This window comes from Peromyscus leucopus, unplaced genomic scaffold (genome assembly GCF_004664715.2).
Source record: "Peromyscus leucopus breed LL Stock unplaced genomic scaffold, UCI_PerLeu_2.1 scaffold_931, whole genome shotgun sequence".
Taxonomy (NCBI): Eukaryota; Metazoa; Chordata; class Mammalia; order Rodentia; family Cricetidae; genus Peromyscus; species Peromyscus leucopus.
In genome coordinates this window covers 87,763-159,851 of record NW_023505873.1, presented here as the reverse complement: position 1 = coordinate 159,851, position 72,089 = coordinate 87,763, and the positions used below count along the sequence as shown (strand labels likewise).

The 72,089-nt window shown below is 43.7% G+C and overlaps 1 protein-coding gene across 1 annotated transcript; it reads right to left on the bottom strand.

Annotated features, from left to right (window-relative positions):
- Positions 1 to 39,465: 39,465 nt before the first annotated feature.
- On the bottom strand, positions 39,466 to 48,934 carry LOC114682159 (metaxin-3). Its single transcript, XM_028855974.2, is given in 10 exon segments — positions 39,466 to 39,682; positions 43,006 to 43,090; positions 44,299 to 44,459; positions 45,521 to 45,601; positions 45,702 to 45,721; positions 45,724 to 45,880; positions 46,430 to 46,522; positions 48,010 to 48,086; positions 48,423 to 48,492; positions 48,828 to 48,934. Coding segments are annotated over 10 exon segments (936 nt in total). The 5' UTR covers positions 48,909 to 48,934; the 3' UTR covers positions 39,466 to 39,571.
- Positions 48,935 to 72,089: the final 23,155 nt, after the last annotated feature.

Genomic DNA, 72,089 nt, shown 5'->3' with positions numbered 1-72,089 from the left:
TGACTAAATATTTTATTGAGCAGAGGCTCATATGATTTCACCTATTCCAGAAAGAACAAAGGTAATCGTTCATGTGGGCAATTGTCCCGTCAACTGACGCAGGGGCCCCCTGTTTGAGTCAATACTAGCTTTGTCATCAAAATGAGACCAGAGTCAACGTTATACCTAGTGGTAGGTATTGCGAATTTGCGATCGACTGTGTTCAACACTCGCTGGACACTCACTTCTCTGGTGCTTCGGATGAAGTCCAAGCGCATACGAGTGGAACAAGTCTCACTCACTCCTATCTAGTTGACAAGCAAATATTACTCGCAACTAGCTCTAAGTTATTGAGTCCTATTCTTGAGTGGTATTAAAGAGTATAACAACTTATGCCTTAATATCTCAGCGAGTGTACCCACGTGTCGAGCTGCCGAGAAATAGTGTGCCCATGATAATTTTAGTCGTCAGAAGCGGCACGTGAAAAGAGTAAAGAGACACGGATGACACCAATGTCTCAGTTATCCTAGAAAAAAACTTACAAGTTTAAAGTTCACATGCAACCGCATATGACAAGACTTAACCAACTTATGCACATAAATTAATACAAATGCGAGTGTGGATATTAAATAATAAATGAAAAATGTTAATAGTGATAATTTCTCTCAGTTTAGTCGGCGAACAGAGGTATGGCCTAACCCTAAACCGTTTTAACGCTCAGTGAGACGGCAGAAAGGATTTCTGCCACAGGAAGGTCGCATTGTCACGAGCTACACTTAGAAGAGACAGGGCGTCACCGGCCAAGAAGAAAAAGTTGAGGATTCAAGCGATGCAGTAGTTCCAAATGCCAGCCAGAACCTACATTAGGTGGAGGTTTCTTTCCTTCCCACCCCATAAATAAAAACCCTATTCCCAATAAAAATTCTTTGTAAAGACAGGACCGCAAAGCAGCAGTGTCTGTTCTTTTGAGCGTGACAGCCTGGACGCGCTAACCCACCAATGCCCAGGGAGGGGCAATGGAGGCGCATAGGAAAACATAGGTCAGAAGTGCCCGTGGAGGCCTTGCCCCAAACTGTCTTCTCGACACCAGAAGGTCATCCTGTTGTCAATCATCCATTTTGCACAACTCAAATCTATGAGTCCAACTCTGGATTCCGTGGGATGGGGCATAAAAAGGAAGGGAAATCATATTCAGTGATATGCTATAAATAAGAATCCTTGCGAAGATGGCTCATTACTTCTGCATCTCCGACACCTGAGCACCACATAAGGAGAGATGAGAGTTTCTCTTGAGTTGCTCCAGCAACGTGATGTCTCCGACCTTACAACATGCTCACACAACCGGAAGCTCAGTTATTTCAGCACACATGTTCTATCCATGTCATCCATACTCAATTCTTTCACTCGATCTTCGCTTCCCTGAGATTCGGAAGATATTTACCATAGAAACCCTCGTCCTTGTTCGATCCCTCTGCTGTCATTCCTTACTGATTTCGAGTGGGTGGCTGGGGTCTAAAGTGCTTTCCTTTAGCTGTGAGTCAACGCTTGTTCGTCCAGGCCTGGTTATTTGATCTCATAGTCACCACGCCCCACACGAGAGTCACTCTCCAAAAACATTAGTGTACCGCATAGGATATATATAATTAGAACTTAATCTCTTGGAGTTTTAGGAGTCAAAGAATGAGTAATCATGGCACACACGTCTACACTCACGCCTATACAGAGGCCAGAAAAACTATTCCAAAGTTGGGCGCGACACACGCCCCTTGTATATTTCTCTAAGCCTCGTTGAATCACCTTGCCCCGACCCCAGCCAGATACCACTTCTCCCATCTCTGCTCGCAGCTTTTACATATGAGCGCAGTCAACCTCGAGGAAAACCGAGCTCAAAGATGGGTCCTTAGCCCTGGTCCATATTCCCCAGTCCCCTCTACTTTTCTGAGTTTTTCCTGAGGCACAGGAGCCCTATAGGATTGTTTAAGCCTGGTGGTAGTTGCGGTCACGCGGCTTTCGTAATTCTAAGATCGCTGGCTCGTGATCACGTGTTCGGATCGTTGGCATTTCGTGCGCACGAGCATGAAACTCAAAAAATGACATGTGCTGATTCATATGACCTACTTCACAGGTCCGCATGTATAGGTGACCACCAGCAGCAACTAGAGAGCGCTAGGCTATTAATGCTCTCTTCGAGCATCTTTCTACATGCAGATCTCTCAGCTAAGAAGTCTCTCAGTCTTCCGGGAACACTAGCGCAAAGCTCATCTCTTCCTGTAGGGATCTTAATCTCTACTGATCTCCATAGAGACTACTCATGTGAAGAGTCAGCAGTTCGCGAGAATGGTCTGTGTATAGATGGTTGAAACAGCCTTCAATTCGCCGTCGGATGCTTTCTTTTTTCCGCTTTCAGGATTTCAAGACTTTCGCGGAGAACACTCCTCCAGGTCGTGTTTGAAAATTACGAAGCCTTCCCGCGTTGTTTCCCCAACCCAAACCTTGTTCTAGGCCTTGTCCGAAGATGTGCTAGTAGTTCGCGTTGCCTCATTAGTTCTGTCTTTGAAATAACATCTTGTCACCCCCTTCTTCCAGCAGATTCACCCCGATGTCCACTTAGGCCATGTTGGTCCACGTTCACCTCTCAATTGATTGTAACCTCTTGTTGAGATAGAGCCGGATTGCCTTTAGATCTATTATATGTGTGTTTAGCAAATACAAAGTCCCTATGACCCTCTGAGAGCGGAAAAGTGATATAAACGAATTATCCCGCTAGAAAAATCTCTCACATCGTGAGCACTAAAATATAAGCACCCCATGGAGATGAGCAGCCACCGAGAAGCATGCAACCTTTATTGCTCAGTCCCATATAATCCATCAATACCTAGGGAGACATTGAAAGCGCTGCGTGCACCTCCTGCGTAATTCTTCAGCACTCACCTATGGTCGTGTTGAGTTCAGAATATGGGATCTTCGGCTATTCAGAGAGAAAGTGGATTCTCACAGCATCTAGCGCTTCCCGGGTTCCTTTCTCCCGCCCCCGCCAACATGAGAGAAACAACACTACAAGGCGCCAGACGTGCGAGCGAATGCTGTTGAAGTGCAAACACAAAGAGATACAACTATCTCGAATGAAAACGACTCTATGTGTGAAAATCTCTTATAAATCTAGGAAAATAGTATTAGATATAATCAACATATATTTAATTAGCGCAATATGCAAGGTAAGATCCCTGTACCATTAATAGATATTATCGAGGTTGTTTATCGTAAGAAAGGACGCAGAAGATGACTCACGTGTGTATTTTTCTTTGGAAACTAACTTATTTTATCTTATCTTCCTACCGACTGTAGGCAATACTCAGAAAGAGTTAACATAATTTATGTCTACACAACTCATTAGCTCTAGAGAAGGGTGCCGAATATTCACAATACAGCAGAACCCAAACCAGGCACTAGAAAGTGTCCAACACCGAGGGAGCGTAGGGCGAGCAGATGAGAGAACCGAAAGTGAAGAGTTGGAGCAATCAGCAGATCTCTAGGACTCAATTACGCCTTTCCACCCTTATTTTATCTAGAAGCTAAATTTGTCTATACTCAAAAGAGAATAGCGACCAATACTTGTGAGCATCATATGGCACTTATAAAAAAATCAAGAGCGAATTACTAAACTCACAAATAAAACATACTTTGCTCGCAGAAGCAGAACACTCGTGAATGAGAGCATTGATAACCTAACTTTTTCTTTCCAGTGTGAGTTGGTACAAAAAAATGTCAATTCATCACATAGAGAAGAATATTATTCAAGATTAATATTAATCCAATATGACCTTCCGAGTACTCTCCTACGTGGTGGGGTGAACGCCAGATAAAATTTCCTTTATATTTCCACCAAACTGAAACGACATTATGCATGAATAATTCGCGTATATGAGCTAGCTCTCGATGTTCATATGAAGAAATGACGTCTTTGGGTCGTAAGTTTTACAAAAGAAAGAGTATATACAAATAATACTAAATAATAGACAGGCCCATATGTGTGACCGAGTGCATGAGAGAGTCCACCAAATTAGATGAGAAGTAACAGTGCTATCTGGGATACTCTTGCCGAATTAATATTTAGAGAGTGTTATCTCCCAAGTAAGGTAAACTGCGTCCACACGTGCGGCATAAATATTCATCCCAATCACTATTATCAAGTTAACCAAATATGGTCCGGTAGTCCATCTACAACACCCCCTTTAAGTGATGCTGCGAGGAGAATGAATAGAGAGAGCTAGATTCGAGACACTACCCTTTTCATACAAGTCAAACTAATCTAAGTGCGTACTCCTAAAGTTTCTGTAAACAGGTTCCTGGTCCGGCCTCGTGTGAAAATGCCGCTTGTGACTTGAAGAAACAGAACTCTTTAGGAAGAAATAGAAGATTCCAGGTTTAAAACAAAATATGGGCAAGATGGTTTCTGAAGTCTTGTCAGAAAGCAAAAAGGAGTGCTAAGCGCCCGGTCATGTCAAGAAAAAGACTTATGCAACCCATTAGAGGCTGCTCGTTGGCCAAAGATGGGACAGGTGAGCATCACTGGAGAACGTTAACTGCAATTATTGAAAACGCAGCTGTGCATATTTAAATCTAAGTTACATAAGTATACTTTAAAAAAAAATTTCTGATCCAGGTGCGCAATGGCACACGGCCTTTAATCCCAGCACTCGGGAGCAGAGCTAGGTGGATCTCGTGTGAAGTTTGAGGCCAGGCCTGGTCGTACAGAGCAAGAATCCAGGATCCAGGGCACAGGCCACCAAAACTACACAGAGAAAACCCTGTCTCAAAAAACAAAAAAACAAAACAAAACAAACAAAAAAAAAAAAAAAAGGAAGGAAGAAGAAAGAAAGAGAAAGAGAGAGAGGAGAAGAATAAAAGAGGTATATAAAGAAATAAAATGAAAACTGTGAGCTCTTTCTCTCTATTGTCAAATTCTCTCTTGATGGGCTCTGCTCCCCAGACTGGTGAAGTGCGTATAGAGAAGACTACCCAGGCTACACCCTTCTTTCCATCACTTGGAAAGCTATTACGACTAAGGGCGACTATCACGACCAGGTGTGACGCTATGCATCTTGACTCTCTCTAGCAAAGATTAATAAAGAATAACTCGAATACCTTCGATATATATACATATCGTGAAGAGAAGTTAGTGAAGAGACAAACGAGAAGAACGTGTGGTGGCGTTCTTCTAGCTATCATTACCATGCGCTAACCTGTTTCATTTCCCCAGAACTAAGCGAGATGAAACTGAAACCTCAGAGGTGCACAGGGATACATTGAGATACAATCAAACTCTCGAGTCGACCTCTTGCTCGTAAGTTCTCCAAAGTGAGAAGTGGAATGTCCTGTCTTCTCCCGGATCAATAACACCAGGCCACCACTATCTATCTGCTGCCCATAGTCTGATATTTAAATGGAGTGGTGGGAGAGAAGGTAAAAACAATATGAAACATTCAGATTCCTTTTATTCTGGTAAACATAAGAAACAAAAGATTAAATCCCATCATTAGAAAACCGCTATAAGAATTGATCAATGCGCGCACCCTTGCCTTTCTCCAACTCATCCTACATCACACAAGCACTTTTATGCATGGCATGCTCTTTTATCTCAAGATTCTAGCAGAAAATGCTGGTGGACAGAGGAACTGCAAGGATAACAAGTTGAAAAAACGCTATTTTCGCAGGTATGCTGGTCCACGAAACATCTATAGACGTAGGACATTCAATCCCACCACAAATTAAACTAGATGCAAACGCTGAGCCTGCGTCACCTCATGATGTTAGTAGAATTTAGAACAGAGCTACAACGCTAAGAGAGTCATATTATCTATAGTGCTTATATTATTTCTCTAGTCACTTTTCTGCGCATTAATACCTTGTATTATCATTCTAGTCGCAGCGAGCCCTTCTTTCTGGCCTGTGGGATCACATACTCGTTCAGCCTTTGCACAAGCAACCAGCGGAGTTTTGTCCTTCGACTTGATTGTGCAGCGTAAGTATGACATTATTATAAAACGCACACAACTAATAGCCTAATTTAACAATTGGTATACACTGAAGTTACCGCGGTCCTGAGTAGTAGAACTAACTTCATGGGCAAACTCAACGTTCTCTGACTTATAGAACCCCTCTATATTGTCTTTAGAGATAAGAGCTAAGTAGCGATATTTATACGACTGCATTATAAGAGCAGTTCTACCTGCATTTTCCTATTGCAGGGCCAGGTAATACACTGTAATCCTGCGAATTCTAGCTCTTAATTAAGAGAAATATATTGGATGTGTCAGCATAGAACAAAATACATCAGGCACTAGCTATAGTACGTAAGTGCATATAGAGTAATAAATACTATAGGGCCGATGCATCAGTAGTCCAGATATTGGTAGCCAAAAACACTATCTCACGGCAGTTCAATAGGGGCTCCCAGCCTGGAATGCATAAAAGGCAAAGTAAGATAGGAATGTGCCTGCCTTGGTTCTTCTGCCCTGAGCAGAAATCGTGCAGTACAGATTTTTTATCCCGTGCCTGAACAAGAGAGTCCTAGGGTAACAACGCCTGTTTCTACTTCCAGTCTGTTAGAAATGTAAAGCCGGATGCTTGTGTACGCGTGTGCGTCAGCGTGCTTTACTGTCCCACAATGACTCCCAACCAGCACTTGACGAGCCTGTATGTCGGTAGAATATGTATCGTATCGTAGCTTTTAAGACACCTCATGTTAAATTTTCACAGAGTGGAGAATTCCTGCCATTGTCTATCATCTTACAATAGCAAAATCGTTTCAATCGTCGAGCAATAGCTTAAGTGTTTACAGGCGTAGATGGACTGCCAGTCCTGCAAAGCTTGACATTTCTCTCGTGATGGTTCCCCCCCCGCGTCAGGCGTCTCACATCTGTTCTTATGAGGTGTTCAGCAAACTATATGCTTGAGTTTCTAGGGAACAGCCAAGTTCAGCTGTTTCTACACACACAAGAAGAGATAACACCCCCAGCATCTATCACAGAAAAAAAGTTAGCATTAATACACCAATAGTCTGAAGAAACTAAGAAAAAAGAGTCTTCTCTCAGGAGAGAGATGTGATTATCTCGTCGTGAAGTCACATGCCTGGTTTATACGATACCTAGTCCTGTGATCTCTCCAAGTGTTTCTGCTCTATGCAATCTAAACAGCGATGTGGAAGTAGGTTCATTAGCATATAGTGTTGAGGTTCAGGATGCTTTATGTATGCACTCCGGTGGGTATCTACGAATGAACGTTCACAAACCAATACAGGACAAACCTGAGTCGATCAAAAGACCCACTAATTATTGTGTCGAGAAAAATAAGTCGTATTATCCATGTGTTAGTTAAATAGCAGTAGACAGAACATCACACTGCCCTTGCTTCTGGATCAGCTGCAGGAGAGAAGTGCCACTAACCAACAAGATAACGCCACAGCCAGTGGACTCATGCTCCAGGAGGTAAAACCTAATTTTAATCAATCTATAGCGTAATATGTAGGTGAGTTGCGGATAGTCACAAAAGGTAGTTTAAGCAAAGGAGTCAACTGAGCAATATGAGAGCGAACAAATCCCTGGTGAGAGACTTAATCGCACTCATGCTTGAATTGTGCACACACTGTATTCAGATATTTTGGAGAGCACAGCAATAATACACCTGTGATCCCAGTGGATGCAGAAATGCGGGTGAGCCGTTCACAGACATTGCGATCCCACAAGCCTAATAGGGAAAAAAAAAAAAAAAAAGGCCCAACACGATTCTTGAACAAAGGTTAGAGTATATCGAGAATTAGCTCAGTGATAGAGCCCTTACCTAGGAATGGGTGATAAGCGTCGTTGATGCTCTCATAATAGAACACACAAAAAAGGAAGAGAGAGAGGAGAGGGCCGAGAAATTAAACTTGAGCAACATAAAAATAACTAGTGGAAGTTTCTATACTCTCTGAGAGATCACTAAAACTGCCCTTCTGCTCAACGCTCTGCCCTGTTCTATACGTCAGCGGTGGCAATAGATATCCTTCTCAGGCTCTAGCTGAGGACTGAGAGCCTATGTCAAACAAGAACTAAAGTATCACTGGTGACTGCCTAGTGATGAGTACATCTTATATGCCTCGTTACCACAAGTGTAAGAAAAACTCACACATGATAGCAAGCTGAATAGCAGGGCAGTGTCTGTGGGTTCTTATTCGCACTTGAGAAATCCCAGGAGATCCATATATAAAGTGAGTTTTCAGTAGAGTGGTAAAAGACATCGGTCCCTCTGAGGAGAGATCTAGTAGCAAAAGTGGGGATTAAGAATTATGAATGTCGACAGCCATGATAATTTGAAGGCCGCAGCGTTTGATAACGTGCGCAGGTGAGATAGCAACACCAGCAGATCCTTCGTTCGGTGGAAGGGTAGACTTACTTGGTGAAAGCTGAGTAACGAAAAAGAAACAGGCAGCTGTGTGGAGCTCACTAAGACAGGCACTTAACTAAGCGAGATACCAAACATAGGAAGATATTTTCCAGTGAAACATGAATCTCTTGTTCATAACTAGCTAAAGCTAGATGTACAATGAGCGGTATTTGGTTTAATGTCCATACTGCGTTACACGTAGCTAATCATTAGTTTGTACTACATCACACGTTCTAAAGGAGTCTGGCCCGTAGCAAGATGACTTGTATTTAAATCTATATATTTTGAGGAAAACCAGCCCTAACTATTGAGTCCCTGGGGTTTGTCTCAGTCCCGTGGAGACTAATTCACTCTGATGTTACTCCTGAATTTATTGTCGTTTAATAAACACAACCACTTTTATCCTGGTATTATAATCCTAGATGCCCACTGAAGAAAAGCTCGTGGGCAGATATGATGTGCGTTTTATGTATTCTGAGGTGTTATCTAGCTGAGCCCTCATGTGCTAACAGATAGTAGAGTTCTGCCTGGTTGATGAGCCGAATGGAGGAAGCCTGTGCACTGTTATTTGGCAGCTTGGAAGGTTCTGATCTTTTAGCGCCGGGAAGGACCCCAGCAGCGGGAGGGGGTTTAGATGAGGGGCCAGTCTCTCCAGCTAAGACCAGGTTAGTCCTGCTCTAAACTCTCCGGGATGATTTGACACCTTCAATATTGCAAATGGCCAGGTGACAGCAGATGGCACCTGCTGTGTCTGACTTACACACAGAAGGTTTGAATTGGTGATCTTCCTTCCCTCAAGGAACTCCAAACCATATTTCAGTCCATAAATCACCACGGTGGGGTCACTTTCTCTTCCTCACCCTGCCCTTACCACAAACCTAACAAGAAATAAATTGCCCGGACCCCGTCAGTCAGAGGGCCCAGGGAGACTTGGAACCAGCCTGGGACCTCAATGCTCCGTGTTCTCAAAGCTGCTTCCTTAAATAGCTACCCTGGTCAAAATGTCCCATCTAGACCACATGCCTGATAAGACACCAGTCATGCCGGGCGGTGGTGGCGCACGCCTTTGATCGCAGCACTTGGAGCAGAGCCAGGCGGATCTCTGTGAGTTCCAGGCCAGCCTGGTCTACAGAGCGTGATCCAGAAAGGCACAAAGCTACACAGAGAAACCCTGTCTCAAAAAACCAAAAAAAACAAAACAACAACAAAAAAGACACCAGTCAAATTTTCTGAAATAGACAAACAGGAGAGAGGATGTCACTCTGGCAGTTATTTCTCAACAATTGTCTGTCTTCCTCAGAATCTGTTTTCCCTACAGCTCCGAAGATCCAAGTTGTGTCTGGGATCTCATCAGAACCCAGATGCAAAGGGTGCCCGTGTGCCCGTACTAAGACACACTCCTCTCCACCCCTGACTTGCTCTAAATGAGTGTCCCATGAGGGCACCAGCATTGCCCACAGGCCACTCACTAATGCTCCCAAACAAGTCCTGTTCTGTTACAGGTATGACTTCTATATCTGCCCAAAGCCCTGGATCCTGTGCTAGGGGGACCCAGACCCAGCACTGGTCTACTTTTTAGGGGTACATAGTAATCCACAATCTGCCAGGGCCGCTGAGCATTCGTGGCCCCAGGCTGACTGTGAGGGAAATACATACGTGTACACGTCCAGCTACACTGCCCAGGACTGAGCAGCACTTAGCCTGGTCCTGATTCTTCGTCATATTTTGCCATCTGTACTGGAGTTATGCTGCTTGGGCTCCATGCCTTACCAAGTCCTCATGAAAATAAGTCCTTCAGCCTCCGTCTGGACCCCTTTCATCAGTAAGAAATGGTGGACATCACAGGATCAAGACACGGCCTAGTTATCTCTTTCTCCTTCAGTTCTCAGACCTACTCAGGAACCATCACAGAAATTCCTCATGTGGAACACTTTATTCAGAGTGATGCTGCATAGTCAGTCACTTTCCAACCTAAAAGGCATGCCCACGTATATTGCAACAGCAGTTTGGTCCCCAAATGAAATACCCATATCACCTAGGAAAAATCAAGACAAGATCAGGCACATTTAAAGTGGTATGTCCAGCAAAAGTTTGCTAAACTCAGTGTAAGGCTGATCTTAACTACTAAAAGCCTAATTTCATCATTTTAAAGCAATATACCCATTCATTCATTTTAAAGAAATACATTCATTCAAATAGTATGCATTTACTGCCATAAAGAAACATAGCAAGCATGTCTCCACGCCCCAAACCCTGGTCTACGGCAGATATCACTAGTCAATAAGGCACCGAATGTAGATAAGATGGTATCTTTCTCAAAACGGCATGTAAGATAACTAATAACCATCAAATGGAATTGGCCTGCTGAAGTAATATAGACACATGCCTATAATCCCAGTACTCAGGAGGCTGAGGCAGAAAGATCACCATGAGTTTTAAGCTCTGTATCAAAACTATAAACAAACAAATAAACAAACAAGTGAATACCACCAGTTTGATATTCCTGATTGTGCTAATAAACCTTTTTGTCATCGTGAAACGTACTTGAAATAAACAGTCAGAAGGAGGAAACATTCTGGTTGAGCTTTTCAGAAATTTCAGTCCATGACTGGCGCTCGACCTGAGGAGAGCCTGGACCTCACAGTCAGAGCAGATGGCAGGACCAAGCTGCTCACTTGGAAGTGGACGAGACGCACGGGGTAGGGGACAGAGCAAGAGCTGTCTTTCTTTCTTTCTTTCTTTTTTTGGTTTTTTCCAAGACAGAATTTCTCTGTGTAGCTTTGCGCCTTTCCTGGAGCTCACTTGGTAGCCCAGGCTGGCCTCGAACTCACAGAGATCCACTGCCTCTGCCTCCCGAGTGCTGGGATTAAAGGCGTGCGCCGCCCCGCCGCCGCCGCCGCCGCCGCCGCCGCCGCCGCCGCCACCGCCACCACCACCCGGCAAGAGCTGTCTTTCTAAGGTATGCCCTGGGACTCGCTTCCTACAACAACACATCATATTGTGAATCTACCAAGGAATGAATCCATTGATCAGTTGAGATCTCATGATCTAGTCACTTCCTGGGAACCCACCAGCTACAACTGAATTCCCAGAGCATGAGCCTGGAACATTTCATATTCAAACCATAGACTAATCAGTGCTATATTGATGGCATTAGATACTAGAGATGATAAGATCAGGTAACATAATCTGACTCTGAGTAACAATGGCTGGGTAGACAGACCACAGGTCATACAGTTTGGGGGAGGAAGGTTGTGGTAGTCAGAGGAGGATTAGCAGAAGAGGTAACATTTACACAAAAATACTTAAAAGAGCACAGTGGAGAGAAGGGAACTGTGTGCTGTAGGCAGATAATGGCACAGTCAGAGGACAGGAATGTCCAAGGTGTGTTGGGGAATGTCTCTCTGTTACTCAGCTTGTAGCATCAAGAGGGAAAATGGGAAAATGCTGTCTGGAATAAGCTTTGAAAGGGCATGGAAGATGGAATGTCAGTGAGAAGATAAGCCAGGCCACCACTGAGTGGTCAGATGAGACCTAGAATTTCAGAAATTTAATTCTATTATCATGGTGGACGCAGATTACAAAGACATGTGATTTGAGCCAGGCAACCCAACCTGGAGATTACACTGTGATAGGATTTGGGCTGACAAATTTCAATTCATATTTATTGAATTAATGAACGAATGAATTAATTAATTAACTGATAAATTAATGATGGTGGAAGTGGAGGAACCAGCAGGGACCTGGCTCCCACCTCTGCTCTGACTAAAGCAGTTTGCTTTTATCTATGCATTAGACTTCGCCGTAGACATTGAAGGAAGCATCCTGTGCCCTTAAAGGGAAGTCTGACACCCACGGCCCAGGCAGGTGGTGATGCGGGCATCTAAGTGGGAATTCTGAGGGAAGACAGGCAGGAAGCAGTTTGCAGGCTCTGGAACACAGAAGGGATACCAACCAACAGTGTATGCGTTTGGACATCCAAGAACAGAATAACATAAATAAGAGTGTCCAACAAGGACTTTCCAAATCTGTCTCAAAGTCTTCTGCATTTAAATTTAATTTTTTTTTTCATTTTTATGATCCCGATATGATGGTGCATGCTGGCGCTCCCAGCACTGAGAAGGAAGGCAAGGGGCCAGCCTGGGCTACATGAGATCCTATCTCAAAAGAGAAAATTATATATATATATATATATATATATATATATATATATATATATATATGTTTTTTCCAGACAGGTTTCTCTGCGTAACTTTGCGCCTTTCCTGGAGCTCACTTGGTAGCCCAGGCTGGCCTCGAACTCACAGGAATCCGCCTGCCTCTGCCTCCTAAGTGCTGGGATTAAAGGCGTGCGCCACCACCGGCCCGGCTGAAAATTATATTTTTAATGCAAACTGGTAAGCATTATTTTGAAGATCATATTGGTAGGTTAATATCCCTATACACTTCATGCTAGTTTTGATTTTTCTAGTCAGCCTTTTGCCTCACACCACACACACCTCACTGACACGTCCAATAGGAAATGTAATAAATTTGAGTTTGGCCTAATTAACAAACCTTATAAGCAGCAACCTTGGCTTGCCTAGGATTTCTTTCTTAGGTATTTAGAAAAAGTTACCAATCCTGATTAGTCCCCTTTGAGACATTTAGTTCACAAGACAGTGAGCCGTGTGCTCTATGCACCAATGATAAAGACTAGCCTTAGGTACTGTCCATGTCTCTACCAAAAGCAAGGGTTAAAATCCTACCCTTCCTCATTGCGGTGGGATCAGGAGGTGAAGGATTAGGAGATGTGTTGGTTAGCTTCCTGCTACTGTCAAAAAACACATTAAATAATCAGGATATAAAGAGAAAAGGGTTGTTTTGGCAGTTTTGGAGACGTAAGAGGGCCCAATTAGTTTGAGGCCTGTGCAGGAGCAGGGCATCATAACAGGATGACGGAAAGGGCGCCTGTCACCCCCACAACCAGAGGGAGGAGGGAAAGGTCTCTATATCCCATCCAAAGGCACACCCTATAGTAGTTGCTTTTGAATATATTAGGAAATTTCCTCAAATGAATTCCTATGCGAATTTCCCAATATGAGTATTAGGAAACACGCACTATTTATTAGAATCATCACCAAGAGCAACTCAGTAAACAAAAAAAAAAAAAAACAAGAAAAGCCACTTCAAAGACACACCCTGTAACAGTTACTTCTGCAACATGTAGGAAGCATGACCAAGACCCCAGCAGGGGAGGGGTGTTCCCCGTAGGTGTCCCGGCAAGCAGGAAAACAGTCTGTGAGGAGATGAGAATAAAAACTCAAACTTAGTCAGACTGGATCAAACTTCTCGAGAGTCTGATGCCAGGCATTTTATTGCCAGCATATTTAAACATGGCACAATTTGGGAAAAAGTTTCCGGGCAACCCTCATTCATTCCCATTCCAGATTTCCAGGCAACAATCTTTCCAATTCCAGGTGCACAATAAAGCTTAAGGCATGCCGACATAGAAACTCCTTTGCAAAGTACACGTGACCATGAAGATGGGTTCCATGGCTAAATGTCTCTCTGACTGAGACTGCGTAGAGGTCAGCAGGCTATAAAATACATGTGACATCTCCCCTGAGGGAGTATTAACTGAGAGCGAGAGATAAAGGTCTGGGGAGGGAGAGTCTGGGATAGACATCCTGGGAGACTTGGTTGAGGTCTGGCTCCACAGATCGCACAGGTCCCCAGGTCATTAATATCCACTCCCGGCCTTCTAGGTGGAAAATAGTTATTTCCTCCTCCCCTCCTCCCCGGCGTGTGACTAACATGCTTGGTTTCCCTCGTGATCTGTGGGCTTGAGGAACTTTGTGTCCCAACAGGCAACTTGTACAATGAGAGTTCATTTGACTTTACGGTTCCAGAGCAGGAATCCATATTGGCGGCTGGTGCGGGGAATGGGGGTGGGGGTGGGGGTGGGGTGGGAGTGTTTGGGGGGGGGTGGGAGGTGGGGGGGGTTGCCAGTGCAGGAAACTGAGCAATTAGAGCTGTAACCATAAACACAAAGCACAGAGAGTGAACTGGAAGCAGAGAGGGGTTATAGACGCTCAAATTCCAGCACAATGATGTACTTCCTCCAGCAAACTCCACCCCTTAAAGGTTCCGCAACCTCCCCACACAGTGCCACCGCCGGGGACCAAGAGTCCGTGATCCTACAGAGGACATTTCACATTCAACCACCACACACCCCTCATGACCTGACCTCCTTTCCTTAGGCTTCCCTTTTTTTTATTTTATTTTTTATTTTTTTTTTTTTTTTTTTGGTTTTTCGAGACAGGGTTTCTCTGTGTAGCTTTGCGCCTTTCCTGGAACTCACTTGGTAGCCCAGGCTGGCCTCGAACTTACAGAGATCCGCCTGGCTCTGCCTCCCTAGTGCTGGGATTAAAGGTGTGCGCCACCACCACCCGGCAGGCTTCACTTTTTAAAGGTTCCAACTCCTCACCCTTCCCAAGTTTTCTCTCCTCTCCTCTCTTCCCTCCCCTCAGTCCCCTCCTTTCCCCTCGCTTCTCCTTCCCTCTCTTCCCCCATGGACCTCAGGGGGGCAATCCAGTTCTAAGCATGTCAAAGACAACAGGGCCATGGCCAGAGAGTTCTTAGGCATGAGATTAGTGCCTTGTAAAAGGAACCCCTAAGAGATCGCTTCGCTTTTTCATGTGATGATATAATAAGACGATGACAATAAAACCAGGAGGCAGGTGGCTTTTTTTTTTCCAGTACTGAGAATTGACCTGGGGCCTCACACATGTTAGGCAGGCTGCTGAGCCCTCTGTTTAATTTGAGACAGCCTCACTAAGTTAATGAGGCTGGCCTTCAGTACTCTCTGGAGCACAGGCCAGTCCTTATGCCTCAGCCTCAAGAAGGTTTAGAAAGACAGGCTTGGATCAGCAGGCTCAGTTCTGATCTTGGATCTAAACTTCAATCTTCAACAGCTTCCAGAACTATATGCGGTCAATTTCAGTTGTTCAAGTCACCCAGTCTCCAGAGGTTTTCTGTTTCTAACCAGTGGCTGGACTGCTTAGAACACAAAGGGACCCTAGCTCCCAGAGGCTCCCTCATGTCCCATCAGCAAGTTCTCTGAATCTGAGGAACAGTTCCTGCTAATGCCCCTGGCCATAAGGTCCTGGATTCCAGGCAACTACAAGGGAACCTGACAGCTTGAAGAGAAGGTTGCTGCCTTCTGATACAGAGCCTGGAATTCACTTTTCCATAAACAAAGTCAGTTTAAAATGGTGGGCTTGCTGGAACCCCATCGGGGCAGTCGGGTACTTTAGGCAAAGTCACATGTTAAATGCCATACTCTCAATGTGGCATCTAACCATCACACCATTGCTTCTGTCCAAAGTATAAGGGAGTATCCGAACAAATAAATGGACATGAATTTTAGAGAATCATCCAATCAGAAATGAGAGGCAAAATGTATTCCTTTTGGCTTCCCTGTCCCTTTAGAGACAATGTGCATTATTATTCTCATTGCTACCCTCCAAGTAAAAAACATGAGTGTTTCATGGGTACCATTTCCTTAAGGGGCCTAGAGCCCTTTCTGAAAGTGTATGCTCCTGCCTCTTTGGGCCAGCTGCCCAGATAATGGAAAGATTCCATCAGGTCACTGAGGCCCTGCGTTTCAGTCCAGAATCTGCCCTGTGTTTCAGTCCAGAATCTGCCCTGTGTTACCTGGAAGCCTTAAAGCATGGGTCAGGCCAGGTGCTATTCCTGTTAGCATCTTCCATTCTACGAGTTATGGTTCTTATTTATTTATTTCATTTATGGTTTGCAAGTCATACATGGTGACAGAATCTTTCCATAGCTCTTTTTTCTGGTCAAAAATCACCAAGAACAGCCCAACCGCTTTCCTAGGATGTCTTTATTTTTATGACTTTCCACCAAAGAGCATTGCTTCCCTTACTTGGCCTGGGTGCTGGGGACACAGATTTGGCTATTACATCCACAAATACTCTGGACGGCAGGCAGCAGGGGAGGCAGGAGCCAGGGTTTGAAAGTTCCAGAGTTTACAGTTCCCACTGGGGTTTTGATTTGCTGGACCTGTCTCACCTTAATAAATTACTGAAGCTTCTCTTTGCTTGAACTTTTCCTTGAGTCTTTGTCCCAGAAAAAAATCTAAAGAGTCCGTTCTAAAAAATTGGCCATCTCCCTGTTTGGCAGGTAAAAGACTGTAGGGTGTCACCGTGAAAGGAGACCTCTCTATTAGATGGTCCTGCGGTTCCAAGCCCACTGAGAGCTGTGCCTCTGCCTTGGCAGAGAAACTCATCATTTGAAAAGTTATTTCTAGCCCAGAGCAGCTGTTCACAGCTCAAGTTCAGCAAATGCCATCACTTCTGCAGACTCAGTTCTAGTGTTTCAGTATGCCCGGGGACATCATGGTGACCCCGAGTGTATGCATTTGATGAGTAAACAGAGTGACCACTTGTCCAAGAAGTCACCCATTTGATTATACTCTCTCTTCTCATCTGCTGTAGTGAAGGCTCTTAGAAGCAAGAACCCAGACAGTCTCCTAAGTCCAGATGCCTGCGCTGGAGTCTCCCTGGAGAAATCAGATGATTATAATCACAACAGCAAGAAAAGACTCTCCTTTGATGGGTGCTTATATGGAAGGAGGTACACTCAATACTTTCAAAAACTACTACACTCATTTAGAGATGAAAGAAGGGGACTTCCATGAACTTCCATGAACAGCTAAAAAATAACAGAGCTAGAGTTTAAACCCAGGTCCACCTGGACCCAAGACTCCCCTTATTCCAATATGGCGTATGGACTAAAATATGATATGTCTCTATGTGCTGCAGTGATGGGATGTGGAGACAGGAATTCCTGACTGCCTGGCTCCTTCTGCCTACTGTTCTTCAATAGCTTGTCATTAATTCTGCTAAAACAATAGTCCCCTTGCCCAGTCCATCTCCTTCCTGTATGACAGCAGACCTTCTTTCATGTCCCTGTGGACATCCTAGCAGGAGGCAAGGAATTGCAACAGGCACAGGCTACTGCCTATATATCTCTTGTTTCTCTTTGCTGTCCTTGGGCAGCCATGCAACGTAGTCCCTGGTTTTCAAAGGCCAGCCAAAGCTTCAGTGTGACGATACACCATCTGTGACTTTTGGTAGACCTTAGGTCACCCCTTCTGCCTTTTGCAGATGCTTCTCCGTGGTCATCAATGTCCCACTAATGCTGATCTCTCTCTTTAGAGGGGTAAGGACAGCGAGGATTCTACCTTCTGTGCCCTGCTCTTCTGTTCCATTTTACTGTGTGGTAGAGGTGGGTTGAGAAGATGGAGATCTCTCCATCCCTGAGTACACCATTGCTTCTGTTTCCCAGATCTCTCCACCTCTGGGAGGTACACCATTGGTCCTGTCTCCCAGATCTCTCCATCCCTGGGAGGTACACCATTGGTCCAGTCTCCCAGATCTCTCCATCTCTGATAGGTACATTGTTGGTCTAGTTTCCCAGATCTCTCTATCTCCAAGAGGTACATTTTTGGTCCTGTCTCCAAGATCTCTCTATCCCTGAGAGGTACACTGTGGGTCCAGTCTCCCAGGTCTCTCCATCTCGAAGAGATACACTGTGGGTCCAGTCTCCCAGGTCTCTCCATCTCCAGGATGTACATTGTTGGTCTGGTCTCGCCCCACCAGCAGACAGACTCTGGAGAGTGACAACAGAACTTTTTGCTCAGAGGTTCACTGTACTCAGCACCTGACTCTTGGTGCTGTGGGGGATCAGTGTGCCAAGGGCCTCTTTCTCAGCTAAGGGTTTCAGCCTTTCCCCTGTAATCTGGTATCCATATCTGCCAGGGAACCCATGGACTCCTGGGCTCACAGAAATCAGGAAATGTGGATGGAGAGAGTGGTATTTCCTTACAGGCACTGGGGAAAGCTGGGGAAGAATGGGGTGGACATGTGTTCTGATGGCCCCAAAACATATCCTTTGCCATCTTATCCATCTTACTGCTCACTGTTTTTTCTTTCCTTCATCCCTCCTCTATATCAAACAAATTGTAGTTGGCTGGTTGTTGTCTTCTCAGGAACCGTGTAGACAAGACACAAAGCTAAAACTTCCCTCCCACCTTTGGGAGCAAAAGCGTAAGTTCTAAGAAGAGGCTTCTTTGATTATTTCTAAGTGTCCAAAGAAGCAATTTCCCAAACTCCAGAGAGATCCTGTTTGTCTGGCAGGAGGTAAGGGGAGAGGTGACAGGGAGATGGATTTGGGGTTCTAGGAGCCCAGAGCCAGCCCTGCTTCCAAGGAGAGAGATTTCAGCACACAATACACCAGGGTGCTTGGCAGACTGACTTGGGGGTGGCTGGGCGGGGGGGGGGGGGTGCGGGGAGAGGGGCAGGCCAGGAGGCTGCCACAGAGATAAATGGAGTGGGCAGAGGAGCCAGGACCAGGTGGGCTTCCTGTGGAGGCCATGGCTGGGCGCTGGCATCAGCAACCTATTGGAGCCCAGGGACACTGAGGTGAAGCATTTTTCATTTTCTGTGTTTCTTCTGCTGGCAAGAAGAAATAAGAGCTTGGCAGTAGAAATTAAGTTGTTATAGGAAAATGAAGAGATTCTTAAACCTTGTGTTTGTGGCCTGGAATTTATGGCCTCCCTCACCTGCCTCTGAACCCCTTGTATGAATCCAGTGAGGAGGTTCACACTGTAAGTCTGGCCCTTCTGTCCTGGACCCGAGAATATGTAGCTGGCTGTGACCACAATCGCCTTCATTGTGCGTGGGTTTTTTGTTTTTTGTGGTTTTTTTTCCATTTTATTAACCATTCAACAAAAAGTTTTAAATTGAAAGCATTTTGGTAAACACTGCTCAGGGTTTTTTTTTTTTTTTTTTTTCTCCAGGACCTTAGGCATCAGGGGGATGCCACACATCATCTTGAGGAGAGTTCACGATGCTCGAGAGGCTGAGAGTCGGAGCCCTTAGAACAGCCCTAGTTAGCATGTGGACCATTCTGGTGCCTGCCTGGGTGTTCTGACGGATGGATGGTCTGCCTTAGCTTTTAAACAACACCTAATTTTGGAAATACCTCTGTTGAGGAGCCTCGCGCTTTTTCCAGAATATGTCCGCCGTGTATATTAAATTGACTAAACACTCAGATGGAGGAGCAGAAATCAGGCTCAGGAGAGGCCGTTACGGAGAAGGGAGGAGGGGCAGAGGTGCGACCAGTATTGAAAAATACACTAAAATTCTGATTGAAATACCAGATCCAGTTCCACAGGGCTTCTTAGGAACACTCAAACTGTTGAAGACAAAATGGAAAAAACAAAAGTGATTACACACTGGCTCCCATGCGTAGTTGCTTAATGAACATGGTGTGGCCTGCTTCCTCTTCCCGACATATGGCTACCGATGAAGGAAAATTCTATTTTGATTGCAGAGTGGCCTTCAGCAGTTGGACACTCTGAGAGATGACAAACAGGCCGCATCGTTTTCTCCTTGCTCACCACTCACTTCCTGGCACTTCTTGACAGGTCATAAACGCACACAAAATGCTAAGTTAGTGGGTTGCTAGTTGTCTCCTTCAAGTTGAAAAGACACTTTTTAAAAATAAATTTTCCTTATGTCTACTTTTGTTTTTCCACATTTTCAACTCTGACATTCAAGTGCACTTTACAGACTGCCCTATAACAACATCTGAAACCCAAACTCAGAACGCCCTGGTGAAGCCATTCCTCAGGAATCTGCTGTGACGCGCCAGGCCAAGCGCCTTAGCACTCCGGAAACAAGCACGCTGTGGTGAGATGGTTAGAAATGGTTAGTACTACTTCCCTATCAAGTCTCCACCGGCAACTAATTACTCGGAAGTTGTCCTTGCTTGGGTCTTTTGGTTAGACTGCTGACATTCTTCGGAACCTTCCCAAAAAGGTCCCACTCATTGGCTTCCATGACATCACTCATTCTTGAGTTTCCAAATGCATTCTAGACACTTCCCATCCAATTCTTTTTTTTTTTATAAATTAATTTATTTATTTTTCTATTATCAGCTCGATACAGTATAAATTCTTATCCTAATTGTGAAATGTTTCATTGAGGCTTACCCAGTGACTAAGTAAAACCAAAACTTATTATAAGCCACAGTCATCCTAGGGTCCCCCCTGCTATATAGTCCCCCTGGTTCTGTGGGTTGCAGTCTGATTATTCTTTGCTTTATATCTAGAATCCACTTATGAGTGAGTACATACCATGTTTGTCCTTCTGGGTTTGGGTTACCTCACTCAGGATGATTTTTTCTAGATCCATCCATTTGCCTGCAAATTTCATGCTGTCATTGTTTTTCTCTGCTGAGTAGTACTCCATTGTGTATATGTACCACATTTTCTTAATACGTTCTTCAGTTGACGGGCATCTAGGTTGTTTCCAGGTTCTGGCTATTACAAATAGTGCTGCTGTGAACATAGTTGAGCATGTGTCTTGGTGGTATGATTGAGCATTCCTTGGGTATATGCCCAAGAGTGATATGGCTAGGTCTTGAAGTATATCGATTCCCAATTTTCTGAGAAACTGCCATACTGAGTTCCACAGTGGTTGTACAAGTTTGCATTCCCACCAACAGTGGAGGAGTGTTCCCTTTGCTCTGCATCCTCTCCAACATTGACTGTCCTTAGTGTTTTTGATCATAGCCATTCTGACAGGTATAAGGTGGTATCTCAGAGTCGTTTTGATTTGCATTTCTCTGATGATTAAGGATGTTGAACATGTCTTTAAATGTCTTTCAGCCATTTGTGATTCTTCTTTTAAGAATTCTCTGTGTAGCTCTTTAGCCCATTTTTTAATTGGATTGTTCAGTATTTTGATGTCTAGTTTCTTGAGTTCTTTATATACTTTTGAGATCAGTCCTCTGTCAGATGTGGGGTTGGTAAAGGTCCCATTCTGTAGGCTGTCTTTTTGTCTTATTGATCATGTCTTTTACCCTACAAAAGCTTCTCAGTTTCAAGAGGTCCCATTTATTAATTGTTGTGCTCAGTGTCTGTGCTGTTGGTGTCATATTTAGGAAGTGATCTCCTGTGCCAATCCGTTCAAGCGTACTTCCTACTTTCTCTTCTATTAAGTTTAGTGTAACATCCAATTCTTTTGTAGGCTCCTCTTCCTCACTGGGAACTGTGTACCCCAAAGGCTTGAATTAATTCTATGTAAACACTGCTTGCGTTCACAGCTCCCACCCAGCCTCTTCCTTGAATTCCCTTGTGTGTTCCTATCCTATGAGTCCCTTTTCTCTTTCTTGAGGCTCTAAGCCTCAAGCCTGGCATCATCCTTAGCACCTCTTCTTCCCCCTCTCTGTCCTAAAAGTGCTTTCTGTCATCTGTCATGCCTTCCACTGCCACCACCTTATCCCTGTCATTATCATTTCTGGTCCAGACTTCTACAACCATCCCTTCATTGACACATCTTTCTTCACCAAGACCATAAGGATCTTTCTAGAGCACCCACAGGAATATATCAATCAATCTTTGGCTAAAAACCTTGCCAAGAGCCCTCACAGTCTTTAGGAGAAATTTCAAACTTGGGTCAGGCTGACAAAGACTTCATGATGGGGACCTCTCTCCTTCTAGGATCATCTCTCGCCTCTGGTATCCAGACTGGGTAGACTGCTTACGTTTTCTATTCTCCACAGACTTCCCTCTGCCTCATCTCTACCCCCTTCTGGATCTATTAAGCTCCCCCCAGCCCCCGAGTCTTGTGATGTCCCCTCTCCTGCACAGCCTTCTCTGCCCTCCCTCTTTGCATAGAGACCCTGTGCATCCGTGTGCTCCCCGTCCCAGCACTTCAAGGGCTGCATTGCATTAGCAGCTTTACTTCCTGGATTCTCTCCAGAACCATAAAACGCCTTGCAGGAGAGATGCCAGTCATGATGTCTGCGGTGCTTACTTCATGATGGATGCTCAAAAATACTTGAAGAACGGATGAATGAGGATACCTTGCAGACCTGTGTTTGCTTGTCTATTTCCTGATTCTAAATTCTGAACCGGGAGACCAATTTGCCCTGCTGGAGTCAATTCCCATCGTTGGTCTGATATGCTGAGCAGGGTGTGAAAGTCAGGGTGGAGTTTCTTAGAGAGGCAGGGGCACACTTACCAGTGTCTTTCATTGAAATGATGGGATAAATTTTACTTTTCAAAAGCATGGATTGTGTAATGCTCACTAGTTCATACAACTCATGTACGAATTAGGTAGGTAGCTCATCCTAAAGAGATAAAACTTCACTTAACATCTACTGTAAAAGCTACAGTCATTTCTTGCTTATTATTCACTGGTCCATCAGTCTATCCCCCAGTGTTATGGAGTTTCTGCTGTGTACACAGCTCTGTGCCCAGTGCCAGACAGACAGGAGGAAAGGATCAAGATCTCTGCCTACATGATGCTTACTTAAAAAGATACACAAATGCAGCATTTTCAGTTATAAAATTAAACTGGGGAAAAGACTAATATGATGAGAGAATAACAAGAGTGGAATATAATTCAGATGGGGGGAGTGTCCAGGAAGGAAGGCAGCCTGGAAAAGAATTACGATAAAGCTGAGGCCTGGCTCTCGTGGGAAGAAAGCCCCAGAGAGCTGGGGAGGCAGGACTCAGTAGCACAGGGACCTGCATGGAATTACTATGACAGTCAGTAGGGCTGGGACATTTTCGAGATGGAACTGATTATTCATCTAATAGGTTGTATGCAAGGGTGAGTCAAAAGATTTGGCAAGATGAATGAGTTCAGCTTAAGTCAATGAATGTCCAAGCCAGACAGCCTGAGTTTCTGTCTTAGGGTTTCTATGACTGTGAAGAGACACCATGAATATGGCAACTCTTATAGAGGTGGCAGCTTAGAGTTTCAGAGGTTTAGTCCATTATCATCATGGTGGGGAGCATGGTGGTATACTGGCAGATGTGGTTCAGGTGAAGGGGCTGCTATGGGTTGATACACAGGCAATAGGAAGGGGTCTGAGTGTCACACTGAGTGAAGCTTGAGCAAAGGAGACCTCAAAGCCTCCACAGTGACACACTTCCCCCAACAAGGCCACACCTACTCCAACAAGGCCACACCTCCTAGTAGTGCCACTCCCTTTGGGGGCCATTTTCTTTCAAATCACCACAGTTTTCATTCTAATCCTATTGGAAAGCTGTGTTACTTAGCCTCACTGTGCCCTGGTTTCCACTTCGACAAAATGAGTGATAATCATCGCCATTACCTCAAAGATTTGTTGTGAAGATTAAACAACTTACAATCTATGAACCATTGTGAGCATGTAGGTTTTGTTTTTTAATTGTTGGGGTACAGAGTGATCAAGATGGAGTCTTTTGTAGCCCACACTGGCCTCAAACTTACTATGTAGCTGAGGATGGCCTTGAACTCCTATCTTCCTTCCTCCACACCAACACACCCAGCTCTGCAAGTAGATTTTCTTGCAAACTGAAACAGAGAAGTAACCTTCCAGATCTCCGGCATGAGCACTACAACATGAGAAAATGAGTCTGGATCCCCAGCACCTACATAAAAAGCCACATGCAGCAGCCTGCACAGTATTCTCAGCACTAGGAGGGATTCCTGGAGCTTGCTGGTCAGCCATTCTAGCCAGCTCTGGAAGAACTACACTAACTGAGAGCTTGACATTTATTGAGAGAAGAAAAAAAAAGTATTTGGGTGGTGAAGATCAGAGTTCAGCTTAGCAACCAGCCTGGGATTGCTGCAGACCTCCGGAGTATCTATCTTTGGCTATGATTCAGATTTCAAAAGAGATGCTTGGGCAGGAAATGTCAATCTTCAAGGCCTCAACATAGATAGTGCTTAAAGCTTAGGGTACAGAAAAAGCCAGGGAAAGAGTATAAAGAAGTAAGGCAGGAGCCGGGCGGTGGTGGCACAAGTCTTTAATCCCAGCACTCCGGAGGCAGAGGTAGGCAGATTTCTGTGAGTTCGAGGTCAGCTTTGTCTACATGATGAGTTCCAGGACAGTCAGGGATACACAGAGAAACCTTGTCTCAAAAAACAAAGAAAAAGGAGGAGGAGGAGGAGGAGGGAGGGAGGGAGGGAGAGGAGGATGCAGAGGAGGAAGAGGAGGAGAAGAAGAAAGGTAGGGTTGGATTTGAGAATTCTTGTGGCCTTCTGTGTGCTGTGTTGTTATGCACGTATGTGAGACAAGAGGAGATAAGAATATCTGGTACACTATGAACATAAAGAATACTGGAGCCAAGGGGGGGGGGGCTTCTGTTTCTGGATTAATGGAGCTTTATCATCAAATGGCTTGCTTTATCTTCTTAAGCTGATTTTGTGGCTTCTCCTATCAATCACTGAAGTCTCCTCATCCAAAGACTTCAAGGAAAGCATGGAGCGTTTGTAGATCAAGGGGGTGCTGTGGCTGGTAAAGCCAGAAGGTGAGAGCATCATTAGGCTAGACCAAGAGAATCAAATGTCTCTAAAGGTGTGATAAGCAGCCACTAAGGGTACCAAACAAGGATGCGGGATGACCACTTCGTAATCATCTTTTGGAAAGATGAACAATGTGGAGAGTGGCTTGGGAAGGCGGAACCCTCTGCAGAAGCTGGGGGACTAATGGTATGTCTACTTCAGGGGCCCAGGTAGCAAAGCAAGCCAGGGTCATGCAGCAGGTGACCCACTCCTATTCAAACAAAATCCATGGTGAGGAACCTAAGAGACTAGGTGGCTTACTGGCCTGAAACAGTAAGAGAGAGGAAGACACCAGGACTCTGGTTTGTTTCTGATGATTCTTTGACGTTGAAATATTGAATTTTCCCCAACACATCCTCACGCCTTACAGAATTCTCTCAACGCTTTCTGCAGTGATGACTCTCTAATTCTCAAATGTGGCTGCTCTGCCTCCTGGCGAAAATACACACATCCTGTAGAGATCATTCCAGCCCTGTTCTGGTGCTTCTGGTGAGATGATTCTTTCTTAAACCTGTTCCCATTATCCTTGTAGCCTCGACATCAAAACTGCTCACCAAGGTCACTGATGAGCTTCATTTTGCTGAACTGTATAGCCAAGCCTCTGGCCTCATCTTCTGAGCCCCGTTGGGTGTACCCAATGTGGCCAGCCACGCCCTCCTTCCCAGCACAGTCTTCACTGGCATTAGGGTTCAGGTATCCTCAGCTGTTTCTCCATGGTTTCTGACTGGAGCACTCCAGGGAGCACTTCCTGGGCTTCTGTTTGCTGTTAATTCAAAGCCTTGAAAAATCCCCTCCAGCCTCATGGTTTTGAATGACCTCTTTGCCCCATGGCTCTCCAGTTCGCTCCTCCAGGACTGTGCTCACTCAACATCTGCTGTTGGCTGTTAAATGGACACCTCAGACACAACATGTCAAGAAGATTCCCAGTCCCTCTTCCGCAGCTGTGATACTCATCCTCCCCCACCCCACCCCCACCTCAGTTAAAGGCTACTTGATTCATCCAGTGCTCATGCCAAAAATCTTGAAGTCATCTTTCTTATCCTTGTCTTACAATGCACATCTAAGTCTCCATGGTGCTGGCAAAATGCAATCATCATGCAATCCCTCTTGCCCCTGCCTCAGCTACCACTTCTTCATCCACTGACTCTTGGTTCTACACTACTGCAATATACTCCCAACATCCATTCCTTCATAATCGATTCTCTGTCCTCAATACCACAGCGCAAGTAAACCTTTTTTTTTTTTTTTTAAAGCAATCAGATGGTAGGAGGGTCAGTCAGAAGAGCATATAACTGGAAAGGACATAAGTGATGGACCCCAGCACACATCAAAGAGCTATGCACAAAGCACGAATCTGTAATCACAGTACTAGAGTGTCAGAGACCAGATGATCCCCGTCGCTTGCCAGCCAGCCAATCCAGATGAATTGGGAACCTCTAGGTTCGATTAGAAACCCTGTCTCAAAAACTGAGGTGAGGAGTGATTGAGAAAAATACCTAATGTTGAGCACCACGTGAATGTGCACATATGTGCATGTACCACCCTTCACATGTGGCTACACCCACACACGCACGCACGCACGCACGCACGCACTCCACGGGTGTGGGAAGCCAAAGCTCTACAAAGGCTCTCACACTCCTGCCTGCTCTGCTCTCACTCCTTGGCTCAGTGACCTTATAAGCTTTACATCTTCATGCACTCTGTTCCAAAGACCCTAGACTCCTCGCTGGTTCTCAAATATGCCACATAAGATCTATTTTCATTCACCCTCTTGAATGACACTGCTCATCATCAGCTATCAAGAAGGCCAACCCCACACTTTAATCTCAAGCCTGTATAAATGCCTTCTTCAAAATGATGATGACATCTGTCATGTTTACTATCATAACTCATCCCATCCCAGCCTCCCCAACTCTTTATTTTGCCCTGTTTCATTTCCCTAGCACTGATCATGTTCCTATCCTATGCAACGTGCTTGTTTATTATGTTCATTATTAATTGTCTCCCCCTGCTGGAACGTCAGTCCCACAAGGCTGGAGAAACTTTCTGTGTTCACGGCAGTATCCTGATCTATGACCCTAGAGACATTGAGGAGACACTTGTTAGACGAATGAATGAATGAGTTCTTTAAGTTTACAACCACAATAAGCTTCTTTCTACACAAGGGCTGAGTCAGTATCTTCACTGGGGTGTAGAATGGGCAAATACACAGGTGTTAAAGGGAAAATATTACTGGGAACAAATGATACATTGTGTAGCTGGAGTTTTCTCTCCGGGTCCCGCCAAGCCCCAGCAGTTTGACAGCCCACTTATAAAATAAAACACACAGACGCTTATATTGTTTAAACTGTTTGGCCTAATGGCTCAGGCTTCTAGCTATCTAGTTCTTCTATCTTAAATTAATCCATTTCTATAAATCTATACCTTGCCACGTGGCTCGTGGCTTACCAGCATCTTCACTGCTGCTTGTCATGGTGGTGGTTGGCAGTATCTTTCTCCGCCTTCTTGTTCTCTCAATTCTCCTCTCTGTTAGTCCCGTCTATACTTCCTGCCTGGCTACTGGCCAAACAGTGTTTTATTTATTGACCAATCAAGCAACACATTTGACATACAGACCATCCCACAGCAACATTGAGCTTCTAACTTCCAGTCTGTGCTATGATGTGTTTCACAAGCTAGAACAAGTGTCTGCTTTTCAACCAGTTCCTTCCATGTATCCTTCCTTTTCATGCTCTGCTCTTCTCAGGACGGGGAAGAGATGCAGGCGATAGTGTCTGGTGAGGGTGTGTCTTCCCTAGAATTCCATCTTCTTCCTTCTTACCTCCATGCAGTCCTCACTATGACCCAATATTTCAAATCCCCATAATGGAAAAAAAAAAATTCATAGGTTAACCAATATCACCAGTGATTTTGATTTGGTTCATTGACATCTAGAGGAAACACAGACACTCACTATACCTTTGTCATAAGAGGGAGATAAGGAATGCCAGGAAAGCCAGGCAACCAACTGGGATGGGAACTGTCCCCAGGGGTTAACATGAGGGCACTTGAAGATGGGAAGAGGGACTCCACCAGAAAACACAGATCACCTGTGTAGAGCTGTCCTGAGACTTATGTCTTATTTCTGTTTTAGCCAGACTCCCAGGCCAGGATGCTGCTGGTACCTGGAATAGCTGGGAAGCTGTTTCAGTATTCCTGGAAGTGTGACTGGATGAGAAACAGCCTGGTAAGTGTGTGGTAAGTGACCTCTCCTACTTAACCTTTTTTTTTTAATTTAATTCCTGTCACTTCCATAACTCCTTATCCTGATGACCTTCTGCAGCATTAGGAACAGCTAGAGGGAGACTGGCCCTTTATTTTATTAAGTCATGAGCCCCTGTGAGTAATCCTTTAAAAAAAATCACTATTATTTGTTTTACATGCAGAATTAGTTAACCTAGGTCAAGAACTCAGCAAGCAAAGCACCGGACAGACAGTGGGGATTTAACAATGTCTAGTTCTCTCTCCCCAGTGTGTGATAGCGCCCCTCCATTTTCCTTCGAGATGACTATTTTCCATGTTTCTCTCTTCCGCCGCCGCATCTCTGTGTTTCTTCTTGGTTGGCCCCAGATGTCAGATTGGCTTGCGTTACTCCAGGCTGAATCATTTGATTTCCTGTCCATGTTCCTAACCTTTCCAGAGCCTCTTGTATCATTTCTCAGTCATCCCTGCTGTTTACAATACCTCTCAACTTAAAGCCATCTGCAACTCTCATTAGCAAAATGCTGACTCCATCTCCCCCGCGATTCCAGGCTGTGCTGAACACGATTGGTGTACTGACACCATTTCTTTCTTCTCCATTTGAAGAGCTACCTCTCTGGACTGCTCTTAGGTATTACCTTTTTCATAGGATTATATTCTTATTATACATATAGTCTTATGCTCCCTGTCTGGACAAATCTAAGTATGTGAAATCCAGATTCATGACTTTTTTTTTGAATGAGTTAGAAGGGCTGTCGATGTCCTAGGATGTGCAAGGACTTGAGTCTGAGCCCCAACAATCTCCAAGGGAAGAAACTGAGTTAGTACCCACTTTAAAAAACAATGATTAATTCCTCTAATAAGTCATCTGTCCTAGTATACCTAAAATACTTAGCTTGCAAAAAGAAAAATATTTCCTACTTTTTAAGGTTAGATTCAGCCTTGAACATAGGTGCTTTACACCCATTAGTGAGATGTTTTGGTAAATCTTCAAGAATATGATTCAAATATTTCACGTTATCAGCGAGAATCTGAAGAAGCCACTGGGTCCCTGGCTCTTGATATTATTCAACATGTTTTCAAATCTTCCTCTTTTCTCAAAAACCTCAAAGCCTAATGCAATGGTGTATTCCTGTCATTCAGCACTCAGGGAAACGAGGTAGACAGATGGTGTCGGCCAGGCTACAGAGTGAGCCCTTGTCTCAAAATAAACAAAACACCCAGAACCCCTCTAGCTTCTTCTGTGCTGAGCTCTGGATGCTGGAGAGCTGGAAGAGGCATCCTGATCAAAGAGGCATCTAGCCAGCCAAGGGGGTAAAAAGAAAAACATCTCTGAGCACTTGGCACATCTGGACCTGCAATATGCATTAGCCCATTAGCTCCTCACTGAAACCCCATTGAACAGCTGGCAGAGCAGGAGTTTGGAGGTTAGGTGATCTTCCTTTGCTGCAGGGTGTACATGGACAGACACTCAAGCTTGCTGTGACTGGAGATGATCCGTTCCTAAAGAGAAGGGCTTCGTTTTAGCTGATGGAGTCCGAGGTGTCTATCTATGAAGTCTTTATGGACTTGGCTGTGTGTGAAGCATGTCACACAAACACATCCCACTGAGAGCACACAGTGGGTGGGAATGTTAAGGGAGCAGAGAGGTAGAGTCCCACAGTCCCCTTTAAGGGTGTGGGCTTAATGGTCTAAGACCCCGGTAGTCAGCACCCCTTAAAGTTTCCACTGCTTCCCAATGGAACCAGCCCCAAGACAAGCCTTGAATATATCCAATATCCAAAACACAGCAGTAACTTACAACAGACCTTCAAAGAACAGGCACATAGAAAGATATTCTATCTTCTTAGTTATTGAGACTATATATTAAATAATTATAATGCTACCTTTTACCAAGTTAGTAAAAAGAAAAATAATATTTGAAGCTGGTAGAGTTGCGGTAACATGGTCTCTGCTATATAGGGCTGCAGGGGATGTAAAGTGGTACAATCTTTCGGGGAAACAGTTTAGTTACAGACAAGGACTGTAAGAGGAACCAAACCTCATGGCCCTTAGGAGGAATAAATAAAGCAATGCTTCACCCAGACAATGAAACCACACTCTGCCACTGAAAACCACAGGAATACTGGGTGTATTTAATGGCCTTTCTGAATATTAAGAGAAAAGTCTATTGCAGAATAGCAAATACTATGAAATTATGATATATAGAGAAGGGGGTGGGGAAAAAGGAGAAAAGAGGAGGAGGAGAGGAGAAGGAGGAGACTGGAGAAACGGATACCAATTAGTAAGCTAAAGTTATTGATAAGAGGTAGTATAGTGCTTTTTCTATTGCCAGTCCTATGCAGTGTGTGTGTGTGTGTGTGTGTGTGTGTGTGTGTGTGTGTGTGTGTGTTGCAGGTGCATGTGGCTAGTGGGAGCCAGAGATCAACACTGAATGTTTCCCTTGATGGCTTTACCACTTTAACTTTTTGAGATAGGGTCCCTCAGTGAACCTGGAGCAAGCCACAGGGATCCTCCTGTCTCCACACCCCCAGTACTGGGGTAACAGACATGAGCATTTTATGCGGATGCTGAGCATCCAAAGTCAGGTCCTCATGTTTGTACCTCAAGCACCTGGTCAACTGAGCCTCTCCTCAGCCCCATTATCCCATACATTTAGTAAGTGAAAAAGGCAAAGAAACATCCACACCTCCAGACCTAGTTACACCCCTACGTTATTATAAAGAGTAATTCAAAATAAAAGGCAAGTTCCTGAAAATCACCAATCTGGCCTATTAAACTAACCCTGGCTTTGAATCTCTGAATCCATTGTCTTTCCATCCCATTCTTCTTTAGCTCCTAACCATGATTAAATCATTCCTTGAACAATTCCTTGATGACCTACCTATCTGATTTCATCTTCTGCCTTTTTATTACAAGACTGATTTCTCCCACCTAGATAGTCTGCCCACCAAGAACCATCGGGGTTCAGACAATCCTTTGTTGGATAGGGGCATCTCCCATCCTGCCCAGATAGACATCCCCGGAGCTTCACTATTGACAACAGAACCACCACCACACAGCTAACAGAGCCCAAAACAGGCGAGGAAGCATCCTGCTCCTCCACTCCCAGGTTCCATCTCAGCTACAAGGCAGTCAATGCCTTAACTTATTTTTGAGATTATTATTTAATTATGTCTCTCCCTTTCCTTTCCTCCCTCCAAACTCTCCATAGACCCCTCCCATTTGCCTTCACATTCATGGTCTCATTTTACTAATTGTTACCACGTGCACATATGTATATTCAATATATTTTAAAATATAACCTGTTCAGTCCATATGTTACTTGTATGTATGTTCTCAGGGCTGGATTTCTGGCACTGGACAGCCAATTGGTGTGCTCTCCCCTGGGCAAACCCCTCCCAGTCTTAGCTTTTCTCAGCTGCCTGTAGTTCTTTGTACAGGGTTGATGCCTCCTGGCTTTGCTCTGTCCAGTTTGGGCATGTTCATCATTTGAGTTCTCAATTGTCCTTGATTCCTTTGAAGCTTTCCAATTCTAAGTGCATGGATGCCCCACATTCCCATAGCCATGAACCTCGACTTCAGCGCTTTGCACGACTGGACATAAAAAGCCACATGTGCAGACACATTCATTGCCTTTGGGAGGATCTGTGACGATGCATGGGGGCAGAAGGTAAAGCCATGTGGACGGCAAGTCCTGGCTACTTGCTACAATTTTAGTGGTCCTTCCAAGACCGTGAGTTAGGACTTTAATCCCTAAACCGTAGTATTGAGAGTTGGAAGCTTCAGGAGGGAATTAGGCAAAGAGAGCTCTGCCCCCGAATGACTAATGCTGGAGTTTCAGGAATGGGTTAGTTATTTGTGGGGGTTTCTAAGGAAAGCATGAATTTAGCCCCTGCCCCCCTCTCTCCTTCCTGTCCTCCTGGTCTTCCACCTTCCAACATGAGGTAACACAGCATAAGGCCACTACAGAGGTTAGTCCCTTAATCTTGGACCTCCCAGCCTCAAAAAATGGTAAGAAATGGTTTCCTGTACTTATAAATTACCTAGGCTGAGCACAAAACAGAGTTATAGCAGCATGAAGGAAAACAGCCTGAGCCAGACCGAGACAATCCCGTACTGAAGTGGCGTTCATTCATCTCATATTGTGAGGTCCCTGAGCGCAATCTCTCACAGCCTCTTGCATACCCCCAAAATGTGCTCGAAGCCATCCACACTCAGTTCCACCACAGCAGCCTTCTTGAAAGATGAAGGAGCAGGAGAGAAACGGCTTTAAAAGGTGTAGGTGTTTCTGGCTTCCACATGGCACCGACTAGGAGATGGGCGTCCAGCCTGGCATGAATGTGAGTCGAACAGCTTCAAAACTAGAGAGGCGGATTAAAGTGTTGCGGGATTCCACACTCAGCCACCTACTTCAATGATTACAATCTTCTATACATTTTTGTAACCGATTCATGATTGTATACGTGTGCAATCCTTCCCTCCTTTTCTTCTTAATTTCTATATCCACTATACCCCCCCCCCCCACCGACACACACTTTTAAGCAGTTTTAGCAGGGGTCAAGATGTTATATATGATTCAAAATGCAAATAGTTTATCAGGTTGAAAAGGCAGTTTTCCCTCTTGTGAAGAAGACTGGGATCATGCATATCAAAACTGGAAGACTGTGACAAGTCTTCAGGTCAGTTTGCCTTCTGCATGTAAAATGAACCTAAAGTCTATTTGGTCCTGACTGAGATGTTTGGGAAACACCGATGCTTTCTTCTATACCAAAAGACTGAACTTTTTCAAAGTGTGAACTCTTGAGAATATTGCCCTCCCCAAAGTAAGCTCCCAGCACCGAGAAGATGGAGGGGGGAGCCCTGGGGCTTCTGGCCCAGAGCCTGGCCTGCTTGGTGAGCTCCAGGGCAGTAAGATTCTGGAAAAAGTGGATAACACCTGAGAAATGACACTCAAGGGTGTCTTCTGGCCAGTTCACTTCCTGCCCCGACATATGCACTTGCACGCACGCACGCACGCACGCACGCGCACACGCACGCACGCACGCACGCGCACACGCACACAAGCAAGAAACAGTATCTTCCCTCCAACCTGAAACAGTGTTCTTTTCTTAGTGTCTCCACTCAGCTGATAGAGCACTGCTGGGCTGTGGACAGAGAAGGAAGAGATGGACAGAACTGGGGTGAAGAGGCGGCGACCCCGCAAAGCTGGAGGTGTCGACACAGACGCAGGTCAGTGGCCTAGACAGCAGGCCTCCCCCCTCGGCATGGAGAGCAAAGCTCACAATGGTGTCCACGTGCCCTAGACAAAGGGTGGAAAGGGAAAGGCCCCATGCAGACGAGCCCCCACGCTCAGTCACTGGTAACCGCTTCCACCACTGAAAGCTCATCCCAGGGATGAACAAATAACCCCTCAATGAGGAAGTAGTATTACGCCAAAAATTAACAACCACTCAGGTGATCTGAAATTTTATTGAGAAAATAGCTGTTTTGAGATTATATCCAGTTTCTCATTTACTACCAGAATAAATTCTTAACAATGATCATCATTTTCACTTCTGGGTATTTACACATCAGTTCTAGGTAAAATACATTCACAGTAGGCAAGGCTAGAATATGAGAGCATGGCCGACATTGCTGATTCTAATAGTTTACTTTATGAGAAACTACAGTATTTGCACACTAGATCGATGTTTAAAAATGTTTGCTATTCAAAGACAGGCTAGGGGAGATGGAGCCAATAGCATACATACGTAGTTCTTGTCTTTTTCACTGTTGATCTGCCAGAAAGCTAAAGTTAAGCTACAAACACTTCAGTCCCACTTAAAACAGTTTCTATTTTACAAAATAAAATAAATCATATGACACCACTTAACTTAAAGGCTGCGTACACTCCTCCTCCACAGATCAAAATGCCAGCAGCCATAGACCCAAGAGCAGGCAGCCAACATGGCCCTCTCTACCTCAAATGGCTCTCAGGGCTGATGCAAACTTTGGCAGGTCATTTCCTGTGATTTCCAAGGATCTGGGATATGTAAACTACATGATTAAAAGGCGGTGCTCTAATTCGCGAGAGGAAAGCTGAACTAAACATCAGAACTAAGATCCAAAGCTTTTCATGTGGCTAGATGCTCACCATTACACCAGCACTCAGAGCGAGCTGGTTCTGACTCAGAAATGAAATAAAAGCTCATCTAGTTACCCTCACCATCACCAGAGAAGCACACAAAGGCAGAAACCTTCTCTCTAAGCAGAGAGAACAAAACACTCAATGTTCTCCTAAGTAAATTTCTCAGAACACAAATCCCATCAAACACTCACTTTAAAAAAAAAACCCACAGTAGAATAAGTTAGGGAAGCAGTGTATTAAATGGAGTGGCCATGATGTCTCCTGGGAGACAAGCATGTGCCCGCACAACAGCCTTGTTCAGACTGCATCCTCTCTACATGTGTCCACATGCAGCCTTGTTCAGACTGCATCCTCTCTACATGTGTCTACATGCAGCCTCATTCAGACTGCCCTTTCTACATGTGTCCACATGCAGCAGCCTTATTCAGACTATCTTCTCTACATGTGTCCACATGCAGCCTTGTTCAGACTGTCTTCTCTACATGTGTCCACATGCAGCCTTGTTCAGACTGCCATCTCTGCTAATAAGTTAACCATCTCTGAAGCTGGAAACCGAGCCACACATTTACACATCAAAGGTTCTGAAAAGTCTACAGCAACTCAGCTTTACCTAATCCAGAATTTTCCAAACTTATTAGAACAATATATTCTGCCAAATACCCTTTTAGAAACTACTCTTGCATAAACTAAATGTTTTTACCTTATAATTTTAAATTATTAATAATGAGAGCACAAAAATAACTAGCCTTTTTTTCCTTTTAAAGAGACTATTTTATTCTGTTTAAGAGTCTATCACAACACACCCCTCACTATTCACAAGCAATCAACTCAAGTCTCCCTTTTATTGTATCATGTTCAAGAATGCTAATTCTTCTAAGTAATCCATGGGATACTTTGGGGGGAGAGGGGACAAAAAAACATTTTGAAGCCTTTTTAATTCCCAGAGTCCCCACTGCTTCTGTCACGACGGTCCTAACTGCAGGACAAGCAGCCTGGGCTCCTGGAGACCACAACACCCGACAGCAACTTCTGCACTCAACTGTTTACAAACACTGGAAAACTAAAACCAAAACTCTTCCCAGCATGCATCATTATGAAAGTCAGCATTCTGAAATCCAATGAAGCTTCAACAAAACCTTTCAGGTGAAACCACTGCACTATGATTGCATGTAACCACAGATTTCTTTCAAATTTGTTTAAGAAATATGTAAGCACTAAGAAATAAATGTAAACTTCCCATAACTGAACCACAGCAAAGGGAGGGGAGGGGGACATAGAACTCTTTTTTTTTTTTTTTAACCACTAAGAACATACACAAAGGATAATCACTGTAACTCCAATGATCGCTGTGGCTTTGCTCACGATTTCAACTCTAAAAATAACCACAACAAGACAAAATCAATTACAAACTCCCTTGACCTTAAAGCTATGTGCACAGCTACGTCACACCTTCCATGATAGACGGTGGCATCAGTGTGCACAGCTACACCACACTGTGAATACAGAGGAAAAAAAAAAAAGCAAGACAAGAAGGAATGACCACACAAAGACTGAAGAAAAGTCTCAAAATACTTTGTCCTCAAATGTGAACCCAGCTGCCACAGGGGGAAAAAACATACAAAGTAGAAACATGAAATCATAAGCACTTTGCTATTTTATGGAAAATAAGTTTTTGGTGTAAGGTTGTCAGAAAAACTTTCTTGGTAAGGCAGAGGAGAGTGTCAGAGAACAATTTGTTAGAAACTTTAGCTGCCTTTTCTTTAAACTCAAGAATGAAATATAAATTTTAACAAGATATAATGTAGCTCTCATTTGGAACTAAATACTAGGTCTGTAGTGTTAAAATTTAAGACACATTTATGTAGATAGTAATAAACTTACTCTATTAACTTTGCTTTAAAAATATTTTTTTAAATAATTAGACTCTGAAGGCATTACAAAAATAGAAGTGAGATATCCCATGGTCCTATCATTCACCTTCCTACATATATTTAAATTTATTTTACTGTCAATTATGTGTATGTGGGGGTTGGGGGGGGTAATACACATTGTGAGTGCAGGTGCTCATGGCTTCCAGAAGGGGGCACCAGATCCCCTGGAGCTAGAGTTATAGGAGGTTGTAACCACCTGACGTATGTACTGGGAACTGAATTCAGGTCCTCAGCAGGAGCAGTAAGTTCTCTTAAGTACTGAGCCATCTTTTCAGCCCCCGTCCATACATAAACATTTATATTCTGGCTCTGAGTGGTTACAGCTGTGGCTGTCAAAAAACTGTCCCACCCCATGAAAAACTATTTTTAACAAGATCAGGTTCATATGTTTGAAAGAGGTTCTAAAGAAACACTGTCTAATTCAAATCCCACTTTATCACATGAAGCTACCTGAACAAAATGGTCTTCTTAAAATAGTCCATTACCAGTTTCTGCCTCTGTTGATAATTTCCCCCACTTTTAGACTCTGAAAATTTTTAACTTAGCTCCAACATAAATGTCTTTGTTCCTTAGTGTTATTATATCTATCAACAGTAAATCGTTAGGAATTACAAGTAGAAATAAAAATGGTTGCTTTAAAAAAAATGGGTCCTGTAGTACCCCAAAACAATTCAAGCACACTTAAACTGAAATTTGTTGGTTAATGTGACCCTCCTGTGAGGCCGAAGTTCTGGGAAACTCCCATCTCCCTAGTCTGCAATGTCTTTAGTGTTAGGTCACCACCGGGACACAGTGTTCATTCAGGATCTTTAACCTGTGGGAATTAGCAAACCAAGTTTTCTAGCTCTGTACTATCAACAAAAATAAAAACGAGCAGAGTCCTTGTTTTCATACTATCCTCTACCCCCAGAAGACAATGGCTCACAGTATTCGGTCAAGGCCACAGACCACTTTTCCCGGCACACTCAAGCTTCCAGCACAAACATCCTCACAGGGTGACATGGGCCCTTTGTCCAGTCTAAGAAATGATTTCCTTCTAAGAGCTTCTCTGTGTGTTTGGTCCCTAAGGCGTTCTGTGCTCAGTCCATTTTCTATCACTCATCGCTTGGACAAACAAAGCTGGCAGCATTCTCTTGTCTGGTCCAGTAAGTGGTAAGGCTCTGGGCCAAGCACAAAAGGTTTCTAAGCAACCTTCCAACCGCGCTTCAGAGAGGACGAACGCTTGTTATTCTAAAACGAAGCTTTTGATTAAGAGTCCAGTGCACAAACTTTACAGTACACTTCTTGGCTGATGTCTTCTGATGATCTGCTGCATTCCTCTATACCAGGTTCTCAGTCTTCCTAACGCTGCGACCCTTTCATACAGTTCCTCATGTTGTGGTGACCCCCAACCATGAAATTATTTTTGTTGTTACTTCATAACTAATTTTTGCTACTGTTACGAATCGTAATGTAAATATCTGATATGCGACCCCTGGAAGTGCTGTTTGACCCACAGGTTGAGAACTGCTGTTCTACACATTTAATTTAGACATCAGCAGTTTACTAGAAAAACTTAACTCAATATTATCTTCTAACTTCACCCACAGTTAGATTTCATACTTGATTTTACATCTAGTAGTGTTGATACGGTTCTTTTAGAAATTGTTACTTTTCAAAAATAATTGTCCTATTTTTACATGTGTTTTATAACTGTAAGCTACTTCAAATACTTCTTGGAAGGCTTACTATTAAATCATAATTGAAAATGACTAAACCTGATTAAAGCATAAACAGATGTTTGATTAATGTACTAACCATCCGTCTCCAATATAGATCAATCCTAGAGATAATGGAGTCTCTTGATCATGACTTTCAAAACAAAATACTCAGGTTTCAGATTGCTGGAACTTGCCTTAGAAGATGAGTGATACACACACCACACACATACCCTACCAACACACACACTCAACACAACCACACACACTTACCCAACCCTACACACACTTCCAGGCACACACTGACTCACATACATCCCTTTCTTACAGAATGATTATGAAACTCATGTGTACCTGTCCTAAATGCACCCAAAGAGATGAACAAGACTGTGAATACCACCTTGTGACTCACTGAAAGCTTTCAAGAAACAGTTTTTACAGTGACCTAAGACTTTCCTCCACCCGGCACAGAGCCAACTGGGATGGCGCAGGTCAAAGGCAGCTGAGCTTCTCTCTGCCCCAGCAGCCGAGTCTCTGGACAATGCAGCCTGGTTTCTGCAGGACCTGGGAAGCTTTGCTGAGCACCATGGTAATCTTGTAAGACACTGGGCCAAACCAGGGTCTTACATTTTAAAAATCCCAGAAGTGGTTTTCGACAACAGAAGCACCTCAGCCGCTTAAATAAGCATGTCTCTCTTCCATGTAAAATCACCACACAGCAAATATTCGAACAGCTCATTCAGCTACCAATAAATACAAATCGTCTTAGAAATCTGTTAGTTTTTACCTATTCCTTTGGATCCTGCAACTGTACTTAAAATACACAGAAAATAATAGCTTGTCAGAAAGTGTGTGACTACATGATATACTTATTATGAAACAAACTGTTCTGAATGAAGTATGGAGCACTGAAACCAGGCACATGGGAGGTGTCTCTAGGACCTCACAGCAGCTCATCCCAAGGATGCTTAACAGTTAACTGAGCACAGTGCAGTAAGGGTTTCAGCTGAGTACTCTAAGAGGAGCTAGACTTCCAGTTCTGGAATCGATACAAGAATGAGCAAGTGGGCAACAAACAGTGTCTAAATACACAGGCCTAATGCTGCCACATTCGCCTTTGCTAACTTAGAGCAAACATATCAGCAGTACTTATTCACACCGCCATGTGCTATCAGGTGCGTGTTATATAACCACCCTTAACATCTGCATATGTGGCGCTAAGCCACCAAAGACTCAGACTTACAAGAGAATAATTAAAAAGCACATTCCTCACTGCTTTTTAAAGTTAAATTCAGGCTTTTCTATTGAAATAATTTCTATTTTTCCTAGTTCCTGAAATAGGCATTAGACTCAAAAAAGAAGAATAGGATCTCAGCCAAAAAAGCCACATATTAGGTATTGAGACAGGGCTAAGAAAAATAAGTTAATAAATTTAACTTAAATAACTTAAAAATGCACATTCAGAACAGAATTGCAGCTTTTAGCCAGCGACACCTGAAACAAAGGCAAAGATCTGCCATGATTAAGGCAGGATTTTTATATACAGTACCATGTATCTGCCCACCCACCCACCCACCCAGTTCGCTTAGCGTTCCCCTTTATTTAAAATGCGCTGCCAAGAGGAAATCAAAGATTCTCTAATTAAAAGGAAGTCACATACAGTTCCTTCTGCTTTACGGAAAGTCTTCCTTACACCTATAACAGCGTTTGTTCTTTGGGTCTCCGTGCACTCGGTATAAGCGATGGCCGCAGCTGTCAGGGTGACAGCCGCTGTAGGGAACTACTCTCCTCCTCTGCTGGAGTCAGCCTGAGGGTGGGCAGCTTCCGGGGAAGAAGTTGAGGGCTCTGGCGGAGGTTGTCATCCATCTGTAGAAAGCACAAAGACACAACTGACTAGGGCAGAGGCTCTTCTTCGGTGGACGTGGCCTCCCCATCTAGACTACAGGTCGGAAGAGAACAGAACTGGATGTTTGCAGGACGATGGAGAAACATTTCTCTGACAATTGTTCACAAATTATGACTGTCATCTCAAATACCAGCTGACTCAGTATCCGTGAAAAGCAATGTGGCTCATCCTTGTCCATCACAAAATTATAGTAAGTTCCACAAAAAAGAATACGCTGCTGAACCTGACCAGTGACTCACTTAAGACACCTTCTACAAGCAAGGGTGACCATGATACTTCTAATGTGCCCTGCTAATACCCCACACTGAAGAACAGGCACAGTCCATCCTTTACGAGGCTCAGGAGAGAGAAGTCCCCTTTCCAGGCCCTAAAGCCAGTATCATGAACCATGTCTTCTTCTTCTAACACAGTTGTTTTTTAACTACTCCCCTTTTCCAAACTGAAAGTGGCCAGAATGCCATGCAACACCCCAGCCCCCCACCCTAGTTGAGAGTATGTGGACCAAAGGATGCTGGGGGAACTATGGCAAGGACAAGTTCTTTAGGTCTAATCTAGAGGTCTTTCAAACACTGATCACTTCTAAGCCAATCTTGGGAAACAATTAATAGGAAGTATATTAAGAAATATAAGCCTTTCTTCTTGCCGGGCGGTGGTGGCGCACGCCTTTAATCCCAGCACTCGGGAGGCAGAGGCAGGCGGATCTCTGTGAGTTCGAGGCCAGCCTGGGCTACAGAGTGAGTTCCAGGAAAGGTGCAAAGCTACACAGAGAAACCCTGTCTCGAAAAAAAAAAACCAAAAAAAAAAAAAAAAAAAGAAATATAATATAACCCAAGAAGTCCAGAGACACAGACTAGTCCCCTGGGACACCAGCATTAGTCTCCAAACCCCACCTTCACCCCAGAGCACGACAGAAAGTGCAAGATGAGGGTACTGGTGTTGAGTTCTCTATCAACATCACTTTTTAAAAAACCTGAAAGCAGCCGGGCGTGGTGGCACACGCCTTTAATCCAGCACTCGGGAGGCAGAGCCAGGCGGATCTGTGAGTTTGAGGCAGCCTGGTCTACAGAGTGAGATCCAGGACAGGCCACAAAACTACACAGAGAAACCCTGTCTCGGAAAACAAAAACAAAAACAAACAAACAAAAAAACCCCCAAAAAACCAAACTTGAAAACTGCTGCCATCAAACCACAAAAAACAAGAGAAAATAATATCCTATTACTCATTCAATAGACAGGCTGTTCTCAGAGCTCTGCATAAATGCAGAATATTTAAAACTCCCCTTGTTTTCTCAGAATGCTTTCAAAGCAAGAAAGAAACATTTTAGCAAAGTATGTGTGTGTGTGTGTGTATGTGTGTGCACGCACATGTGTGTGTAACGCTTGCAGAAGACAGAAAATAAAAGGCTAATTTTTATTTTTCAAAAGGAAAAAACCATGACCAGAGAACAACTATAGCAAGCAGAATTTACATTCCAGCAAGAACTGTTTTTCAAGCATTATTCTCTCTCTGAAGCTCTAGATTTTACTATAATTGTGAACAGCGGTGGCTAAGAAGAGCCGCTGCCCTACTGTGCTTTACCAACCATCACACACTTCCTACAGAAGAGCAGATATGAACACCTGCTGGTCTTACAAGACTTTCACAAGCTGAGAAAGACCCAAGGTGGATGTGTATAAAGTAGTGATTGAGCTCCTAATTTTACCTTCTGCCTGTGTGGGTATTTCATAGTTCCCATCCATATCTGTCATGGGTTCCACACATATAGAAAATGGAAACTGGCTGGGTGGTAGTGGTGAACACCTTTAATCCCAGCACTCAGGAGGAAAAGGCAGGTGGATCTCTGTGAGTTAAGAGGCCAGCCTGGTCACAAAGTGAGTTTCAGGACAGATAGAACTGTGTAACAGGACTGTTACATACAGAAACCCTATAGAAAGAAAGAGAGAGAGAGAGAGAGAGAGAGAGAGAGAGAGAGAGAGAGAGAGAGAAAGAGAGAAAGAGAAGAAAGAAGAGAGAGAGAAAGAAAGAGAAAGAGAGAAAGAAGAAAGATAGAGAAAGAGAAAGAAAGAAAGAGAGAGAAAGAGAGAAAGAGAGAAAGAAAGAGAGAGAAAGAGAAAGAAAGAAAGATAGAGAAAGAGAAGAGAAAGAGAAAGAGAGAAAGAAGAAAGAAAGAAAGAAGAGAAAGAAAGAAAAGAAAAGGAAAAGAAAAAAAGAAAGAAAGAAAGAGAGAGAGAGAGAAAAATGGAAACTATGTTAAACAGCCTTCCCATTAGATGAGTGAGCTCCTTTAACCACACTTAGCACTTTGCACACATCTTCATAGGATGCATATTGGACCAAACAAAGAATAGAGCCCAGCGGGCTCTCCCTCACACTACAAAAACTTGGACAGTAACGAGACACTGAAACACAAGGCCATCCAGAGAACAGCCGTGATGGCCTGCACATCCTCCTGGTGACACACAGTCTCATTTGGGAGAACAATGAACTGCTACAACACTCATGTGGAGGCTCATGTCCCCGTGTCTACAGTTCAAGTCTCCGCCTGGACCGTCTTCAGCCAAGACTTCAGGCAGGGGGTGAAACTGCTCACACCTTCCCATCTGTGACCTGGGACAGTTACCGTATCTGCTCATGGAGCTTCTGGGAGGCTTGTGGAAGCTAACCCCTGTGAAGCTCTTTACCTTGGTGGATGTGAAAGCGAGCGAGTCTATCACGCACTTGGGAAGAATCCGCATGGCCCTTTCCCATGCTTCCAAACAGAATCCTCCTCAAATCTTCCGAGGTTGGCTCTCTCTTCTACCCAGTTCCTCAAAGTCTCACACACTGAGAATCTCCACAGTGACAAGCTAACCGAGTTGGTGAAAACACCGTAGACTACATTCAGGACAGAGAAGGCACGTGAGGGAAGGAGACAAATACGTTCCTGATAAAGAGGAGGGCAGGAGTGCCGAGACCTGCAGAAAGGGATTTCGGGACAGAGCAAGGGCAGCAAGCAAGGCTTGCTTCAGATCTGCTGTCTTTAGAGGGAATTTTTATCTCACCCAACTTGACAAATGCAAACTACACAGTAAAAGGCAGACCCAATACAATGATTCAGATTTCCCTTGGTACGATCGGGCCGCCGCTGGCTTCAAAACACCGTGTTAAATAGATCTCAAAGTATATATAAACAGCCTTTTGAAAAGTAAACTCTTTAAAACTAAGAGGTTAAAGTGAACACACAGCCCAGAGAACAGCGTTCCCACAGAAAGGAAAAGAAGGACTGAGGTAACTCGACCTGACCTTTTCAATTAGGTTGGACTCCTTATTTACAAGTTGGGTGAGTTTCTGCAGGTTGGCGTCTATCATTTTTGTCCAGGAGAGATGCCTGAGAAGCCAGGAGAGAAATCAGGGAAAGCAAGGAAACTTTGAAAGACTTCAAGCTATTTAAGATTGAAAAAAAAAATTTTTTTTTCCCTTTATCCACCTCCCAATTGCTCCATGCCCCACCCTGCGCCCGCAAAAGCAAAAGAGAAAAAATAGTTTGGGTTCACGGATAAAGTCAGGAGGGACAGCAGTGCTCTAGGAAAGCAGAAAGGAAAACACTGATGTGATCTTGGAAGACACTGAGCCACACGACATGCACTCGGCTACAGGGTTAGTAACGGCAAGGTGGTCTCAAGAAGATGCTGCCCGCTTCCCTAATCACTACACACAGGCCACTGGTTATAACGCTAGAGGCATCTTGCTAAAGTAGCAATTCCCTACCAGCTACTCATCAGGCACCCAAGACATTTAAAGGGATTTTTAAAGCAGAGCCTTCTGGGATCGATCCCGGGACATTTTAATTTGGGAAGTATGAAGAGCTGCCGTCAGGTTGGCTTGTCACGGGTCCAGAGTCACAAGGTTTGGTGTTACTTAGTTCCCTAACTTCCCGTTTCCTAGACTTCCTCTAGGTAAAGCAGATAATCCACCACAGAAAAACAGCCTGCCACCTAAGCCAGCTATCTCCTAACTTCTGTTTCTTAGGAGGACAACTTCAGCCACCTCCACAGATACAAACACAGTGTGCCCAGTCCTTAAGCACAGGCCCGGTCACAGAGAATGCCATCCTAAGTGCCAAGAGCCCTCTACTTACTCTATCTCCAGTTTGGTGCAATCAGTTTTCAAGGAGAATCATGGAGTGTACCTCACCAAAGTCAATCTGCTACTGTTTTCTGTTCATGAAGGAAAATGCTAGAAGCAGCAGGTAAGAATCATTTAGAGTGACTGCCTGTTTGCATGAAGATAAACACTACTTTTTAGCAGGGACTCCACATGGGGTCTAATCTTTTAGAGGAAAACGACTCACTTGGGGGTGGGGGCAGTACTTTCCAAGAAGAGTCACAAACATGGAAAGTCCAGAGGATGGTGAAGGTCAGAGGTCTCTTTCTCCATGGAAATAAGAACATGGCGGCAGACAGAATGGGCAAACCACCAGGTCTTGAAGCTAGGAACCAGAATCTAAGGCAATCACAAACGTGTTCTACTTCCGCACCGCCAGGAGGACTATTAACATAGTCCATCTGAATAGACATTAGCTAAAGGAGAGCCGACTTACCCCCAGGACCCCGCCTGAAGTAGCAGTGGAGGATGTCGTCACAGAGGCGGCACAGGTTGGAAAGCTGTTTCAGATGCTCCTGCAAGTGAACTTTGGGAAACCGCACTTTATAAAGTGGTGCAAGAAAGCCAAACACGTAGGCGTCCAAGGTGCAAGGCTGGAAACAACGGATTCTCTGTCAGGAGCATCGGAGGGAAGCCTGACTCGGACTGTATTTTAGAAGTTCTCTTCACACTATCTGCCGAGTCGAATAGGCAGCGTCACGTTTGAATGATCTACCACCATTTTTGGTTTCCAAAAGTGAGGCGGCCAGAGTTTTACCTTCTAAGTAGTTTTAAAAATATTCTCGCCATTTATTTTAGTCAGAGGAAATTGAGGTCGTAAACTGCAAACGTTATGAATTGGAAGCAGAGTGGGAGGAATTTTGATATGTTCACAGCCACATATGCAGCATGTTAAGCTAATGTAAGATTAATGTCAACAGAAAAATTTCCTAAAAGCCGAGAAAGTCCAGGGCTAAGAACTGAACCCGGGGCTCAATGCACGCTGTTTGAGAGCTCCGCCACTCGGCTATACCCCCAGGTCCCCTTCTGAAGTGAAAAACTGATCTTTTGGGGGATGGGAGAACTAACTGGCTTTAACTCACATCTCACTGAATATACCCGCACAACATATCAAAATGACTCTTTTCTTACATAATAAAAATGATAAGTTGTATTTTATACAGTAAATAAGTATCAACAGTCCACACAAATCCAATACCAACCACCAGTCCTGGGACTGAGGGACAGTTGGGGTGACTTCCTTCAGGGTGCTCCTCAAGAAGGGCATGGTAGCATGTGTGCATCACACATGGCAGTGGCTTCATGATCAGGGACATGCACTAGATGGCCTGTCGGAGGAGGAAGCCCAGTGGCCATTGAGGCAGGGCCTCACTCAGAAGGTCCCTCATCTTCTGCAGCAGAATCACTGGCCCCTACTTTTCTTTTCTTTTTTTTAGGGATAAGAGATAGCTTATTCTACAGCCAAATATGAGTGGCCATGGCCCAGGGATACAGATTCAGGTCACTCTAAACAGTGTTTCCCACCATGGCAGCATTTTCAGGAAGTTTTTATAGTAACATGGCAGAGAAAGCCACAAATCAAGCATTTTTCAAATATACTGGTGGAAACAGCAAAATGGTGAATTACAGCAAAATGACTTTTAAGGGAATTTACTCACGTGTCGCCAAAGAAAAACTGAGATGTGCCCAATCTGTTTGACAGGAGATTCAGGCACTCCTTGGCATCTCTGTATATCTAAAAAGGATGAAGGGCACTTTGGAGGTAGCATCTCTAGGGAAGGCCACGGTCCCCTCTCCTCTCCCTTCCCAACGGGGCTTGCTGGGAGATCCCGTACCTGGGCTTCCACTTCCTGGAGTGGTAGAGGGGTGGGTTTCCCTCGTCAAGAGATCCTGTTCAGTGCCCTCTAGACATCCTTCCAGGCAGGATCAAACTTAGAGGGAACGGGATACGGGAGGCAAACCACGGCTTTGTCACAGCAAAGTAATTGTCGTTCTCAACCCAGAAAGTGTGAAGCTGCAAAGGAAGGGTAAACAGTTACAGGGATTTCTTCTGCTAAAACAAACATCACTCAATCAATGTGACAGTTTTCATAAAGGCCTTTGAAGAAAGTAACTTCATTAAATTTCCAGATAAAATGACTCAAGGTAAAATGAAATGATTTTAAACCTATGAATTTTGTTGACTGCCGTATCTCACACCTAGAATAGAGCCTAGCACATACTAAGTGCTCAGTAAATATTCACCGAATGAATGAACTTCAATATAACCAATTCTATCCATGGAGCAAAGTTTCATCTTCCATTAGTGGTGTTTATTTAAAAAACAATATTATGCTGGGTGGAACTCACCGGTAGAATGGTTCCCTAGCCAAGCAAGCAAACAAATCAACCAGACTATCACTTCAGTGGGAAGTTAAAAGTCTAAGAGAATCCAGCTTTGTCAGATATAAAAGATCAAGGCTAAAATTCCTCTAAGACCCTCCCACTCTTCTGTTCTTTCTAAACAGACCACAACATTCTCACTAAGTCACGACAAAATGCTGCAGTATCCAGAAACACTCACCACGGCAGGGAGAAGCTTCTCTTCTAGGAGGGCAATGTAAGCCAGGGTATCTGCCCCTTGTTTTGCTGAGAGTTCACAGTCAGCATTATATTTCTATTCAAAACCAAAACAAAACGTCTCAGAGGTCAGAGAACATCCCACGGACAAGGAAGCTAAGCAAATTAGAACTCCGATTCTCCCTCACAAATGTCAATCCTGACATTAAGAGGGGGTAAATACTAACCCATTGAATACTGTTCCTTAATGCAAAAGGGGTTCTCAGCACCCACCATACACAAAGTGAACAAATGCTGCCTACAGTTTGCCGGCTGACTTCTATTGCTTGGACACTCATTAATGGCCTTTGTTCAGAGTATGGCATGTGGTACAAAGTCCACAAGAAGCAATTATTTTTAATGAGAAAGGAAAAAACATATAGTTCTTCCTAATGTTTTTCTGCATACAAAAGGAAACTCTTCAATTTAGAATATGCTTACATTTTAATGATACAGGGTTTTTTCCTTAGAGTACTGACAAACCAATTATAACTTTCATGCTTATATGAATCTTTATGTTTAGACATCACAGGTTTACTACATAAATATTTACACTTTCGCACATTTTAGATGCACTATTTCATAAAGTCTAATACTATCAGATAAGTGCTTCTTAAAAAGTAAAATACAATTCATGGTAGAGTGCTTGCCTACCAGTCACAAGATCCCAGATTCAATTTCTAGTACAAAAATAAAACAAAACAAAAGAATAAATGATCAAATAAGTTGTGATTTGGTAGGAACTCAGGTGTCAAACTTAGCATGAAATGTATAATAACAACGGGAATAAAGTGATAATGTTATCAACAAGAGTAATCTTGAATAACTTAAACTGAATCTTCTTATATTATTTCAATAAATTCATAAAAATATACAGTTATGTACTTCACTATGACTTCCAAATCACAATAAAATGCATGCTTTATGGAAGCAAGTCTTTCTATCACTGTTGTCAAAATCCAGGCATTCCCAGTTGGCCAAAGAATTGAAAAAAATAAAACCACCTTATAATTGAATTAAAAAAGCCAGCCCAGTGGCTTTGAACACCTTTAATCCCATCACTCAGGAGGCAGCAGCAGGCAGATCTTTGTAAATTCAAGGCCAGCCTGATCTACAGGGGAGAGTTCCAGGATAGCCAAGGCTTCACAGAGAAATCCTGTCTTCAAAAGACCAAAATCAAAACCAAACAAACAAACCAAAACCAAAAACCTGCTGGATGGTGGCTGAGCACACCTTTAATCCCAGCACGGGAGGTAGAGGTGGCTGATCTCTGTGAGTTCAAGGTCAGCCTGGTCTACAGAGTCAATTCCAGGATAGCCAAAGATAGACAGAGAAACCCTTGTCTCCAAAAATCAAAACCCAAAAAACAAACAAAACGCCATAAAGGATGCCAGGTGTGATGGGTTGCACCTATAATCCTAGCATTTGATGGCAGTCTGTGCTGCATAGTGGCAGTCAGGGTACAGTAGAGCATAACCCAGTCTAAAAAAATAATAAAGAGTAACATGCAGGAAACTATCTAGTTCTTCAAAAGGAGCCACCCACCTGTTTTCTTAAAAAGTTTAGTATTTTTGCAGGCTGAGAAACAATGCTGTCTTCAGTTGTCAAAATTGGCACATCACCTATAATCAAAAACCGTTTACACACAAGCAAACATCCTGATTTATTCTGAAGATTACAATACCTTAAAAAGTATACCAGTTGCACATGGAGAGTGTGTGCTTGTAGTTTCACAAGGAGCAGTTCTGGAGAGCATTTCTCTTGTTTTCCACCGATTTGGTTTGCACTTTGAGTTATTGCTCAGAGTGATCAAATCACAACCAACCCAGAGCCAAGATCATTCTAAGAAGCTAACACACCCGAGGTACTCGAGGGCTAGATACCCACGGGCTTTCAATGCAAGACGGGGTGCCAGTGTTAAAAGAGCAGGAAGGGGCGTGTGAAAGCGCATACTGTACCTCTGGGACCTCTCCAGGTGTTATCTATAATATTGACTTTCAAGGGCGCGCCAGAGAACTTGGCATAAGCCTGAAACAGAGTTTGCAAAAAAAAAAAAGACATTTTAGACGGAGCAGTCATGCAGGTCTGCAGCGCGGCTCTGACAGCTGCTGCAACCGCAGAGGCCGAAGGCTGCCCGTGCCCCTCCCGGGTCTGCAGTCGGGGGACACCCGGGCTGCAGGAGGGCTTGAGGATGCCCGGCGAGCGGGCGAGCGGGCGGGCGTGCGTGCGTGCTTCCTCCCACCGCCCGGCCCGCGCAGCCAGGCCGGCGCGAGCGGACGCCTGCAGGGGGGCCCGCCCGTGCCCAGCGGAGCCCGCAGCAGCCAGCCCCGTCCTCCGCGCCCCGGCCCGCGAGGCGCCCTCACCAACACCACCAGGGACTCGCTGTGGACCGAAGGGAGCCCCCAGCCGCCTCCCCAGCAGCTCAGCTCCAAGGGGGCCGCCATCTTGCCGGGGCCCGACCTCCGTCACCCGGAAGTACTCCTGCCGCCCACTCTCCGCACGTGGCATGGCGGGGCGGGACGAGGAGCAGGGGACTGAGTGCTTTGGGGCTGCGGACCGAGGCCGCAGGACAGCGCCAGGCCAGGCATTGGAAGAGAATTCAAACAGCCAGACTAGGGGCTCAGAGGACTGTGCCATCCGGGAAGCAGACCTGCTGGGCATCCTCAAAGCATCTATGACATGCAGTATTGCTGCCCACATCATTGCACCTAAATCTGTAAAACGACTCTTCACTCTGCCATCCGGGAAGCACTGCTGGCATCCTCAAAGCATCTATGACATGCAGTATTGCTGCCACAGCATTGCACCTAAATCTGTAAAAACGACTCTTCACACAAACAGTTTAAAATGGCATGGGGGCGGCTGGCACACGTCGGCCCTTGTCGTGTTCAGTCTTTACCATGGGCCGTTGCCTGCCTTTCCAGTCTCAGTTTCGGTTGCCGTTCCTCTGTCAGCGTGATCCAACCTCATTAAAAGTTAACCCCGTTCTGAAGTTTAGCGGAGGACTCCTGCCTGCCCACAGTGCTACTCCTTTAATCCGGAATAGCTTTCTGCTCCAACTGCTCTCCCCAAATGGAGTTCAGTGGGGCTGGGAACGGGCTCAGCTAAAGGTACTAAGGACTCTTGAAGACTTAGCTGACTTAGCTTGGTTCCCAGCACCCAGATGGTGCTCAGTGGAACTCCAGTTCCAGGAGATCTGGGGCCCTCTTCTGGACTACATAGGCACCAACTGGGCGTGCATGGGTGCATATCCATGCATGCGGGCAACATAGACATAAAAGGATTTTTTTTTTTTTTTTTTTTTTTAGTTAAACTTATCTTTCACAAAATTAGGAACCCTTCCGGCTTCCTGCAGCTCCTTGTAGGCCCTTGGATTTTGCTTCTGTCTGAGTCACAGGCTTTGTGCCCACTGTACAGAGGCTCTTCCAGGAAGGGTAGGTCTGGCTTCGTAGGTGTGGACCAATGCAGACAGACACACAGGTTCTTTGCTTAGAAAGCCTCAGCTCACCAACTGCTCTGCTGTTGCTGTCTTGAAATCTTAATCTTGGCATAGAGGACTCCGCATTTTTATTTTAGACTAAGCATTGTAAATCATTCCCCCAGTCTTGTCTATGGGCCTAATGGGCATGTACTAAATGTTTCATAAACATTAAACCTGCTAATTTCTCAGAAAAACCATTAAAGAGATAACTTGGCATACTTTCTTTCAGAAGTAGGACCTGGGTGCTGTGTGGTTTTTATAGGCAGCACAATAGCCTTTCCGGATTAGCTTCTCATTGACACCTCTGGGCTTCTCTTTGCCTCTGTCACGAGGAGATGCTTGGGTCCCCTTCAACTGAAACCTCTGCAAATTTCCGCAACAGTAATATTCAGCAATGTTTGCTAGATACTTCCTTAGCACTGCAAAATCGCAATGCTCACCTGCTATGGTATTTTTTAAAGATTATGTTTCAAAAATAAGATATCCCAGAAAGAAAAGACATTCCACCCTAGAATCCATTAGTCACACTTTTCAAGTGGGAAATGCTTAGTGGATGTACAGTTGAAACTAAATAACACATTTACCGAGCAGAAACATCTGAGACCGTAGAAGACTTTGGAGGAATAAAATATAATGAGACAGGGAGTCTCTTCTTAGGAGTTTAGAGTCTACAAATCGGAATCACACACAGGTAGGTATAAAAAGATATTGTTGGGCTGGAGAGATGGCTCAGCCATTAAAAGCTGAGCTCACAGCCAAAACTATAAAAAGTCACTGTCACCAGTAAATTTAGAGATATATGTAAAATACTAAAAAAATGAGGAACAGTGTATCACTGTAAGGTTGTTGGAGGGTGTCTGGTTCATCTTCAATGTAAAGAAGGTAATTTAACTTTCTGATTTAATGTAATAGAAACTTCATGCTTTGAGAATAAAATTCCAAGCAATAAAGCTCAGAGTCTGTGTTCTAAAGCAAGGTATTTTAAAATAATCCTACAGTGAGAATGTGGATTCTCTGAGTCTTGTTGGCAATTGGGGTAGTGGGTGATCAAACCCTTTGTGGGCACATAGTATGGCCCTTTCTCCACCACTCCACTGATGATGATTTAATTTGCAATATTGTTAAGTTGAGGCAGATAACAGCATCTTTTTTCATCTGATAAGAGAATTCTTTCTTAGAAGTTTATTTGTACCTAGTTGCTGCAATTCCTCCTGAAAGTCTATATCTGCTAGATTGAATAATTGAATTTTTAAAATACCAGTGAACCTGATTGCACAACCAGGCTGCATATTGTTCCAGACAATGACAAAGAAAGCTCAACCCATCAGAAATCATGCCTGGTATGGGTACTTGGCTCCGGTGACTTTCCTGGCTGTTAAAGTGGTTGTTCCGAGTTCATCAAAATCGTAATTTCAGATTCTTCCCAGGCAAAGCATTCTCGCTATCTGCAAAGCATTCATGTATGGGCAGGATAGCCTGGACCACAGCTTTATAATGACTCTTCCAGACCATGTTTTCCCTGAACAGTTTTGTTTTTCAGAAGATGCACATTAAGTGGCTTCATCTGAACTCAGAGGACCCGACCTTGGCATCTAGTTCTATTGCTCATGTGTTTCTTAGTTTTACTTGGGGCTTTGATACAAGTTCTGTTGGAATCCCTGTCCACCCATTTCTGTGACCAAGATCTATGAAATAGAGCTGCTGGCAAGGAAACAGTTTGTGATAAATGATCATGCAGTGTGGTCCCTTATGGGAGAGTTAAGCTGAACATCCTTGAATGTCCCTTAGTTTGTGTTCAGATATAGAAATCCTTAAGGAGAAAAATCCCATAGAAAATAGGTCAAGAGAACTGTGTTTTTTCTTGGCTTCTAAATTTGCTCTGAATTGTGAGCCAGTTATTACTTTGGTTCCGTGGCTCTTCAGTTATAAAGTGGGGAGGTTCTTTTAGCTCTGAGGCACTACCATTGTATGTATAACAAACTTTTATTAATAACTGATATTTATAGAGCAATTCCTACATACCAGAGTTGTTTTCAGTATGTGACATAACTCTCTTGGTTTCATAATAGCTCCATGAAGCAGTTTCCTGTTATCTCTCCCAGCTTTGTGGAGAGATATTAACATACAAGGATGTTAGTTAACCTTCCCAAACTTTCACTAGGTGGGAGAACAAGGATTTTAACCCAGGCAATCTGCTTTAAAAGCCGAAACTCCTTCTTAAACAATGTTACAATGCCTCCTATAACCTCCAAGAAATCCATTTGAAAGTCTATTTTTTGTTTGTTTCTTTGAAGGTACTTGATTAAGATCTTTAAAAGTCTCCCTTGTGACACGATACACACATTATTACTTCTTTAAGCAATGTTTAACATTAAGCAATTGAGCAAATTAGTTGAACAATTTCTGTGTACCTAGCACGTGGTAAGACAGTGAGGCATAAAAACTGGCATTCACGTTTCAGATGAATAGTTGGTGAAATAAGAACTCTATGTTTGAGCTAACTAAATACTAACAAGATGTACCATTTTGTCAAGACCATAAGCCTAATGTTGCTTTAGACAAAGACTTTAAGTATCTTTCCATGCTTGGAAAAGGCATAATGGAGGGAGCAGGGTGTTGATGACCTTGAGTCATGAGTCTATTGGGCTTAGTTTTAACACAAAGGAAAGAAGGCCACTGAGCTAAGCTAGATGAGTGAAGATGTGACCTAGAAATGGGGGTGTCTAAGCAGGAAATTATAAGCGGGATAGTGATGGGAAGGAGTGATGCTTAATTAATGGGTACCATGATTGGAAGTTGTAGGAAAGTGTAGTTTTGAAGGATGCAAAGGAAGACTAAAGCATCTGAACAGAACCAATAGATCCCCAGTCGAGGACAAGAGGAGTAATAGAGCTGTTTCACGAACATAACAGGAGGAGAAGTTTTATGAATCCATAAATTGCATCAAATGAAGCAAAATGGGCTGGAAAATGAAATGAGGACATACTGCAGAATATCATGAAAGTGATGCTGTTAGAAATCAAAGTGCTTGGGGATTACTAGAAGAAGCAGTACAAAGAGTGGGGGTGGGTAAGATCTTGAAGAACAAAAGAAATAAAAAATCAGACTCTTGTAGAAGATAAAGTTTTTGAAAGAGTTGACAAGATAGATTTATATACAAATGAAGAAAGAAATGGCCATTGTGAGCAAAGCCTGCAATACTGGAAAGAAGGAGAGGATCCTAAGAGTTGAGGGGCCACTGTTCAGAACTTGAGCTGTGAGGCTAACACTGGAAACGAGTGGCATGATTTCTCCTTAACACTAGGAAAGCTTGAAGCAGGAAGACAGGATGCTGAGTAAGCTCGAGTCACACTCCTTCAAATTTTTCTGTTATGATAGAAAGAAAAGGAACCTAAGAGGGAGAGAGAGGTTGGGGAGAGGAAGACAGAACAGAAACAGACTGGAACTATCTCCAGGGAATTAGTTGACAGTGACTAGAAACATTGCTGACCATGCTAAAATCAAACATAGTTCAGCATGAAGACAGATGATGCCAAAGGCAGGCTAATTATGAGGTGCCTTTAAACAGGCACTATTTAAATAGTCAACTTTTTAGTGACAGTGATATTGATTTTAGAATGTAACAGGATCAATTTACATTTTACCAACAATGTTAAGTTTTCTGCAGATACCTGACTTTTAGTAAATCTTGAGGAACTGCACTTAAGCATGATGGTGAGAAACGGAAAAGGCGTTTCAGGGTCAATGGAAGTTGGATCCGTAGCTTTGGTGTGGTGGTGTTCAGCCATTGTTAAGTCTAGCTGCCTGTACAAGCATGTGGCTTCCTCCAAAGCTACTTTGCTACCCAGAAGCATGACTAGGGATCCAGGTTTGTTCATTCATTGGGTCGCTGTGTGGATCCTGACAGGAGGTGATAGATACCGGAAGGGCTTCATTTGCCTCTCTGGCAGAGTAAACTTGAGATCTATGTTTTGTATTAAAAACAATTAAAGGCAACAAAAAATATTTTTAAAAAATTATCTAATATGATGTTCAATGTGTCCAGAGAGAATAAAATGATAAATGTACTTTGAATTTTAATTATATTTAAAAGTGATGAGGGTAATAAGCCCTTAAATAAAAGTAAGATTTCTACATCTCACTGAAAGCAGCAAAACAAATACTAATAATAACTGTGATAAGATAATCATGCACCATTGTAACAGTAAGAAAATGATAGAAGAGGTGAGGTGGTAAGTGCCAGATGAATCAAAATGGAATTCTAAAGAGCTGAAGAACCCATGAGGAGATACATACATGAGTGTGTGTGAGAGAAAGAGGAGAGAGGAAGAGAGATTCAGGGCACAAACAGAAGACGAATAAAATAGACGTACACCCTAAAATACCAGTGATTTCTCTAAATGCAAGTGATCTAAACATACCAATTAGGAGTTGTTTGGCAGAATGGATAAAAATCATAAGTCAATGTATGCTGTCTTATGAGAAATTTACTTCAAACAAAGTAAAATAGATAGGTATGCTTAAAACATCCATGAAGAGGTGGGAAAATTACGTGATACAAACATTGATGGGGTAAAGTCTGAAGTGAGTGTGTTAACTAATGTGGAATAAGTAAACTTCAGATAGAGTTACTATTGGAAAGAAAGGTCTTAGGGGATGAAAAATGAGCCAGCTCGCTAAAAAGTCATAGCAGTGCTAAATGTGAGCATTATTTTAGTGACTTTTCCTGCTGCTGTGATCAAATGCCTAATGAGTAATAGCTTGATGACTAGAAACAGCTATAGTATATGTCTTAAACATACTAGAATGAATAGTAGAAAGGTACAAATAAAAATTTCAAACATGGAAATTAATACTAGCCTAAACAATCACATGGTCAAACAGGAAGTCACAAAGGAAAAGAAAATCCTAAATCTGAGTGATTAGAAACACAACAGGGCTGGGCGTTGGTGGCGCACGCCTTTAATCCCAGCACTCGGGAGGCAGAGCCAGGCGGATCGCTGTGAGTTCGAGGCCAGCCTGGGCTACCAAGTGAGCTCCAGGAAAGGCGCAAAGCTACACAGAGAAACCCTGTCTCGAAAACCAAAAAAAAAAAAAAAAGAAAGAAACACAACAAAGCAAGTTGAGAGAATGAAAAGATAAATAACAGACTAGGAGGAAAATGTGCAAAATGCACATCTGTTAAAAAAAAAAAAAAAAAAACTCATGCAAGCCAGGCAGTGGCGGCACACCCCTTTAATCCCAGCACTTGGGAGGCAGAGGCAGGTGGATCTCTGTGAGTTAGAAGCCAGCCTGGTCTACAGAGTACATTCCAGGACAGTCGAGGTAACAGAGGAACCCTGTCTCAAAAAAGACTTGTGCCCAACCCCAAACACAAAGAAATCCTAAAAAGTAGAAGCACATTGATCAGGCTTCTGTTATTATATATAAAAAAAAAAAAACCTGAGATACTCAACTTAAAAGGGGGAACGTTTACTTTGGCTCAGAGTTTGGGGAGTGCTAGTTTGTGATCAATTGACTCCATTGCTTTGGGCCCACAGCAGGGCTGCATGTGATGCTGGAGAGTGTGTGGTGATGTCTCATGGCTGCTGGAAAGCAAAGGGTGAATGAAGACGAGCCAGAATGCCAAACTCTTCTTCCGGGCATACTTCCATAGGTCTGACAGGAAGACTCCCATCAAGGTCCCCACCCCCACCCCCACAAAGGCATTTGAGAATAGTGCCAACGTTGGCGATTCAGAGTTTTAGACATGGGCCTTTGGGTGCATTTAGCCAAATCATAGCAACAAGAAGGCAAACAATCCAATCTAAAAATGGAGGAAAGTTATAGACAGACACCTTACAGAAATGTCACATGAAAGGAGTTAGCACGTGAAAATGGGGTAAACGTCATTGCCATTTGAGAATGGAAAATTAAAAGAACAATAGGATATCATCACACACCTATTGGAGCAGAATGCCTAAAATCCAGACTTGAAAACACCAAGTAGTTTGCAAGCCCAAAGAACTCGAAGGAGCTGTCGGTCATTTTGCTGGGAATGCAAACTTTGAAAGACAGTGCTAAATAAATGTTATCCTGCTGTATGTTCTATGTTAAAGTGTTCTCCCTCAAAAGGTACACTGAGAGGCTGGGGGTGCAGCTCAATTAAGTGATTGCCTAGCACATGCAGAGTCCATGTTTGGTGCCCAGCACCACAGAAACCACGTACCACCATGCATATAATTCCAGAAGCAACAAAATCACAATTTTAAGGTCTTTTGTACTACACAGTGAGTTGAAAGCCAGCCTATATACATGAGACCCTACTTCAAAACTTTGTCATGGTTACGAATTGCTGTGGGAGGGCCCGGTTCGCTGTGAGCAGGGCTATTTCCGGGCCAGGGGCCCTGTGTTGTATAAGAATGTAGCTGAGCGAACCAGAGGAAGCAACCCTGGAAGCGGTGTGCCTCGATGAGCTCTGCTTCAGTTCCTGCCTCCGGGTTCCTGCCTTGAGTTCTCGCCCTGGCCTCCTTGATGGTAGGCTGTAACCTGTGAGCCAAATGAACCCTCTTCTCTGGCGCACAGCAACAGAAAGCAAAGTAGAAGAAAAAAGAAAAAGGTTAACAAGACCATGTAAATATGGAGGCGAACGTCAGAGTAATGCACCTATAAGTAAAGGAGTACTGTGGACTGCTGGGAATCATGGGAAACTAGGAAGAGATGAGAAAGGATTCTTTCCTACAGCCTTGAGCAGACACACGGTCCTGCTGACAACTTGTTTTCAGACTTCTAGCCTCGAGAATTAGGAAAGTGAATTTCTATTATTTTAAGCCACCCAGTTCATGGTAATTTATTACCACAGTCCTAGAAAATGAACAATGGAGCGGTTGTGCTCCTCAGTATGTACTCGACTGATCTGCAAACTCACGTCTTTTCATCAGCAAGACCATGCCATTTGAATGTCTCCCCAGAGTGATGCTCTGAATGTTCTGCTGACCACATGGCTCTCCAGAATCAATAACAGTGATTAAAGACAGGCCTCTGGGAGTGAGGCTGCTCTCGGGGGCACATTCTCAGCACTGGTCTGCCTCCTTACACCACTGGGATCCAATCATCCTTGGAAATCACTGGAATCCTCATTACAACTCACAAATCTTCCAGCATTCTCTATTTTGACTGAAGACACATTTCAAAAGTTTTCTTTAAGGAAAAGAAAAGGCAATGGGCAAATGTAAATTACACTATGCACATTGCCTTCTATTTCCTCCATTGAATTAGACCAGTGTATTAGGAGGAGACAATAACATATGCCTTGAATTTTTATGGTGATAACTGAAAAGTTATAGCCATGATTTCACTTTCTGGGTTTTATAAAATTGAAGACACAAAATTATCTTAGTTATTTCCAGAACTTAGCTTTTAGGGAACTGGCTTACTCTTTAGGTTGTTTATCTTCAATAATGAAGAACAAATCCTGCCTTCTGAGATTTGATGTCTTGTAATCTGCATAAAGAAAGGCTCTGTATTGGGGGGGCGGGGGGAATCTTTTGTTTTAAAACAAATTGTTTTGAAAAGCAGGGTCTCCTGGCAATTAAAAACAGTCCATATGTCTATCATATCAGTTATATAAATGAAACATCTTTGTTCTGAACTCTAACTGTAGGGAAATCTCTCATGAAATATTATTACTTGAATGAATGCCTTAAATATCATCTAGTGCCCTGAAGGAAATCAGTGTGCTTTTTAGGTAGTAGAGAAATGTCAGGGAGAAGAGAGAGCAGAAGTCAGTGAGTGTGTAAGTTGTGTCGTGGTTTGTACCCGTGGGATGGCTCACAGTTCTGGATACCTTGCTGTCCATGTTCATCTAGGTCCCAGAAAAAGACACCAAAAAGTAAAGAGGAGTATAAAGGTGCATCAGAGAGGGTGGCATATGTGTGAACTTCTTTACAAAACACCTCTGAGTGTAAACACTTGTTTACATTCTTATTACTAAATCTTATTATTCCATTTGTTCAAATCACATCATTGCCTGCCTGTGATGTTTTTACCTGATTTTCTATGCAAATGGGGGGGCAGGTCTTATATGGCCACAGCATCCAATAAGCACATAATAAACGTTTGTAGTGGATGGGCACAAAACACATTGCTGGCTTGTTCAGGCTCCAGTGCCTCAAAGCCCACTTGGCTTTTCACCATAAAGCCCAGCCTTTCTGCAGAGGCTTCCTGATGTCCGTTTCTCTTCCCACCATCTTCTTCCTTCCACTCAAAACCCTGTGCTAACTGGAGGCACTGGATTCCCATTGCATGGGATTTCCCGATCTGAAGCGCTTGCCTCCCATGCCCTCCTTTGATTCTGTCATAGGTGCAGGCAAGACTGTTACATGACTAAATGCAACTTAGATACCTTCCATTTTGTTATTGACATGGGTAATAAGGTCATCTTTCATCTAAGACTAACCATGTACTAAAAGTCACAAAGGTAGCAGAGGGGTGACTGAATCCAGAGAAGTGTTACCTCTAGTGTGGAATGGTATGGAACTCAGTGTAAATAACACAGAGTGATGTTTTCCATGGACACCTGTGTGCATGCAGTGGGGGTGCAGGGCAGGTTGCAGGGAAGGAATTGTAAGTGCTTCTTGAGTATGAAGACCTTGTTTTCAAGTCTTCATTCTGCAGAAGAGATTCTCTTCTTCCTGATCTTTTTATATGTAGATGTTTTATTTGTAGGACATGGCCTGTTCTTATAACAACACAACTTTACATTTATTCTTCTTCAAAGTAATTCCTGTCCGTGGGCATGATCAATTTTTTTTTTATCAAAAGCAAGAGAAGCAATTGATTCTTAAACTATTTGTCTGATCTGTGAATATCCTCCCTCATTTTGGATTTCATGAGGCAAGTAGTATTTGTTTGTTTGTTTGTTTGTTTGTTTGTTTGAAGTATCTCTGTGTATCCAGACCAGGCTGGCCTTAAACTCAGAGATCTGCCTGCTTCTGCCTCCAAGTGCTGGGATTAAAGGCATGTGCACACGACCAGCCAATATCATTTTTTTAAATTAAGTCTTTTAAAATGTTTCTCTTTATTTGTGTGTGTGTTTGCGTAAGTGTATGCCATGTAAATGCAGTGCCCACAGACACAGAAGAGAACATTGGAGCTACAGGTGGTTGTGAGCTGCCAGATATGAATGCTGGGAACAGAACTCATGTCCTCTGGAAGAGAGCAAAGAACTCATAACTGCCGAGCCATCTCTTTAGCCCCAGTGCTGTGGTGATATACCGTGTACCCTAATAAAATTTTCCTGAAGGTCAGAGAACAGAACAAGCCACTAGATTAAACAGAGGCCAGGCAGTGGTGGTATACACCTTTAATCTTAGCACTCAGGAAGCAGAGATCCACCTGGATCTCTATGAGTTCAAATTCACCCTGGACTACATGAGATTAACTCAGTCTAGGACAGAAACAGAGCCAGGTAGCAGTGGCACACACCTTTAATCCCAGTACTGGGAAGCACCCACGCCATTAATCCCAGGAAGTGATGGCTGGGCGGAGAAAAGTACATAAGGCCTGAGGAGACAGGAGCTAAATGCTTTTCTTCAGAAGTGTCTCTCTCCTTTTTTTTTTTGGCTAGAGCCTTTCGGGTGAGGACTCAGAGGATTTCAGTCAGAGGATTCCTGGAATTGGAGAGGTAAGACGTGGCAGTGGCTTGTTCCTTTGTCTCTCTGATAAGTCAGCATTTACCCCAATATCTGGTACCAGGTTTTTTTACTATCAGACCAATTAGAAATCCGAGCAATATAGTGTCTTGAAGATGACAGAGACAGCTGCAATTCTGTTGAATGAGCTTTTTGTGATACAAAAATCGTACCTCAGAATACTGTCCCAATAGTTTTCCTTTGCCTACACCCTGCATTTGCTGCCGTATTTTAGAAATTCCTTGGAGGCCAAGTAATGAAACTAACCCTAGCAGTTCTTGAATTCCTCATCATAACTGAAAGGATAGAATTATGCTCCTCTATCCCTGCTAATCCAGTAAGTACTTAGTGGGTTACCAATTCTGCCGCCAATTAGAGCAAGGTGAAGAAGATGAAGCTCTTGTTACTGACTGATGTACAGTTGAGGGTGGGGGGCACATACCATCCTGGTGCTGAATTCTTGATGGGACTAAATTCTGGGTGCCGTGAGATGATCTATGGAGAATCATTCTTCAGTTTGCAGAGGGACTGGAGATGGAACAAGATCAGAGAAGGACCCAGGAGGAGATGGATCATGGGAAAGGTCCAGGCAGGTAAGCAGCTCAAAAAAAGACACAGGGCACAGATGTTTACTTCTGCGTTCTGAGAACTAGTGTAATTCACATTTCAGGAAGTTAAAGTGGGCAGCAGAAACGCTGGAAATTTTGACCGTTGACACAATGCCTACAATACCGACTACAGCACAAACAGAGGCCTTTGTAGGCACGTGGAGGAACTTGGATTTCAAAGCATAAAGGGGAAATATCTGTTTCAAAACAATTATGTGAAAAAAATTTACAGGAGGGACTTTCTTCAGTTCTATTTGCCACCAAAGCTTGGACTTTTCACATTAAAACCTGTCTGTCTGCTTCACAGATACTATCAAAATCCTGTTTGCCAAAGATGTAAGTTAGTGATATTACAAAAGGTAAATGAATATGAAAAATATTTTAAAGCATTATTTGGGGGGGCGGGCGGGGAAGCATGCTATGACATACCATCATATCCCTTGGACATAGTTGATAGTTTGCACCATCATAATCACATTATACCTTCAGTTCCATTTGCTTTTGTTTGCTCTCATCAGTGACAAGATAGCAAACTGACTTCGTGCAGTACTGGTTTTATGCTTGATGGGCACTTGCACGGGAAGGATTCTATCTGTGGGCATCTGGGCAGTGCCTCCAGTGACTTTCTTGTGGAGATGGGAATCTGGGACACCATCTCAAGGGCATCTCTATCAATGCATGTGGCACTGCACAGGAAGGATTCTATCTGTGGGCATCTGGGCAGTGCCTCCAGTGACTTTCCTGTGGAGATGGGAATCTGGGGACACCATCTCAAGGGCATCTCTGTTGGGCCAGAAAGGAACAGAGGTCTCCTCCTGCCCTGGCACTGGTCACTGACCTCCTTTCAACGGTGTCAAAGAAGGTCTCCATGCTGAGAACGACTCTGCTGCCCCTGAACCATTAGCATCTCCCAAAGAGGAAGAGGAGACAAGGACCGTGCCCTCTGCCTTGCGTCCAGTCACGCTTCCTAAAAAGGCCGGGAAAGCCCTTCTGAGGGCCCCGAGCTGCATCTTAATGTCGATGATGGTCAGGCCTCTCAGCAGATCGTTCAAACAGAAGGGTGCAGAGAGTCAAGTAGAATCACTCAGGGCGAAGCAGAGAACACGGAGGCACTTGAAACTCGAGAACAAACTATCGGAGCAGTGAATGTCGCTGGGAGTCCTGCAGCACTGAGGAGGAGGAGAGGTGGGCAGTTGAGGAACTCAGAAAGAGGGCAGAGATGGGGGTCAGAAGTGCGGCAGTGGGCAGCTAGGGTCATCTAAAAAAACCCTTTTCACCTCCCTCCTCCTCCTCCCCTCCTCCCCTTCTTCAAAACTTTAACTCTTTTTTTTTTTTTTTTTTTTTCAAGACAGGGTTTCTCTGTGTAGCTTTGAACTCACAGAGATCCGCCTGCCTCTGCCTCCGAGTGCTGGGATTAAAGGAGTGCGCCACTACCGCCCGGCCAAAACCTTTAACTCTTAAGAACAGAAAATACACACAGTAAGATCAGGATTCTCTTCACAACAGTTCCCACTGCAGTCTGTCTCGGCCCAGCTGGTGACAAGCTAAGCCCTGTGGTTGGCTCCCGGGATGGGAGAGATGAAGGTGAGCACCAGCAGGAGAGGGGTACAGAAGCAGCCTCCGTGGTTTTCTATGATGGACCTCTTAGCTGCGTAGTGGAGCAAGGCTTATTGTTCTGCATACGCTCACATAGGCCTGAGCACTGAGCATTTCATCACTCTTCAAAGGAGAGTCAGAGCACATTAGAGGAGAGGAAAGGGAAGAAGAATGAGGCCAGAGGGGCAGAGGCTAGGGAGAAAGAATAAATTGGGCCGGAAGTGTGGCACACACCTTTAATCCAGCACTCTTACAGAGATCCCAGGTGGATCTCTGTAAGTTCGAGGCCAGCCTAGGCTACAGAGTGAGATCCAGGAAAGGCACCAAAACTACACACAGAAACCCTGTCTCGAAAAACCAAAAATAAACAACAAACAAACAAATAAATGAATAAATAAAAAAGTAGGAAGAGAGAAAAGCAGAGGAGAAATGGTGGTTTTGAACAGGACTAGAGGTCACCATACAGTCTCCTGAGCTGATAAACCTGTCTGGGTTGGACAACAGGCTCTGACACAAGAGAAACTACAAGCTTTAGAACAGCTGGTTCAGGAGCAGTTAAATGCTCAACACACTGAAGACTCTACCAGCCCTTGGAATTCTCCTGTATTGTTATTAAAAAGAAATCTGGTAATTGGATAATACTGACAGATCTGAGAGCCATTAATAAAGTAATTCAGCCTGTGGGTTCCTACAGAATGGGATGCCCTTGCCCACTCGGTTACCTAGAACAGCCTATTATAGTTATTGACTTTAAAAACTGTTGTGTTTTTTTTTTTTTAACCATACCTCTACAAGAAAAGGATAGAGAAAAATTTGCCTTCACAGTACCTATATATAATAATTCCCAGCATCCACATGGCAGCTAACAACTGTCTGTTGTGAAGGTATCCAAGATCTGACACCTCACACAGACATACATGCAGGCAAACACCAATGCACATAAAATAAATCAAAAAAAAAAAAAAAAAGGAGAGACAAGGTGCCAGCAGAATGGTAATGCTACAGCCATGTGGCAACATATAAATTATTAGAAGTGGGTTAATTTAAGACAAAAGAGTTAGGTAGCCAGAAGCTGAAGGCATAGGCCATACAGTTTGTAATTAATATAAGCCTCTGAGTCATTATTTTATAAGCATCTGCAAGACTGGGCCGGGCAGGACTAAGAAACATTCAGGCTACATCCCTGTCAGTCAGTTTTCTGATTAGATAACTCTGCAGCCATCTCCATTGACCTCAAGGCTCCCTCAACTGCCCAGAGCGTTTGTGTTTCTAAAACCCTCCCACCTGATAGCTTCGACCAATTTAAAGCGGCTCCCCAACAGACAGGAAAGAGGAGGGAAGAGGTCAGCATTACACCACCCCCCCACACACACACACACCCAAGAGCAGGAAAGGCGGTGAGCGTGTGCATCTGAATGAGGCTGAGTTACTCTCAGCCCCTTCCCTTTGGGGATAGGAACAGATGCCTTAGCCAAGTTCAGAATGAGACTGCGTCTCCCTCCAGACCCCTCTTCCGCCATTGCTGTAATTTACTGTAATTTACAAGCAAGCTGTCTGCGTAGTTAATCTTCTTCTTTCACATCTGGCATTTGTCATCAGAAACAGGCGGGTGGGAGATCCTGGAGAGGCTCTTCACACAGCACAGATTTAGAACATTCCAGGTCCGTCTCTTTAAACACTGAGAGCGAAGATGAGTGGTGAGCTCTGGGACAGCAGGTAATGGGGGAAGATCCTGATGCTGTCTAAATGAATTAGGGGCAGACGGGGAATAAAGGGCACTAACTTTTACAGCTAAAGGGGTTCTTAAAATCTAGTTGGCTTCCTCAGTTTCTACATGTGGCAAGCATCTTTCACAGGAACCCTGAGCCTTAATGGCTAAGTCGAAACTGGAAGCTGAGTTTTCTATGACATCATTCAGGATTGGCTTAACATTTATTTATTTTTCCCCAGATGGAGAAAATGGAAATTTTCAGAACATCCATTTCATAGGAATATTGTTATAATGAGTGTGTTTGTTCCCCCAAATTCATGCATTGGAAGCTTGATTCACAATGCCCAGGGTTGGTAAGAGTCTGGGTCCTGGGATGGAGCTCTCGTAAATGGAATGATGTCATTTCTCAAGGGTGGGCTTTTAACCTTGAGAATCGGTGGTGATATATCACATCTGTCTCTCTATTTTGTCTCTACCTCTGACATGCTATGGCACAGCACACAGGCTCTCGCAGATGCTACAACTTCTCATTGGACTTGACAACCTTCAGCCCAGAGCTGAATGACCTCTCCACGTTCATTCTGGAGACTTCGATCTTTGCAGGACATTGTGTCGTGCCCTTTCTTTTCATAGAAATGAGTAATTAGATGAAAGATTAGATAAGTGGTTATCCATTCAGGCAAAGATGCAGCTTTTAGCATTCTGTAGCCATGGTAAATAAGAATAAATGGCCAACTAGAATTCTAGAGAGCAGGGGTGGCAGCTGTCAGGAGGCAGAGGCGGTGAATCTCTGTGTGAATTTCAGGTCAGCCAAGGATGTTCAGAGAGCCTCTGTCTCAAAAAAAAAAAAAAATTCTAAAGAAAGAACTATAAAAAAGCTAAACTGAAAACTGTACTGTGTACACAGGACCCGGTGCAGACCTGTGCGGGCTGAGCTTGCTGCCCAGTCTTTATGAGTTCATATGAGCTTTGCTCCTTTGATTTAGAGACCTTGTTCTCCTGATGTCCTCCATCCCCTCTGGCTCATACACACTTTCCCCCTCTTCTTCCATGGGGTTTGCTGAGCTCTGAGGGGAGGCATTTGATGGAGGCATCCCACTTAGAGCTGTGTGTTCCAAGAACTCTGTATAATGTCTGGCTGTGGTCTCTATATTTGTTCCCATCTGCTGCAGGAGAAGCTTCTCTGAAGATGGCTGAGCAAGACACTGATCTCTGCATATAGCAGAATATCATTAGGAGTCGTTTTGTCATTACTTTTAAATTTATTTATTTATTATTTATTTATTTGTTTTGACCAGTAATGTTGGTTTTACCCTAGGTCTCCGGGACTTCTGAGTGTGTGAATGAGTGGGTCTCTGATTCTTGAGTCTTCCCTTGAAATCTTTTCCTTTTGTTGTTTTTTTGAACTTTGATGTGATGGTCTTTGTTTTATCTTGTTATATTTTATTTTGTTACGTTTTGTTGATATCTCTTAGTAGCCTGTTCTTTTCCAATGGCAAACAAAAAGAGAGTGAATCAGGAGGGCGGGGAGGCGGAGAGGAACCGGAGGAGCTGGAGGATGGGGAAATTATAATCAGGGTATACTGTGTGAGAAATGAATCTATTTTCAATAAAAGGGAAAAATGAAGAAAGAATTATAATGAAAGCTCAGAAAGTGGAAGTTATGCATAAAGTTCATGCAGAAAATTTGGCTTAATAGACTTGGGACAGGGTTGGGTTTTGTGTTTCTTTCCTAACTCCTTTGGTGAGTATTTAGTGTAGTTCTTTGATGCAACTAAACAGAATAGAAAGGAACTTAAAGTATTTTCATTTTTGTAGTAATGGTCCCCAGGTCCATACTGGCAAAAAGTGAGAGTGTAGAAGCTGGTAGCTCCACGTGTAATAAAAAATAAGTATAGCTAAAAGTTAATTTAATCAGTAAATTTGCAGTAACTGCAATTAACTATCCTCTAGCTTTAATTTACTAGATTTGACAATTGTATGAATAAATTAAATCATTCTTAATATATCTGAATAAACTTAAGCCACAAATCATCTTAAACTTTGTAAAGAGAAACTGAGTCACAAAGGAATGAGAAGTTAATATGAGCATTAGAGATCTGCGGTCAGGCCTGTTCCTGCCCTATGTGGGCCTGAATGAGTTCAGCTAGCTTCTGTCAACCTTAGCGCCCTGTTTTGTATAAAGGGAAACACACTAAGTTGTATGTGTGGCCTTGTATGTCCTCAGAACAAAAAATGATGTCTGTTAGACATGTGTGCAAATGGGACACTGTACATAGTCCAATTTTGTTTATGGCATTGTTTTTAAAGTGAAATGTGTATTTAAAGGTTTTCTTCCTGAAAAGTAATAGGTTTCACAGAAACAAAAACTGAGGAAAAAATTCTGCTTGACAGCCTTCAACCCTGTCAACTGATGCAGCTCTTGGGGGACAGCTGTGCTCAAAGATCCAAATTGTGAGTGAAACTGAAACCCTGGGAATGGGTGAGCAGCCCGACATAAACCAGCGCGGAACTTTAGTAGATCACTGTTCTTCTGACCCCAGCACACACACCACGTGCTGTTAGAACATATCACTGTTTGAATCTATTGTTGCTTGTCTTTTGTTCTGGAGATGTGGTTGATATGTCTTTTTTCTGCGTGCGTGCGTGCGTGCGTGCGTGCGTGTGTGTGTGTGTGTGTGTGTGTGTGTGTGTGTGATGAGTATAGATGTCAGAGAACATCCCTGGGTTTCAGTCCTAACCTTCTACTTTGTTTAAGGCAGGGTCTCTTGTTGCTGGCTCTTGTGTCTGTCAAGCTAACTGGCATGCAGACAGACATCATGTTTCTCTTGTCTCTATTTCTCACTCTCCCAGAGGAGTACCAGGATCGTGGGTGTGGATCACTGCTTCTCATTTTATTCTGCTCCCACACGAATATGGCAAACACTTTACCCACTGGACCTTCTCTCTAGTTGCGGCTTGTTGGGTTTTGTCTGAGACAATTACTTAGACTCTTCTAAAATAGGTATGACCTTGTTGTCTTTTGAAAGTAAAAAGAATAAAAATTCTTGCAAGAAACATGAATAAAAGACTCTGAGTCTTATATTTGGGTAAGATCTGAGGAAAATCTGAGTGTGCATCCAGAATAAATGTGCACAACCCTGGCACAACAGAAGAACGTATAGAGTTTATAGCACATCACATCAATGCTGACCAAAAAAAAAATCAAATTAGTGTAATTTTTGTGACAAAGTCTAACTTTAGTCAGTGTGTTTATGGTTATATGGTATTTCTGAAAGACAATTAGTTTGTTTAACATGCCACCTTAACATAGGAAGGCAGTCATGAGCTTCAACTCATTTCAATCAATGGTTTACACCAAGATATTAAAGTGGTTCTCACTTAACAATATAAAACTAATCATTTCCATAAAATTTAAGGCAAAAAACATGAAAGATGTCAAAGTGAGAAGCTAAGGAAAATGTCTTCATCTCCAGAAGGGGTTATTAGACAAAACACAAGCTTCTCAGTTAAATTTTAGTTTCTTATGGATAATGTTTCATATACATAAAACCTTCAAAGTGATCTGGGCTTCCTATATTTTTATTTACTGAATACAAAAATCATAATGTAAAGGATTTAATTTTGTTTCCAAACACTGTTGCTGAATAAAACCCAAACTGAATAATGGTCAGTTCATTTGGAGAATAAGTGACTATCTTTTCAAATTCACAGAAGTGGGCCTTCTCCACTTGGCATTACTGACACTGAACTGGATAGTTCTTTGTTGAGGGGTGTGGTCTGACAGGTACTTTGCAGCCCCCTGGCCTATCCCCAGCTAGATGCTAGGAGTGACCCCTTGTTTTAACAACAAACAAACAACAATGTCTTTTGGGCAGGGTTAGCAGCTCAGTAGGTACAGTGCTTGGCTCGCAAGTAGGGGATTGGAGTTCAACCCCCAGAAAACATAATTTTTACAGCAGAACCTGGCAATGCACGCTAAGAGTTCTAGCACTGGGGAGGTGGACAGTTGGGTCCCTGGAACTTGGGAAACTTGGTGGCCTTCTAAGTCTTCATGGTGAGCTCCAGGTCAATGAGAGACCCTGTCTCAAATTAAATAATAAATAAATAAATAAATAAATAAATAAATAATAATTTTATTGTGGTGGCTCGCACCAGATGAATGGCAGCCAAGACAGCACATCTATACATGTGTACATGCATGCGCACACACACACCACACACACACACCACACACACACACACTCCAGATGTCCCTAAATATGCCACGGGAGGTGATGGTGGCAGAATCTCTCCTGGTTAAGGACTGCTGCTCCAAGGAAGCAACCCGTTTATAAGTTCAGTGTGTGCTTTTAGAAACCTGCCTGGCTGATCTTGAGAAAAGAAAGGGAAAGCTGTTTTTTTATGCAGCATTCATTTTACAGTATTTGGGGAGAGACATCAACGGAGGGTTGCTAGGAAACGGATGAGCTGGCGGGTGCACGTGGAAGGGTTTTGCAGTCTGAGGCTCCATTAGAAGCTTCTGCTTGCTCAAGTGTCTGGAGAGGAGCAGGCAGCAGGGAGTACTGGTGGCTAACTTGGAGTCCCAGCCTCGCCTCATCTGGCCTCTGAAAGAACAGTTAGTACAGATTTCTGGGGAAGGCTTGTTGTGTTTGGATGGTAATTACTGAAATCGTCTTAGACCACCTAGCTTCTGAGCCGTGTGTGTGTGTTGTGTGTGTGTGTGTGTGTGTGTGTGTGTGCAAAAGCACCATGGCCAAGAAATGTCAGAACCCAAGTAAGGAAGCTGTTTATTCCTTGATATTTTGACAAACTAATTTGACAGGGAATTTGCAAAGGTGTAGTTCCTATTTTTCCTAAGAAAGCATGTGAATTTAGTTTGCTATTTAACCAAAAAAGTAGCATGGTTTACATATTATAAAAAAAATCTTTAAGGAATTAACCTCTTGAGCCTGTGTGCCTCCAAGTTGTTCCATGGTCCTGTGCTGAGAGCCACTCATCATCCTGTCCTCCAGGAATTTCCAGCCTAATCCTGCTCTCCACCGAAATTCTACATGGTTGCCAGGTTGGAGTCAAAATTCAAATCCGCTTCCAGAAAGGAGAAACTCAAAGGACCAGTGTTCAGACGGGTTCCAAACGGAATGTGTGAACATCTTATTCTACCTTTATTAATTTGCAATTTATTAATTTTCTGTTTTGTGAAGACAGCTTAACAAAATTCTTATTAAGTTGTTCTGAGTAAATTTAGAGGACAACTCTCCCAACAGTCTCTGCTTTTCCTCCTCCTCACCTCCTGCTCCTCTCCTCCCTCCTTCTGTCTCTCAAGTCACTCCAAAAGGCCAAAAGCAAGGAAAGATCTATTGTCCTTATGGTCAAGTCCAAAATTCTTAACTCGGGATCTTAGGTCCCAAAGGATCAGAGGAGACAGAAGCGCACTCCTCCTAGAGAGGAAAGTAAGTTGCTCCAACGTGGGACCCCACAATAGACTGCCTCTAGAAAAGTCCAAGCTGGTTATTCTCTCATATAACAAGATGGGAGTACGCAGATGCACGGAGGTCCAGGGCTTGTGGGGAGGGAACGTCCTTCAAGGAGAAAACAGCAGCCTCAGTACTTCCAGGCTTGCTACTCCCCGACCCTGAAGGCACCTCCTTATCCCCTGGTCAATGCTCACTCACTGTATTATTATCTTTGTCTCAACTTGCAGGAAAGGTGGTAGAGAGGTGGCCGGATACAAAATAGCTGTTTTCTGTTAAAGAAGGGTTACAGAGTGCCGTTCCAGAAGATACTCGGGAAGGAGAAGTGTGTGGAAATTCACTAAGGGGTGTTTCTTGGATCACAGCCTGTCGGGGAGAAAGAAAGAAACAGTGAAGAGATGGGGGAGTTAAGTTGGTGGACAGCACAGCTAAGTCTCCTGTCAGCCAGCACAGATCCCACGGAAGCTCAGATGACCTCGCAGAGGTAGCTTTAGATGTTGGCCCTTTGGCTTCCTTGACCAGGAAAGGGGCATGGCTTTAGATACACAGCTCTTTTCCACTGAGACAATTTTCAAAGGAGGGCCATCACCTATCAGCCTTCCAGATGGAAAGATGGCAGAGAATCACAGCATCCTTGCAGGGATGTGAACAGGAAGTTGAATGTACCACTCAATGTATGTCTCTTTATGAAGAATATCTTGAATGGCCGCCATAGCTGCAAGGGGGTGTTGGAAGCATGCTCTCTAGCTAGGAAGCTTGGGCTCAGTTACCCTGGAAAAGGAATAGTGGGAGGGTGGAAAGGAAAAGCATTGTTGAGTTTGTTTAACAATTTGGACAACAGCAAAAATGTTTGACTGAAATAGGCTCTCTGTAACGCAGAGTCAGAAAGAGCTAAAAATCGGGTAAGAACCAAAGAGCAGTTGCTTATACCCAGTGATGTCCTTTAAGTAGGTGACTGCCTCAAACTCAGCTAGATTTCAGGGTGGGCCAGGGATGAGATGCCAAAGCTCTGCAGAAATAGATTCCTAAGGGTTCACTTCCAGGCTGTCCTCCCAAACTCCAAGTCACATAAAGAATGGGTATTTAGATAATCTTCTGAGATCTGATGCATACTCGGACAAGTGACTTCATGTAAAGGATAACGTCTACTAACACGTAGATCAGTATGGTGTTGTGGAAGCTGAGGGAGAGAGGCTTGCATGTCTGGAGCTACTCTGGGCTCCACAGTGAGTGTGTGGCTAGCCTGCCTATGTCACAAGACCCTGTCTCAAAACGAATTTTTAACTGAACTAAATGAACTGAAATATGACTCTGCTTCCACAAAGAAAACATTTATATATTGACCCAAGATAGCAAAGGTACAAAGGTACCATTTTCTGTTAGTGGTACTTGTGTTTCCAGCAGGATGATGGTGAGCAGAAAAGAAGACTAAGAAATGTTCAGGTGCCTAGCACCTCGATTCTAAATGAAGTAGCCAGGCCAGTTCCAGCACTGATTTGTACAGGCACTGGAAAAACCACCACTCCCATAATGAACATTAAAGAGATCAACAGCCTATGGAAGACTTGATGGTCAAGCTCTGGCTGCTGGTGGTACTGTATTAGATAGGTGGGATTGACCAACCAAGCCATCCTGGTCTCTGTTCAGTATTGTGACTTTGAAGTGGCCCCACAAAAGGTTCATATATTTGGAGGCAAGATCCCAAGCTAGGGACACTATTGAGAACTGATTGGACTTTATAAGTGGATTCATTTGTTATGAGTTCATTGCTGACTGGACTCCTGGTATTTAGGGGTCTTCTTGGAGGAAGTAGGTCACTGGAGGCATGCTTTGAAAGGTATATCTTGTCACTAGGTCCTGCCCGCCTCTGACTCTTGCCTGTTGTGAGGAAAGCAATCTCCTCTGCTTCCTGCTACCCATGATTTTCTCTGCACCATGGCAATAGAGCCAGCCACTTACAGACCAAAAGCTCTGAGTTGTGAGCCTAAACAAATCTTTCTTCTTTGTGAGCTATTCATGGCAGGTATTTCTGTCTCAGTGAAGAAAGGTTTAGTAATTCCTGTAGGTTGAATAAGAGAAAGAAGTCAATATGCGGTAGGAAAAACAGTGAAGCTATAGAAATCCAAGCAGCAAAATTCAGGGACCATGGAACATCTGGCTTCTGGGGGGACAACAGATGAGTTTTGGTCTCAGCCAGGGCTCCAGTGCCGTGCCTGCTTGCCTGCTGCCAAAGCCCCCAAATAAACTCTTTCTTCTGTTACTTTGGTCATGGTGTCTTAACACTGCAGTGGAAACGTCGCTAACTCAGCCTCTGTTCTCTTCACCCAAGTGTGGTAGACGTTAAGATCCAGACACGCAGCTCAGACACCTCATTCTCCTCCTTAAGATTAAAGTATCCTTAGAAAACTTCACCCCTGATGAGTGGGAATGTTAAATGGGGTGCCTCATAACTTGCAGTCCTCTGCCAGAGATCATCTCTCTTCTCTTCTCCCTCTGTCCTCAGCCTCACCCTCATCCTCTCCCAAACACAATATAACAGAATACAGGGACTTCTAAGTGTACAGAGAACATAACATTATAGGGCTCAAAATGGGTCAAGGTTTGCCCTCCCCATGTTTAATTCCTTAAATTGCAGAAGAGTCTTGGGAGCTCTATTTCCATATTTTAAGGAGAAAGTGGTATCCCCATGAAGAGCCCTCCTTTGAGCCCTGACTGAACCCCTTCTGGACTTAGCAGTACCCAGCATGGGGGATAGCTGGTAGTACCAGCCTGCCCAAGTACATCCACACCAACCAGTATGCAAGGTTAAGAGAGCAGGCATCAATTCCCACAGGTCTGGGGCCAAATCCCTGCTCTGTTTATTAGCTGTGTGGCCACAGAAGAGTCCTTTATCCTTATCAAGTCTTCACCTCCTCATTTGTAAAATAGGACATAACAATAGTATCCGCTTCACAGGGCTGTTGTGAGAATTAACCGACGCAGAATTAGCTCTTGGCATGAGCTCTAGAATGCAGTATGCGCTGACACATGTTACAGTATGTCCCATAAATACAGTAGCTGTCCCATAAATAAGCCTCCGAGGAG